Below are 72,089 nucleotides of genomic sequence, written 5' to 3'. Positions count from 1 at the left end.
AACCAGAAACGCAATCGAACAGAGAAAGCACCGAACAATCGATTGAAAACCGCGCGAACAGCAAGAAACTCCAAGAAAACCGATCGAAAGCTCGAACGATCGGTGGAAAACCTCACACTACCGATCAAAACCCAAACGAACGGTAGAAACTTCGAAACCACCGAACAAAACTCGAGCGAACGGTGGAAAACCTGAAACCACCGAACAAAAGCTCGAATGAACGGCGGAAAATGGTTGCACCAGCACACAACAACACAGGAACTACTGGAACTCCAAGAACTCACGCTGTGGATGGGAACAAGTTTTACACGACCCCACGGTGGGCGCCTGATGATCCTGCCTGTTGACCGGGACGCAAGAACCTTGCCTCGTCAAACCTGGATCGACTTCTGCACCGTGTTAGCCTCCGTCCTTCACCGTGATTCACCTCAAGAACCTGCAAAAGACAGAACGGCGCCGCTGCGGCCGATCACGCTCTAACACCCAAGTCAGCGATTGAACCACCAAATTACTAAGAGAAATCTAGGAACTTTAGGAACCGTGCAAAATCTCTCTCAGCGTACTCTTGTTCTCGCAAGCGTAAAAGAAGTAATCTAAACGCGTGCGTACCTCAAAGTTCGTTAGAAACTCTTATATACCTGTTCACTTTCTCTCTCCTGACAGTTACACATCTGGACACGTGGCTCGTATCCAGCTGTACACGTGTCACCATCTGGAGCATCCTTGACTTGGGCGCCACTTCTTACTCTTCAGGCTTTTGGCTAAGTTACTTAGGCATGGAACAACTCAGCGCAAAGCTGCCTTGGAGTGTGATCTCTTCTGCGTGGCGAGTATGGGTGCCTTCATACATACCTTCCCTGTGGTCTCGCCGGCCGCTTTCATGATCTACTTCACTTGCTTCATCGTGCATGTCCAGGTGAGCTGTTCCCCGACCTCAACCTCTGGCTAGCTAGGAAATGACTATCTGACGACTTTATCCTCTGCTTCGAGGGCTTGGAACAAGCTTCCCTGATCCTTCGGCGATGTCCTTCTTTCGGCGATCTCTGACCATGTGGTCGTCTGGGTTCGCATCCGGCGACTTCATGTCAAACCCGTTGACAGTCGATTTAGGTATGCTAGAGATCGGAGCACGCCAACTTAATAACTGGCGACTACACGAGCCCCCCGACTTCCTTCCCTTCCGCCAGCCATGAGCCCTGCTTAACACGCCTACATAATAGCTTGCTGCCACGTCATCACTTTCGACTACCTGGACGGTACACAAAACAATCTGGCAAAGAATGTCGTTGATCTTCATATCCAACACCAGGCGAATGTCTCGTCCCACCGTTGTCCTTACTCTTAGCCTTGCAAACTCCAAATCTTTGAATTTAGACGTAGCTCCATCTACCTCTACCAAGGATCCTACATGAGCAGCAACGCGTTCAAAGCATCCTCTGTTGCAGCCCATAGCACCTGGCTCAAATGATTTTGTTGTCTACTTCGAAGGATTCTGACCAGGGCTACCCTCAAGGACACTCTCGAACTAATCTTTGTTATGCTTAATCAAATTCTCCATTCCTTCCTCTCCCTCTAGCGTTAGAAGGACCTTTCTATCACCCATATACCGCACCTTAACCTCATTGATCCCTCCCTTTACAAATTCATCGTAGAGTTGGTCAAAAGAAACACCTGAAGGCAAGTGCCCTACAACACTATTAACCATCCATGGCAGAACAAGGTGTTGGGTTGTAATTACTGTTCCTTTCCTATGTTCTTGTGGTGATCTTCTCACGACGTCTGCATAGGACTGCTCCCCTCTGTGCACCCTTCAAACCTCCTTCCCTTTATTTTCTCTCCACACCGCCGTGTTTCTAGACTTTCTGGAATCAGACCTTCTTTCATGTTGTTTATGAGCCTCCTTGTTAAAGCTCTTCACGTTTCCAAAACCATAACCATTGTGTTTCCTAACCTCACGTTGCCTTCTAGCCTTTTGATCCAACTCATTTCTTCTATATCTTGGGATGTTAACGTAGAGCTTCCTACTTCCAATGAGACTTTGACTCAACTCCCTCTCAAGCCTCCCCACATAGTCCATATCAAAGAACCTAACAAACCCAAATCTTCTTCCCCATATATTTAGTCTATGAGAGATGAAGACCTCTTTCACCATAGCCCACATTTGGAATGTGTACCGACCAGTTCTCGGACGTCGTTGACCGCTAGTAATGGTGGGCCACGTAAGCTGGGTCCCACGAGCGGCGTGGGACAGTGCCTTGCAAGACACATGAGCCAAGGTGCTGAAGAGTGGTCAGACGTCGATCACCAGGATGTGCTGATGTGTCCTCGGCAATAGAGTGAGGGCGATGTGACATCAGACATCGGTGACTCAAACAGGAGAGCTGGGCCACGTGAGGTGGATCCCAGACCATACACCAGTATCACTAGGGAGAAGCCTAGGTTACGAGGGGTCCATGCGTGCGGAGTGAATGACGCGTTCAGGCGTAGCACAAGTAAAAAGCCTCTGGAAGGCCCATTAGGGTTATGTTCCAAGAGTAAGCTGCATGCATGGCACGTGAACATCTAGGGCACTCCCAGGACGAATGGGCCCAAAGATTAGGTGCACAAGTTAGTACCCAGGTGGTCATCCCGTCAGAGGTTGCACTCTAGTAAGGGAGCATTACGCGCTAGATTTCCCTAAGAGTGGGTGATAGCGACGCTAAGGCACACCCTCAGTAACCCTAATTGCGGTTAGCGGAAACAACGCAAATCCTAGAGTATATAAAGGGTAGTATCAAACCTAATAAGGTACGCAACATTTACGCAAATACACACAGATTACACAAAGCTTTTTATAGCTAAGTTTTGGTGTTTCCTGACCTAGTACTGACTTGAGCGTCGGAGTGCAAACGGCCTCTAGGGCACTCTTTGTCTTTGCAATTTCAAGTTTTTTGATCGCAGGAAAGCACGAATAAAGGCAGAGAGAATTAGGGGCATGTGATCGTTGTAGACATATGAAGACAATCAAGTCAACCGACAAGAACAAAAAATCTTCTATCATATCATATTCCTTACAGCTATCCGGGAAATTTGAGAAAAAAAAAAGTAGTGAAGCTGTTTGAAGATTGTAGAGGCTTGGAACGCTCATAACTCCTCCATCTATTGCTCGCCATGATTATTTTATCTAAAACTTCACTTTTACAATTGAAATTAATTCTTTCTTCCTATGAAATCCTCTTAGATTCTCGATCTTTTCCGTAATTTTAAAAAGAAAATATTTTTCAGTTAATTCTTTTATTAACTAAAATATTTTTGAATGATTTTAAAACCATCCGCATGATTGAATATTGATAAAAAAAAAGAGAGAGGATAGATTCTAACTTAACCAATTTTAAAACGATTTGATTAACGGAGGAATAGCAAGATACATGTCACAAAATTTTAGAATTTTCTTAGTAATTAATTTTTTATACGTTAAAAACTAAGTGGAAGAAGACAATTTTACTTAATAAACAAATAATTGATGATGATATATAGTCTAATATCAAAGTGTAAGACGCTAATCACATACTGTAATTGTAAACAAAAAGCTTATCTGAACTACAATTACATACACTAAAATAGAAAATAATTCCCCTCATTACGTCTTCTCAACTAGTGTTTCCACATATTTATCTGAGAAAAAACATCTACCATGTCTGAAAAATTACACGAGACAAAATTTAATCCCACACTCATCATTGTGAGAGAAAAAGGCAAATTCAAAGTCATCAATAACAGGCAAATGACCAGTGAACGTATTCATTATCTTACCAATAAGGAAAACAAACTTTTTATGGCTATTTATGTTCATTTAGTTTTATTTGAACTTTTTACGTAAACATTGATGGGTGAAGGGTCCATTTTAGAAGCCACGAGAGACCCCAAAGGAAAGTCTGACACTTAATTAAATAGGTGGTGCATTGTTGCGTTGGGGGAACAACCATATCCACTGAAATAACAGCACATGGAGCAAACTAAGAGTCAATATGTGCACCAATCCATTACAAATAGTGCATTTTCTCCCTTTTTTTTGAGCTATAAATGCACTCACAATAGCTGGTTCTAGAGTCAAGGTAAACTCTCTTTCACTAAGGGACAGAGAGAGGTTTTCATAGGGTGTGTATTTCGTTGTGTGAAAGCTGTGATGAAGAAAAATAGTGGCATGTCCATCATCAACCCTAAATGGAGGAATGTGAAGGTCACTGTGACCGTGAAGCGAAGTGGTGATGGACTCCTAACCAGTCTTGTTCGAGGTGGTGTTGAAGGGATTGAAGAGTTCGTAGGGAAAACTCTTGTTTTGGAGCTTGTGAGCAATGATCTAGATTCAAGTACGTTTTTCATTCTGCTATGTATTTATCCTCCTCCTTTGTTTATAAAGTTAGTCCATCTTATGTGTCAAGAATCTTACACTTAATCACTTATAGCACATCCATTTACTAGAAATTTTTTATTTAATTTCTATAACAAAATTCCACAAAATAAAACTAATTTATAGTGTATAAGTGTAACGAATTATTATTTTAAAAGTTATTTTTTTTAAGAATTAACTAATTTTTTTTATTAACAATAAAAAATAATTGAAGAATAAATTGAAAAAAGATAAAGGGTTGCCTGAAAATATATGAGACGGGAGAGACAGGATAATAAAAGCCTGCATATGTGTTTCCCCTCTACTACCTAATAGAGTACTAATCTATCAAAAATTATTATAAAATTCCAAAAATTTTGAAAATCATGAAATAAAAAAAAAATTGAGATCAAAATAATTAGTTGCAATAGTAACTAAATTAAAGACCATTTTACAAAAATATCTAGTTTTTAAATTAGTTTATATTATTTGTTAAATAGTTTTTAAATTGGTATCTAATTAACAACCAAGGTTTTAACTACTAATTATTTAGTTTTTAAATTTGGTAGCAAAAACTTTTATTGCTAATTAGATACCAATTTAGAAACTATTTAACAATAATAAAAATTAATTTAAAAATCAATTTTTTTTAGTTTCTAAAATATCTATAATTTAATTACTATTGTAACTAATTATTTTGATTTTAAAAATTGGTTTTTTTTCATGATTTTCTTGCTATAAAGATCTGTGCATTCAAATAAAGCCACAGCAAGAAACAGAAAAAGAGACTCAATATTATCCCAAAAAATTATCCTACATAAAATCAAGAGCAAAATATATTATTAAAGTATGCTGACAGTTAGTATAAAAAAACAATATTCTATCTAAAATTGCAAAACATACTTGCAATTCATTCCTTTCTTCTTCCTATTGATTTTATTTTAATGATTATAAATAAATTGGGTGGGTACACTAGTCAGAATAAAAAAATAAAGATTTAGAATACTTATTATGAATCTATGATCATGTTTTAACCTATACCAAGATAAATCTTCTTCTATATTAACTATTGTATTCTAATAACATTATTTCTATATTCATATCTACTCAACAATAGTAATTCACATTCATTTTCAAACTTTGTTACATTTAGTCAATCAAATTGGTTAAAGTGTACATCAGCCTCCATATGATAGGTAGAGGACCTTCCTAGCAATAAATGACTAGCAGCCACTACCGGAAAAAAATGTAGGTTTGGGGGTATTGTCTTGATTAGGTGATTTAGTTGGTTGGTTTGAATAAGGTTATTCTAAATTTTTAATTTTTAATAATGCAGTTGATATGTATAAAGGTTGAATCATCTCTTGGTTCATATATTATATATATATATATATAAAAGTCCCAACCTCCTAATTCTATCGTTAATTTAATCATTTCTGAAGTTTTTTCTTAAAAACAAGGTGATGGATTAATATTGTTAATGATCAAAGAAAGTATAATTGTTCCATGTCATTTTTTTTATGCAAGATAAAGGTGAGGCAGTAGACATGTGAAATGAAGAAAAACTAGTTTATGCTATTTTGTGACCGATCGAAAATAGACTTAATAAATTTAAGAAAATTAGACAAATTAAAATTACGTTTATTTTAACTATATAATTTTTAATCCCAAAATTATTGATGAATAATAATCATTGAATTAATCTTCTTTATGACATATCTTTTAACTGAAAAACATAAAATAAAAAAATTGTCAGTCTTATTTTTTTTTATATATTGTTTAAAACTTTTTTATATGAGAATTTAAACTCATAATATCTTTAACATCTCTTTTTCATGAATGAAGAAACAAACTTAGAGAGAAAGACAACAAAAGGTGATGCAAAGAAGAGGCAGGAAAAAGAGAATGATGAGGTGGAATATGAGGCAACATTTGAGTTACCAGCAGAGTTCGGGAAAGTGGGAGCTGTTTTGGTTGAGAATGAACACAACAAAGAGATGTTTTTGAAGAGCATAGTCTTGAATGGCTTCCCTGATGGCCTTGTGCATGTCACCTGCGAGTCATGGGTTCAACCAAAGCATGAGACTCCTGTGAAGAGAGTCTTCTTTATTGACAAGGTTAGTATCATAATATAATGTGTCATTTTAACCTTCATAATTTTATGGGATGGAGTAACAAACACTTCTATTTAGAATCATTAAAGTTGTTTTGTTTTCACTTAATAAAAATATTAGCAACAAGTTTTCATACCTTTTTAACAAAAATGTTTTATGGAGTAAAATTCATGTTGGTCCACTAAACATGTGTGATCCCTGTCTTGATTTGATATGTTTGTTTCTCAAACTGGTTGCGTCTAAATAGGGTTTTATATTACCTCTTAAAATATCAATACATAATGTTTTACTGTTGAAACTTTAGTGGAAATCACCAGAGTTTTATTCTCACATCATTAAAATACTTATTACACTACCTAAATTTTATATTGGTGAGATTTTCCTACTAGTACTTGGTGAAACTTTACAAAATCCAAAATAAAATTAACAGAAAGATAACTTTCACTGATTTTCACATAAAATAAATAGGAACATATTTCCATGAAAAATAACTAATTAGTAGTGTTAACATTCTTCAGGAATTTTACCTAACAAAAAATAGTGTTAGAAAAATGATGTCATAGGGTGCGCTCCTCTTTGTTTCTTTTAAACTTAACACTGTTTCTGTGATTAACTAGTCATATTTGCCATCACAAACACCAAAAGGATTGAGAAGGTTGAGGGAAGAGGCGATGAAGCAACTAAGAGGAAATGGAGAAGGAGAACGCAAGAGCTCTGACAGAATTTATGATTATGATGTGTACAATGATCTTGCAGATCCTGATTCTAACCTTGATTTCAAAAGACCTGTTCTTGGTGGCTCCAAACAGTATCCATATCCAAGAAGGTGTCGTACTGGTCGAGAACACACTGATTCAGGTTGTTTTTCCTCAGTTTAGTAATTTCATTTTTCCATAAACTCATTTGTTTAAGTTTCATAAACATTATCAATAATGTAACAAAAATAAATATTTGTTGTCAACCAATTAAAATAAACATGTTTAAATAGTATTTCTCTTTCAACACTTATATACAATTTTCTCACTTTTTCACTAATTTTTTTTATATTAAATAACATCTAATTAAAAATTAAAAATAATTAATCATAATATTAATTAACTTAGATACTATTTTATAAATTAAAAAATAAAAATTTATAAAATAAATTTTAAATTGTTATTTAATATTAATTACCAAAATTTTACCTATAAAATAGTTTAGATTTTAAATTAATATTTAATTAAATTAGTGACTAGTTTATAATAATTAATAGTTAAAATTTTAATAATTAATATTATATATCAATTTAAAAATTATTTTATAAACTTTTGTTTTGTTGTTAATAGAAATTACTTTATATAAGAATGATTCTTTAATTTATAAAATAATTTATAACTTAATTAATATAATGATTAATTATTTTTTATTTTTAAATTAATTGGTATTTAATGATTATCATATCCAGTGTTTAAAATAATAAAGAGTATTAGAGAGATTTTATTGTCAATTCTGTAGGATGATAGGAGTGAGCTAGTTGTAAGAGCTTTAGATAGCTTACAGGAATTTTCACATCAAATTTATGACTTCATTGTAAAGAGAATTGGAAATGAGGTCTCAATTGGTGATTATAGATGCTAAAAACATTGATGGGTTTCTCTATTTGGTTGCAACAAAAACTTTAAGAACAACAGAAACAGTCTTAAAATCACTATATTTTTGCTTACATTAATTGTTGTTTTCCAGACCCATCTACTGAGAAGAGAAGTTCAAGCTTCTATGTTCCTCGTGACGATGCATTTTCTGATGAAAAACAGTCACAGTTCACAATGAGCACAATATCCTCAGGACTAAGTGCAGTTTTAGAATCTTTAGATGCAATTCTGACTGACCAAGATCTTGGATTTAAAAGTTTCGAAGAAATAGACACCATCTACAAAGAAGGTTTTCACTTACCAACTCTTAAAGACAATGGTTTCCTCCAAAGTGTAATTCCCAGGTTGATCAAGGTTGCTAATGATAGTCAGAACATTTTGCGCTTTGATACCCCAGAAACAATTAAGAGTAAGAACATTTATAGCCACACAACAAGTGCTTATTTTTAAATTTCATAATGTTGGAAAACTTCTTTGCATTACTTGCTTTTTTATCTTGTCAGATTCTAGTAATGTTTAAAATTTCTAATCCAAATCTACTGCATATATTGAATAACTGCATAAACTTTAATCAATTTTGGCGGATTTACAGATTATTAATGTCATGGACTATTTTTCCGAAAAAAAAAAAATCTTATAACCTAATTAAACTGTAATTTTGGTTTGGATGTAATCCTAGTTTGTCTCAAATTTTGTTTATGAGAGTTAAATTGTATCTTAAATACCCTCTTTTAAAAAAAAATTATAAAATTAAAAAAAGATAAGGATATTAATTGTTTGGTGATAGGATGATAGTGGGATATGAACCCTGTAACTTGAACAAAATAAAGGATATTGTGGCACTACGAATAAAAAGACCAAAATGAAACTAGTAAATAAAATAAAGTAATGGGAAATGAAAGCTCAAGATTTATATTGTATTAACAAATAACAGAATACAGGGTCAACCCAAGTTTATGTCTATAACCATTTTTGAGAACTGGGGTTACTGTAGTGATCCAAAGTTCAAGTGGTTCAAATAATTTACCTAACACTAAATGATACAACAAAATGAAAAAGTTTCTGCAGTTCTTGATGAGTGTGAGTTTTGGAAATCCAGGGGACAGATTCTTTTGGTTTTCAGATGAGGAATTTGCTAGGGAGACTTTGGCTGGTGTGAACCCATGTAACATCCAATTGGTCAAGGCAAGAGGAGCTATAATATATAATTTGTTAAATACTTTCATGATGCAGTCTATGCTCAATGTTTTCTTCTTGGTATATGTAGAAATGGCCTCTGAGAAGTAAACTTGAACCCCAAATCTATGGTCCACCAGAATCAGCTTTCACCAGAGAAGTCATAGAGCCACAAATTGGTTACGGCACAATTGAAGAGGTATAAAACCAACATTGAGTTTGTTAAATTTATAATGTTTCTTAAAAGTGGTTTCCTTTGGATACATGTAGGCCATTAAAGACAAGAAGTTGTACATGTTAGACTATCATGATTTATTCTTACCATATGTAAGCAAAGTGAGAGAGATGAAGGGAACCACACTCTATGGATCACGAACACTATTCTTCCTCACCAAACAAGGCACATTGAAGCCACTAGGTATTGAGCTAACTAGGCCACCTATGAATGGTAAGCCACAATGGAAGCAAGTCTTTACACCTGCTTCTCATTCAGTTTCTCATTCAACCAATCTCTGGCTTTGGAGGCTTGCCAAAGCTCATGTTCTTGCTCATGATGCTGGTTCTCATGAGCTTGTAAATCATTGGTGAGTATAAAAATAAGCATGCCATTCTTTCTCTTTACCTTGCATATTGAGACATATATAAATTTTTAAAAAATTAAATAAAAATCAATTTTAAAAATAAAAAATTAATTAATCACTATATTAATTAACTTAAATATATCAAAAATAGTTTCTATTATATTAATAAAATTTATAAATTAGTTTTTGAATTGGTATTTAATTAGTTATTAATATTTTAATTTATGTACTTTATTAAATACAAATTTAAAAATTAATTTAAATTTTTTTATAATTTCAACAAGTAACTTTTTTAATCTTTAAAATAATATTTAATTTAATCAATAATAATTAATTATTTAAAAAAAAATTGATTTTTATTTAATGATTATTAAATAATTTTATAATTAAGTTATGAAAAGTTGAAAGTGTTAAGAGATGCTAACTAGCTCTATATAAATTATCAATTTTTTTAGGTTAAGAGCTCATGCTGTGATGGAACCATTTGTCATTGCAACAAATAGGCAACTTAGCGCCATGCATCCAATATACAAACTACTGCATCCACATTTCAGATATACTACTGCTATCAATGCATTTGCTCGTGAAGTGCTTATCAATGCAAATGGGATCATTGAAAAATCATTTTCACCTAATAAATACTCAATGGAGTTAAGCTCGGTAGCTTATGATCAACTTTGGAGGTTCGATTTGCAAGCACTCCCTAAAGATCTTATTGATAGGTAAATATAGAGAGATGTGGTTGATGATTTTCTTGTGTTTGTGATTTTACAACTACATAAACCATTCATTTACATTTCTGAACTGCTGTTTTTTCAGAGGAATGGCTGAAGTAGATTCTAATGCACCACATGGCCTAAAGCTAACAATTGAAGACTACCCTTTTGCCAATGATGGTCTTCTTATATGGGATGCCATCAAACAATGGGTCACTGACTATGTCAACCATTTCTATCCAAGCCCAAGCATCATAGAGTCTGACCAAGAGCTCCAAGCATGGTGGACAGAAATTAGGTTAGTTGGTCATGGAGACAAATCTGAAGAACCATGGTGGCCAAATCTTAAAACACCAGAAGACCTTATTGACATCGTCACCACCACAGCTTGGATTGCATCTGCTCATCATGCAGGTGTGAACTTTGGCCAATATACCTATGCGGGCTATTTTCCTAATCGACCAAATATTATAAGAAACAAAATGCCTACAGAAGACCCTTCTAAGGAAGAGTGGGAAAAATTTGTAAACAAACCTGAGCAAACACTTTTGGAGAGTTTTCCATCACAGATCCAAGCAACTACAATGATGGTAGTTTTTAACGTATTATCGTATCATTCCCCAGATGAAGAGTATATTGGGCAATTCATGAAGCCATCATGGTCTCAGGATCCAACTATAAAGGCTTCCTTTGAAAGGTTCAATAGGAGACTGAAGGAAATTGAAGGCATCATAGACTCAAGGAATGAAGATACCAATTTGAAAAACAGACATGGTGTTGGAGTAGTACCTTATGAGCAAATGAAACCATTTTCAGAGCCTGGAATCACTGGAAAAGGAATTCCTTATAGTGTATCCATTTAGAAAGATTCGTTATTTTAAATGGATATTACTCATTTACAATATTTGATATGATTTTTTTCTATTCAGTTTTATTAAGTTTGATACACTTCTAAAATGTCTATTTAATTCTATTTATTTATTATTGATAAAATAAATTGATGCGTTTTAGTTTTAGTATTAGTTTTCCTTTCTCACATTTATTTTTAGTGTGCAAGAAGATTTGTATTGTGGCACAGTATATATGGCCAACATCAAACTTTTCATATTATAGTCTGAAATAAACATTTTATCTTAATCTAACTTATTGTAAATAATTTTTTATCGAAAACAAAAAATAGAATAAATAAAAGTACTAAGAATACTCTAATTCATTATAGAAATTTAATCCAATTTCTTGAAAATAATTTTTTATTTAAATAAATGAATAAAAAACATTACAAGAAAATCATTAAATAGTAATCAAATTTAGAAAAAAAATAATTAATCATTATATTGAATAAATTGAATACTATTTTAGAGATTAAAAACTTATTGATATTTAAAATGTTTTCTGTTATTAATAAAAAAATATAAAATAATTTTTAAATTGGTATCCAAATTAAATACCAGAGTTTTAACTACCAATATTTTAAATTTTAAATAGTCTTTAAAAGATTAATAGAAACTAATTCAGAATATAAAGTAGTTAGTAGTTAAAATCTTAGTAACTAATAGTTAGATACCAATTTATAAACTATTTTATAAACTTTTATTAATAATATAAACTACTTTTAATACCAATAATTTTTTTTTAGTTTATAAAATATTCTCTAATTTAGTCAAATATTAACTAATTATCTTGATTTCTAAAATTAGTTTTTGTTAATGATTTTTTAGTCTTAATTTCCAAAAATATGATTGTTAAAGTTTGTTCAAGTAGCAAGGACAAATTGATTCTTAAAGCTTTTTAAAGTAGCATGGACATATTTAACTGTTAAAGCTTGTTCACAACTAGAACCAATTATTTAAAGGGAAAAAAAGCTCCATCTTAAATCTGAAAAAAATGCTACAGCGGGATAGGCATTATTCCTAAATTTATTTTTGCATTGTCTTGTATGCACATATAAATTCTCAAAAATAATAAAAATTATTAAAAATTCATGGCACTCATAATAAACCATGAAAAGTCAGAGTGTCTAAAATTAATTTTCAAGATAAAAAATAATAAATCATTATATTAACTAAATTAAATATTATTTTAGAGATTAAAAATTTTATTAGTATCTAAAATAGTTTTTATTATTAATAAAACTTATAAATTAATATTTAATTAATTATTAAAGTTTTAAGTATCAAGATTTTAACTGTGAACTAATTTATATTATAAAATTAGTAATTAAAATCGTAGTAACTAATTATATTTCAATTAATTAATTAGATCATAATTTAAAAACTATTTTATAAATATAAAAATTACTTTATAGTCTATAAAATAGTATCTAGTTTAATTAATATAATAACTAGTTATTTTTTATTTAAAATTAATTTTTATTTAATGATTTTTTTATAAAAAAAATGTAAATACATGATTCATAAACTTCAAAGTCCAAGTCATCTTTATCATTTTCACTAGACTACTGTTTCAACTTTGATTTTTGGGAATAAACTCACAACACCATTTTCCCAGCAGCAGTTGAGGCTGTTATTCAGCCTTTGGTTTGGTGCGACAACCCACATGACTATGCCACCGTTTGTACTCAAATTATTTTCTATAGAGTAGTAATAAAATTTGTTGGATTTCACACCATCAAGTACCAACTCAGAACAAAAGGATTGGCATAAACTTCTCAATCCTTTAATAATACACAGGGACATCAAATCCACTAACTGGATGAACGCTTCAATGCTAAACCAGTTTGATGCAAAACCTTTATTTCTCTCTAAACCTTTAGGTCATGGTACAAAAGGTTATATGATGGAGATCAATCTTAGACAAAGTCAACACTACAACTCAATGCTAAGACAACACTACAACTCAATGCTAAGAGCAAAAGACAGAAGAATATATACTTTCTCTTAAGTCTTTTATAAAATGTAAAAAGTAGAAATAGGAAATTTCCTTTCTGACCTTGTATTTTGGGTTAAGAGTAGACTAGAAACCATACTTTAAACCTAGGGACGAGAGACATGAACACGAACCTCTACAAACTCTAAAAACCCTAACTTGTCATTCAAATTAGGGTTAGAAGATGGGAAAGATGACTCTTACAAACCCTAACCCTAACTTGCCATGCAAGTTGGGGTTAGGAAAGCTACCTTGCACGTTCTACTCCCTCTTTGGCTATAAATAATTTATAGGTCCTATACTACTTTTATATTGAATAATGAACCTCTTTCAAAATACATATTCAAACTCTCCTTAGTCTCATTCTAATCCTGGCTAGAGTTCACTACCTAGCCTAGTGTTGAGAAGAAAAATCTCTTCTTCAAGTAGCTTCAACGTGAAGCAACCTGTGCAACTACTTCCACTTCAAACCAAACCTTCTGCTACCATTCCTCGGTGCAAATCACGTCCAAGTATGGAGCAAACTCCATCAAGTAGTATCAAGAGCTAGCTTATGGTTCAGCTCGATCTCCAAGTAGAGTTCTTAAAAAAAATTCATTTCCATCTATTGTTCTTCATCACATGTGTTGCTCTTGATTTTTTTTTCAACTCTTAATTAATTTATACAATTGTGTTGTGTTTGAAACATTTTAAACGGTTCAAAATCATCAAAACTCCTAAACCTTTCCAGACTATAACGTTTTAGTCTTCTTCTTGCATGCAATGTTGTTGTTTTCCTATTTCTTGCGTTTCTACCAATATTAATTAGTGAAACTTGTTTAATTGCATTTCATTTTGATTTTATAATTTGACCTAGTCCTGTTCTAAGTCACGTGCATCCAATTTTGTTATAAACTCATGTTATCCGTTCACGCTCTCCAAGTGTTTGTGATATTGTCTCAAAGATTTCCTCTAATTGTTGCTGAAATGTCTTTGTGTTTTTACTTTGTATAAGCTTTGGTTCTTTTTATGTTTTGTGTGATTTTGGTTTCTGACTTATTTTAGATCGCAAGTCCTCTAATAATCATAAACTCCACTTGTCTTGCATGTTATGATCAAAATTTCATTGAAATTTCTTAGGCTTATTTCCTGAAACCTAGATTGCAAGTTAATTGGATTACAAAATTTGTTACGTTCAATTCACGTTCATTTTTTATGTTAAATTTTAAAAATATAAACCTCATGATGTTAGAATCATTTTGTTAAAAACGTGCATAAAAAATTCTATACAAAATTATAAATCATAAAAGCCAGATGCTCAGTGTGAATATGTTTAGTGCACTTGTGATAAAAAAAAATTGAGAGTCAAATTCCTAATACACAATGTTTGGAAAAATTTACAAGTCCATGTATTCTCGCTGAATCTTCGGTGGCCGCTAATTGTAATTGTCCTCGGTTTGGCATTTTTCTAAATTTGCTCAATCATTACTTGGACCCGAAATTTGGCACACTTGATCCTTAGTGTCTTAGTGCATTGTTGTTAAAATTTGAGACGCAAATACAGGATAGAAAAATTGATATAAAGTTTTCATGCTTGCTGACTAGTGCCTTGTTTTTCTCAATACTTGCACTCTTGGTTGCATCACTCCTTTCGGTTTTGTATTTGTTTCTTTGGAAATTCTTTACCATTTTGCTTCCAATTTTTTTCCTTAATCACAAATTGTGTTGGCTTATGTTCATAAAAATTTGGCCTCAAAATTCGACCTACAAACATTTCTATAAATCTTTGACTAGCCACTACTCAGAAACTCTAGAAATTACTTTTTAATTTCTTTATGCAATCTAGCACCTTTGGTAGGTTCCGTTTGGTGTGCTTGCATAATTTTTGTTCACCTTTAATTGTTGTTTTTCTAATTGTTGAAATTCTTTCTGTATTGTCATCTTTAATTTGGTTTGTGGTAATAACTTTTCAAATTGGCTTTTTCTTGATTTTTCTTTCTTGACCTATTGGAAGTGTTTCTCGGTGCATACGACTAAATTGAAGATCAAAGTCTTCTAATTCAAGGCAACCTAGAAGCTTGTGGTTTTGGCCTTCTATCAAGGGCTAAGAAGAATACACAAAGAGAAGTAATTGTTTGACAAAGTTTCATATAATACATACAATTTTGGATAAACAAAGACACTCCACAATGAAAGCCTTCAATAGTTTACTTTTTCCTTGAATTTTAGTGCCATACAACTTTGTGTATCTTGCATTTTTTTTTTTTACTTTGGTGTAATCCTTAGGAAAATGCTCCAAAAGAAATCTTACTAAATACATTGTAATAGCTTGTTCCGATTCCTAATGTGGAGGTGTGTCAATTGGCTCTGAGTGTCAATTGCCCTTTGACTTAGGATTCGTCTAGTTATTTTCACTTCATTCCTTTGCTTTTAATTTTTGTTTTATTCATTTTGATCCTGCCTGTTGACCAAAACGTTGGAACGTGCCTCGTCAATGGATCGACGTGTGCACCGCTTCAACCTCCGTCCTTCGTCACGATCCACCTCAAGAACCTGCAAAAGAACAGAGCGGCGCCGCTGCGGCCGATCGCACTCCAACGTCCAAGTCAGTGACTGAACCACCAAATACTTCAAGAGTAACACTCAAGAACTCTCAAGGAACCGTGAACCAATTCTCTCTCTCTCACAGTATGTTCAAGAACTCGCAAGCGTAAAGAAGACAATCTGAATGTGCTTACCTCAGAAGTTCGTTGGGAAACCCTTTTATACCTGGTCACTTTCTCTCTCCTGGCAGTTACGCACCTGGACACGTGGCTCGCATCCAGTCGTACACGTGCCATCATCTGGAGCCTCCTTGACTTGGGCGCTGCTTCTGACTCTCTCTTGGCTAAGTTACTTATGCATGGTACTGCCCAGTGCATAGCTAACTTGGAGTGCGATCTCTACTGGGATTGGCGAGTTAGGGTGCCCTCGTACACCTTCCCTGTGGTCTCGCCGGCCGCCTTCATAATCTGCACCACCTTTGTCTTCGGCGATGTGCTTGCTCCGGCGATCTCCAGTCACTTGGTCGCCTGAGTTTACATCTGGCGACTTCATCTTTGACCCGGTGATCGCCGGCTCTGGTATGCTGGAGATCGGAGCACGCCAACTTCATAACTGGCGACTACATGAGCCCCCCGACTTCCTTCCCTTCTGCCAACCTGGCGTCTTGTCAACACGCCTATACTGTAGCTTGATGCCACATCATCACTTCCGACTACCAGGGCGGTACACAAGCCCCCCAGTCTTAAGCGAAGACTTGTCAAGTGAAAAGACTAAAGGAGTCACGTCAATATCGATCTACGTGGCACTGGCGCAGAATTCCAAGCGGTTGTACTTTTTGCTTCTCTGACGCTCCACCAAACACTCCTCCCATCGCTCGACACGTGGCTTCATCAACGGTTACCTTCAGTTAACGTTTGCGCTTCCCAAACCCATTTCGAAAAACCCTTAAACCCATTTCGCTCCACTGTTCCATCACTTTCTTCGCATTCTCAGACGCTCCAACTCTCTCTTCTGCAAAAGCTCTCAACGTTCTTCAACCTCCTGAATCACCAACTTCCTTCATCACTCTTCCGATCATAAAAAGGTACTTCCTTTCCTTCTTCTGCTGGGTTTTCCTGCATTTTAACCGATTCGCATCATCCTTTAACTGTCTGGTGCATACGTTGTGGGTTGCTTTTTCCATTTCTCCTTCTTCGTAACTTAGGGCTTCGTCTTCGTGACAACGAACCTTCGTTCGTTCGTTTTTTCACCCTTCGTTCATGATCGAGTCAGCCTCTGCGAGTCCTGATCACCTTTTCTTTTCTTCTTCCTTTGCAGCTTCCGCAATGACTCGCTCAAAGATCACCCCAAATCCTCCTCCTTCGTCACGAAACCCCTCCTCACAAGCACACAACCCACCGCGAGCACGTGATGCTTCTTCTTCTCAGGCTGAGAGGCATGCACCCTCCCGTCCCAACTTGGCTCAGGCCACTCCTCCCGTCGCCGGAGGAGCCTCCGTGCCTTCTCCAGATTTCAAAAAACTATACCCATGGGCCACCCCGACATTATTGAAGGAAACATCTTCTGTAAACTCTGCTGGGGCAGTTCTGCGATTGAAGAAGGGGGACGAGCCTCACCTATCGTTCCACAAGGAGCACGACGAGAAGATGAGGGTGCTGCCTTGCTCTCCCGATATGCCGGTGTGCGTCGATGACAAGGGGAACACCGGCGGGCTGTTCTGCCTCATATATACCACTCTATTCAAGAAGGTGAAACTTAGGTTTCCCTTCACTCGTTTTGAAAGGGAGCTTCTCACCGAGCTCGACATTGCCGCCGCCCAGCTCCATCCCAACAGCTGGGCGTTCGTACGGGCTTTCCAAATAATGTGCGACCACTTGGGGCTGCCAGCGTCAGTGGACGTTTTCTTATTTCTTTTTGAAGCCAAGCACCCAAGCTTGAACGGGATTGCTGGGAGGTCGATCCTCTCTATCTTCCAGCAATCCTACAAAGATTGGAAGGGCAAGTTTGTCCAGGTGCGCCCTAATGACAAGGACGCTTCTTTGCTCGACGGTTTCCCCTTGTATTGGGTAAACAAGGGGAACAAAGAGTCCAAAAGCAGCTTCAGGAGGCCAAGAAGTCTTGAGAGCATGGGTGCCTTGGACAGAGACCTCTGCTTCTTCTGGAAGAGTGTGGCAGACGCCAACATCACCTTCCTCACCACCACACTCATCTGCTTCGAGTTCTTTGAAGATCAACTCGAAATTCGCATAGGTTAGAACTCACCTCAACGTCTAAGTCTTTATTTTGACATTACCTCTGTTAACTGTTTCTGGGCGTCTTGTGCGTTGTGCGCAAGACTTTGGTTTTATTTTCTGCACCATCTATCTGCTCTGCTGCATACTGCCTTATGCATTTATTTTCTCTCTGAGCTAACCCATGCATTTTTGCTGTATGCAGATCATATGTTGGGCCAGGGCAAGCTCGTTGAACTAAGGGCGCTCGCCCGAACCCACGGGTTGGCATCGGGTTCCCAAACCGTGCCAAACTCTGTGGTGGAGATCGCCGCTGCTCAGGGCAGATCGCCACCCAAAGGCCCAACTCCTCACGATGTCCAACCCGCCAACCAACGTAAAAAGCTTGTCCTCAGGAAACCAAAGAGGAAAACCCCCCAAGTAGTCCACGAGGAAGAAGAAGAGGATGATGATGAGGCAACAGAAGATGGCCTTGTCACCAAGAGGAAGAGGGTGGCGCCTTCTTCACCACCCGCTCCACCCCCTCTTCCAACATCAACACCGCCATCTACGCCTGCTCCACCTCCAACATTGCCTCCTCCACCAGCTCCCACCTCACCAGTCCAAGCGGTTCCATTGGCGTCTGCGCCTCCTGTGGCTGAGGGCGCCGAAGCCAACTTCTTGGAGAACCCCCCGAGCGCCTCCACGCCTTACATATCAGCTGGAGGGGGTCCTCCTTCAAACGCCTCCACCGCAAACGCTGCACCAATCGGGGATGAAGGTGCTCACCACTCTCCAATTCTTATTACTGAATCCCCGACGTCGCCACCACGCCAAGAAGAACCCGCTGAGCAACCAACTCAAGAAGGTGGCGGCGAAAATCAACAACAAGCCCACCCGGTGCCCCCACAAGCAAACCTCTCTCTTGAGGTCAAGAGGACGTGGGAGCCTTTCTCAGCGAAACTAAAGATGATGGCGGAGGATTTCCCCGCCATTATATCTAAAGCTGTGGAGAGCTCCACCAGGAAGCTCCAGGATGACCTCTTCGCCCTTCGAACTGAGAATAACACTATAAGGATTGAGGCGGAGAAGTTATCCTTCAATCTGACACTCGCCGAGATTGAACACTCCCGAGTAGAAGATGCAATGAGCACCGAGCTCCGGGTGGCACGCAAGGAGGCCACCGATCTCCGCCATAAGGTACAGCTTTTGGCTCAAGAGAAGATCGAGCTAGAAAGCAAACTGGTGCCTTATCGCGTCAAAGTGGCTGACCTGGAGGCCTTGATTAAAACTGACGCCGCCAAGGTGAAGAAACTGGAACAAAGGTCAGCCGATCGGGAGGTCTTCCTGGGAAAGGTGGAGAAAGAGAGGGATGACACCATGGCCAAGCTTGCTGAAGCCAACAACGAAAAAGGGAAAATTGCTGCTGAACTGGGCCAAGTGCAGGCAGAATCCAAGAAGGTTGTTGAAGACCTTCTTCAAGCTCAGGAAACCATCGAAAAACTCAAGAAGCAAGCTGAAGAGCTGGAGCAGCAGAACGAGGGGCTGAGGAAACAAACTGAAGAACTCAAGAAACAGATCGAGGAGCTTAATCTGAGTTCTGCCCAAATTCTTGCTGCCGGATTCGAGGCCGCACGGGAACAGTTTGCCTGCTTGTTCCCCGATCTAGATCTTAGCATGGTGTCCCTCAACAACGAGGTGGTGGATGGGAAGGTTGTTCCCGCTGAAGACTGATCGATTTCCTCCATCCACTACCTTTATGCTTTCTCCTTACATACAATTGTAATAAACTTTATATTTTTCTGTACATGTGCCTCGAACTGATATTTACTTTAACGATAAAGTCTTTGTATTTCCTCTTGCAACTTCTTTGGCTGCTTTAACTTTCCTTCAACAATTTGCTTCAAGAAATTAACTTAGCGATTTCGTAAGCGCGATCTTATACTTAACTGCTTCGAACCACTTCGATCACGAATAATAATCACTCTAACAACTTGTAATCTCAAGGCAATGAACCTTAGCGTAAAATCATTCTTCAAACAACGAACTTTAACTCAACTAATGGCTTAAGACATTGCTTCACCCGATCTGCCTTATCAAAATGGGTCTTAACTTCTCGCCATTGCTTGAACTTTTCCTGGTTGCCAAAGACTCTTGGCGATATCAGCTTCTTTCTGGCTTCATACCTTGGCCCTTGTTCCTTTATCTGGGGGTAAAGGCGCCCTTCGGATCCTTCTCTACCTCCTTGAGCTTCAGAACAAGAGACCGGGTGGCTAGGCGTTCTCTTCGAACCTACCTTAGCCATCCTCCAAACTTCTTCCACCCTTTACACCATACCTGAACTCGTTCGAGACGAGGAGGATTTTATCTTGCCTGAACTCGCTCATCGGTGAGAAGGTCTTTAACTCGCCTGAACTCGCTCACCGGCGAGGAGGTCTTTAATCTTGCCTCTACATTGCCCCGGGGGTTACATCTTCTCGCCCCCAGAAGCACTGAGGACTTTTCACTGGTGCCTCTACATTGCCCCAGGGGTTACATCTTCTCGCCCCCAGAAACACTGAGGACTTTTCACTGGTGCCTCTACATTGCCCCAGGGGTTACATCTTCTCGCCCCCAGAAACACTGAGGACTTTTCGCTCTTCCTCGCCTGCACTCGCTCGACGGCGAGGAGGTCTTTATCTCGCCTCAGAACGCGCGAGGGCGTTGAGGTCTTTTAACTCGTGCCTCCGATCGCCGAAAGACGATGAGGACTTTAACTTTAACTGGTGCCTCCGATCGCCGAAAGACGATGAGGACTTAAAACCTTTTAGAAAGCATGCAATAAATCTTTACTTGCCTTAAATCACATATAAGTGACAAGGTCTTCCTTCAAAACTTTCTGAAAACAACAATCATGCAATCTAAAACAACTTTGAGTTTCAAAAACTCTTCTTTATTGGGTGGCCTCGTTAAAAACCCTCCTTAGGGAAAAAAGAGTGCCCCCTTCAAACTGTTTTAACAGAGACATTGTAATATAACTTCGTGTTTGTCTTTACTTACAAAGCTTCTTAACTGTAACACAACTTGAGGTGCGTGGCGTTCCAAGTGCGAGGAATCGCCCCTCCTTCCAATGTCTCTAAGCGGTAGGCGCCGTTCCCGAGCGCCTCGGTTATTCTGAACGGTCCCGTCCACTTGGGCGACAGTTTATTCTCCATCTCGTACTGGTGTGCTTTCCTCATCACCAAGTCGCCTTCTCTAAACTGTCTCGGCATCACCTTCGAGTTATATCTTCGTTCAATCCTTCTCTTCACCGCCTCAGCTTTTAACCTCGCTTCTTCCCTGACTTCATCCAGTAGATCCAGGTTCAACCTTCTCTCCTCATTCGAGTCTTCCTCTACGAAGTTCTGGAATCTCGGCGAGCTCTCCTGGATCTCCACCGGAATCATTGCGTCACATCCATAGACCAAGCTGAACAGGGTCTCATGGGTTCCTGACTGCTCGGTGGTGTGGTACGCCCAGACTATACGGGGTACCTCCTCAGCCCAGCTTCCTTTGGCTTTCTCTAACCTTCTCTTCAAACCTCTTAGCAACACCCGATTAGCTGACTCTACTTGGCCATTTGTCTGAGGGTGCTCGACGGATGCAAACACTTGTTGAATTCCCACCCCTTCACACAGCTTCTTCAACAGGTGACTTGCAAACTGAGTCCCATTGTCCGACACCAGGCGCTTGGGCACCCCAAACCGGCACACAATGTTCTTCCACACGAAACCTTCGATCTTGTGTGCGGTGATCTGGGCCACTGGTTCTGCTTCGATCCACTTGGTGAAATACTCAATCGCCACCACCAAGTACTTCATCTGCCTGATCGCCAGCGGGAATGGTCCCAGAATGTCCATTCTCCAAGTGTGAAACGGCCAAGGGCTGTAAATCGATTTCAACTCCTCGGGAGGCGCCTTGTGCCAATCGGCGTGCTGTTGGCATTGTTTGCAACACTGTGCATATCTCTTGCAATCTTCCCTCATCGTTGGCCAGTAGTAACCTGCACGGAGAGTCCTTGCGGCAAGAGCTTGACCCCCGACGTGGCTTCCGCATATCCCTTCGTGGAGCTCTGCCATAATTCTCGTGCATTTCTCGCCATGCACACATTCCAGGAGTGGGTGAGTGAACCCAAACCTGTACAGATCGCCATCATTCAATGTGTACTTGCTAGAATTTTTCTTTACCTTCCTAGCCTCTGTCGGATCCAGCGGGAGAAGGCCATCTGCCAGGCACCGCTTGTACTGTGTTATCTAGGTGTCTGGCTCATGAGTAGCGCAGACCTGCGTCATGTTCACCCTCTCTCCCCGACACGCTCTAATTCTCGGCGATCTCAACGTTTCTTGCGTCAAAGACCTGTGACTTCTTGCCGCTTTTTCCGTCGACCTGCTTATCTGAAGAACCAGGTGATCTGCCACAAATGCTCTCGGCGTCTTCAGAGTTTCTTGAATCACCGTCCTCTGCCTACCCCCCTTGCCTGAACTGGCGAGCTTGGCTAGTAAGTCAGCTCGGGCATTCTGCTCTCTGGGCACATGCACCACTTCAAAGGAGGCAAAGGAACTCTTCAATTCCTGCACATACTCCAGGTAAGCCGCCATTTGTGGATCTTTAGCCTGGAACTCGCCTGTTACTTGCCCCGTGACTAGCAGCGAGTCACTCTTAGCCATCAACACCCTCGCTCGCATCTCTTTTGCCAGCAAGATCCCGGCGATCAGCGCCTCATATTCTGCTTGGTTGTTGCTGGCCTTGAAGGCAAACCTCAAAGATTGTTCGATCAGCACGCCGTTGGGTCCTTCCAAGATGACTCCAGCACCGCTACCCTGTTGGTTCGACGATCCATCCACCGAGAGTACCCAACGGAAATTGTCCCCCTCCACTCGTGTCGCCTCAGATGAGAGCTCGACCACGAAATCTGCGAAGATTTGCCCCTTGATCGGGCCTCGGGGCTCATACTTAATGTCAAACTCTGACAGCTCCACTGCCCACTTCACCATCCTTCCCGCAACGTCGGGCTTCTTCAAGACCTTCTGGATGGGCAGGTCAGTCATCACCAGTATCGTGAAGCTATGGAAGTAGTGGCGCAACCTTCTCGTCGAAAATACTACTGCCAGTGCAGCCTTCTCCAGGGCCTGATATCTCGTTTCGGGGCCCTGCAACACCTTACTAACAAAATAAATAGGCTTCTGAGCCTGATCTTGGTCTTGGACGAGCACCGCACTCACCGCCCTCTCAGTTACAGCAAAATACAACCTGAGAGGGGTTCCCACCAACGGTTTGCACAGAACCGGCGGGCTCGCCAAATACTCCTTCAGCTTGACGAAGGCTTCCTCACACTCCTTCGTCCAGGCAAACTTGTTATTCCTCCTTAGGCACTGAAAATAGGGATGGCCCTTCTCTCCGCTAGCTGACACGAAGCGAGACAGGGCTGCCATCCGACCTGTTAACTGTTGCACTTCTTTCACAGTGGCCGGGCTCCTCATCGCCAAGATGGCGGCACACTTGTCCGGGTTGGCCTCTATTCCTCTTTCAGTTAAGAGGAAACGCAAAAACTTTCCAGCCTCCACGCCAAAGATGCATTTTTCTGGATTCAGCTTCAACTTGAACTTGGCGATCGTCGTGAACAATTCCTCCAAGTCTGCAACGTGCTTGCTTTTTTCTGGCGAGGTCACGACCATGTCATCGACGTACGCTTGCACATTCCTTCCCAGCATCGGTGCAAGTACTCGATCCATCAACCTCTGGTACGTGGCCCCCGCGTTCTTCAGCCCAAACGGCATCACCATGTAGCAGTAGCACGATCTCTCGGTCATGAAGGCAGTCTTCTCTTCATCCATGGGATGCATCTTGATCTAGTTATACCCCGAGAAGGCATCCAGGAAGCTCAACAACTTACACCCTGCAGCACTATCCACCAGGGCGTCTATGCTTGGTAAAGGATATGAATCCTTTGGGCAGGCCTTATTCAGATCAGTGAAATCGACGCACATGCGCCATTTCCCATTACTCTTCTTCACCAGCACGACATTTGCCAGCCATTCAGGGTACTGGACCTCCCTGATGTGGCCTGCAGCGAGGAGTTTCTGTGTTTCGTCCCTAATCGCCTGCCTCCTCTCCTCGTTGAACTTTCTTCTTCTTTGTCGCACTGGTCTCACCAAGTTGTCCATCGCCAGGTGATGGCACAAGAAGTCGGGATCGATCCCGGGCATGTCCGAAGCGGACCATGCAAACGCATCCAGATGCCGTTCTATCACCTTGGCAATCTGGTCCTGGAGTTCCACCTCCAGGGATCTTCCCAGCTTGAAGATCTTTCCCCCGATCTCTCTCTCGAGCCACTGCTCGACGGGTTTTGGCCTGGTCTCTCTGGCGATCACCGCCCTGGCGATTCCCAGTTCTCTCGCTTCCTCAGGGCGATTCCTTGCCTCTTCTTCCTCCAGACCGACGTTCCCCTCCCCCAGCTCAGCATCCACCATCTCCACGTCTCTTCCGGCGCTCTCTTCTACTACCGTCGATCTGGGCTTCACACCAGGAGGCGGGCTGGTTGTAACGTAACTCACCGATCTTTTGTTTTTCAGGCTATTCTCATAGCACTTCTTTGCTTCTTTCTGATCGGATTTGATGGTGATCACCACCCCCTCCATAGATGGCAACTTCACCTTCATGTGCCGGGTCGACGGTATAGCGCCTATCCTGTTGAGCGTGGGTCTTCCCAACATAATGTTGTATGCTGAAGGAGCGTTTACAACAAGGTATTTGATTTTCTCGGTTCTCGAACCCGCCTCCTCTATAAACGTAGTCCTCAACTCTATGTACCCCCTGACCTCCACTTGGTCACTAGTGAAACCATACAAACACCCTCCATAGGGCCTCAGCTGGTCAAGGGGCAGCTCCAGCTGCGTGAAAGTCGGCCAGAACATTATGTCTGCCGAACTTCCCTGGTCCACCAGAACCCTGTGGACCTTTCTCCCTGCTGTGATCAACGAGATGACTATGGGATCGTTGTCGTGAGGCACAACGTCCCGAAGATCTTGCTTGGTGAATGTAATGTCCACTTCCGGCGAGTGGTCTTCAAACATATCCACCGTCATCACTGACCTTGCATACCTCTTCCTCTGTGATGCGGTGCATCCACCCCCTGAGAAACCCCCTGCAATGGTGTGGATTTCCCCGTGCGTAGGCATCTCGTGCTGCTGAGCTTCTCCACCTGCTGGTTGGGAGCTCGACGCGCCCCCCGTCCTTCTATCCAGCAAATAGTCATTTAGGAACCCACTCTTAACCAGATCGTCGAGCTGGTATCCTAAAGCCAAGCACGAATCCACGGTGTGGCCAAAGCCTTGGTGAAACTCACACCAGGCGTCTGGCTTTGGTCCCAGCACCTTGTCGCCCACCTTCTCTGGCGCTTTCAACCTAGCGGATAAGTTGGGAATGGCGATCAGGTCCGCCAATCCCATGACGAACTTGTGCTTAGGCGGGCGATTATATTCCCGGCGTGCTGGTTGCTGGCGCCCTTGGCCCCTGCCCTTGTTCTTCCTTGGATCATAAGGGTGGCGAGTCCTCTGATCCCTTCTGGCCGCTGCTGTCTCCAGCACCCTCTGTGGCTGGATTCTGGTCTGGGCGCGTGGCCTAGCGGGAGCCACGCTTCCTCTCTTCTCGGCGACTTCGCTCTCATCGGCGATGTGGGCCACTGCAAGTCGCCTAACCTCAACAAACGTGGCCGGGTGAGCCCTGATCAAGGCCTCGCAGAATGGTCCTGGCAGCACGCCCTTCTTAAATGCATAGACCAACATTTCCTCATCTTTGGCCGGCGATCTGACCATCTGCGTCCCAAAGCGATTCAGGTAGTCCCTGAGGGACTCTCCCTGATACTGCCTTATATCAAACAAATCATAAGACACCCTGGGCGGTGCCTTATTCACGATGTACTGCTCGACGAAAATCTTTGAAAACTGTTGGAAGTTGGTTATGTGACCGTTAGGCAGGCTCACAAACCATTCCAACGCCGTTCCCTGGAGTGTGCTCACGAACATCTTGCAGTATACGGCGTCTGATCCTCCTGACAGCATCATCTGCGTATGGAACGTGGTGAGATGAGCTTCAGGATCCTCCACGCCGGTGAAAACAGCCTTAACAGGAACCACACTCGCAGGAATAGGCGTGTCAGTAATCGCCTGAGCGAAAGGCATGGGGAAAACACGAGGCGGCGTTGACGGCGCGACCTCTTCAGCAATAGGACGCCCTTGCTGCTCCTGAATAGCTTGACGCAGCTCCTCAGTCACTTTGCTGAGCTCATCATTCCTGGCCCGAGAGGCGGCCAGGTCCTCATGCATTCTCGCCTGTTCTATGCGCGAGGCTTCCACAGTTGCCTGCAACGAGCGCATAATATCCACCATCTGCGCCATGGTCATGGCGGCGGCGCCTTCAGCAGCAACGGGCGCAACTGGACTTGAACGGTTGCTTCTCATTTTTCTCATGAAAACTCAGCAAATCACAGAGAGCAATGAACACACTTCCTCCAGCGACGATCGACTCAGCGATCAATCGGTCAAAACTTCGCGAAACTCCGCAAGAAAACTCAAGAACACAGCGGACCTACCTCCACAGAAACCCGCAACTCCACCAGAAACCACCGCCTCTCCCGCGACAAACCAAACGAGCCAAAGAACTCAAATCTCACCGAACAAATCTCGCGTAAACAGCAGAAAACTTCACTTCACCGAAAAACAACCCAAACGAACGGTGGAAAACGCGAAATCACCGAACAAATCTCAAACGAACAGCGAACAATGGTTGTACCAACACACAACCACGCAAAAAACTACGAAAACCTCCAAGAACTCACGCTGTGGATGGGAACAGGTTTTACACGGCCCCACGGTGGGCGCTTGATGATCCTGCCTGTTGACCAAAACGTTGGAACGTGCCTCGTTAATGGATCGACGTGTGCACCGCTTCAACCTCCGTCCTTCGTCACGATCCACCTCAAGAACCTGCAAAAGAACAGAGCGGCGCCGCTGCGGCCGATCGCACTCCAACGCCCAAGTCAGTGACTGAACCACCAAATACTTCAAGAGTAACACTCAAGAACTCTCAAGGAACCGTGAACTAATTCTCTCTCTCTCACAGTATGCTCAAGAACTCGCAAGCGTAAAGAAGACAATCTGAACGTGCGTTCCTCAAAAGTTCGTTGGGAAACCCTTTTATACCTGGTCACTTTCTCTCTCCAGGCAGTTACGCACCTGGACACGTGGCTCGCATCCAGTCGTACACGTGCCATCATCTGGAGCCTCCTTGACTTGGGCGTTGCTTCTGACTCTCTCTTGGCTAAGTTACTTATGCATGGTACTGCCCAGTGCATAGCTAACTTGGAGTGCGATCTCTACAGGGATTGGCGAGTTAGGGTGCCCTCGTACACCTTCCATGTGGTCTCGCCGGCCGCCTTCATAATCTGCACCACCTTTGTCTTCGGCGATGTGCTTGCTCCGGCGATCTCCAGTCACTTGGTCGCCTGAGTTTACATCTGGCGACTTCATCTTTGACCCGGTGATCGCCGGCTCTGGTATGCTAGAGATCGGAGCACGCCAACTTCATAACTGGCGACTACACGAGCCCCCCGACTTCCTTCCCTTCTGCCAACCTGGCGTCTTGTCAACACGCCTATACTGTAGCTTGATGCCACGTCATCACTTCCGACTACCAGGGCGGTACACATTTTATTTGTTTATATCCTAGGCAATTGTCTTCCAACTTTTTTAGTAGACCTTCTTTTGGTCTTTATATTTCATCTTCTTGCATTGCACACATGATGACTTTTTACGGCAAGTGCACCGCGTTTGTCAGAAGTAATAATTGTCCCTAAGGACGAATATCGATCCCACAAGGAACAATGAATTATGAAATACAATATTCGCTAAATATAACAACAAAACAATAAAATAAGTGTTGAATTGAGTGTGTTGGCAATGATCAATAAGAAAACAAACAAAGAATTAGTTGCTTCAATTGGAAAAAATAGGGATTAAGTTTCATCTCTCACTCTCACGTATTTTGATTAGCATGTCAATATTAAGTTCTTTGATTGAAATTGATGCCCATAGAAAATTCATTTATATCAATCTCTCGCATATCTCTAGCACTAAAATATGTTAAGTATTGATGTTTAGGTCCGAACCCTAAACATACCTCTCGGTCAGATTTAAGATTCTCAATTTGTCACGGAAGTTAAAAGTAAAACAACAATACCAATATAATCAATCAAGAACTGAATATTAATATATAAGATATAACCTCAATACATAAGAGTTTGAGCAGATTACTCTCAATCCCAAAGGGTAGAATTAGCCACGCATACTTCTAGCACCTTTCATTCTCTCAATTGGGTTACAATTCACTCGATGGTGTTTTCATCTCAATCTGGCGCCCTAGGGTTGAGCCTCTAGCCCTCTATTTATCCTAGTTTTCTAGGGTTAGGTGGTTTCCTGTGTCGCGCTAATGGGATAAATGATAAAACATAAAAAAGGCTCAATCTTTCTTTGCATCTTTTTCCATTCTGGTACCTTCCAGCTTTCTCTTTTTAGCTCAAATTATTCTCTTTTACTCCAAATTTTCAATCCTCCCTAGAAATCTGCAATTAATACCAAATTTGGGAATAAAATGCTCTTATTCAAATAAAGCTCATAAAAAATGTAAAAAGGTTTAAATTCATAAATTAAAGATTATTTTATATGTAAATTAGCAATAAATCCTCATAAGTGTCTATATTTTAATATGAAATATTACTGAAATTAGACACTTGTCACTCTCCCCAACATAGAATCTTGTTTTCCCTCTAGAAAAGTAAATATCAAACAGCTTAATTCACAAACAACAGATCAAATTAAAAGCTTATGATGCTTCCAAATTCAAATATAGAAAAATATAGACAAAATCAACTTCCAAGATCAAATCAAAACAAATAAATGACAATTCATCAAGGAATATCTTCTCATATGCTCACGGGTAAGTGTTTCTCTCTATTTTAACTAAATCATAACAAATCACAGTTGCTTTTCATTTCATTTTCAAATCACAAACATATTAGAAACATGAATCTTGAGGTCTTTTTCAGGGTTGTAATGAGGTTGGGCTTCCAAAAAATATTGGTTTTTCTTAGATAACAAAATGCACATCTTAAAGAAGAAGAACATGCCTACAATCCAATTTATAGAGAACATATATGTTATCTAATCACCGCTTTCTTTCAAGATCACACTTTTTCTCATTTTTCTTTCTACCTTTTTTATGAGTTCCAACAAATTTTTTTTCTCTTTTTTTCTCTTTTTTTTCAATCAATAGGAATAGATTTTTCCTATTTAAAACATTTTGAATTTTCAACAATTAGAACCAACCATTCTCTTTTCTATATGTATTGCATATATGTTCTCCTTCCTTAAACATGCTAAAGGGTAGGAAAAATATATCATTAAAGGTTAAGGTGCAATATTAACAAAATATTTATTGGCCCAAAGGGGATATATAAAAAAAATGGAATTCTAATAAGATAAAGGTTGACTCTTTGGCCTTGGGTTCCTAATTATCACAAACAAATGCCTCAATCATCTTCATGTTCTTTTATGATGTAACAAAAATAAAAATTAAGCAACCACAACTGTCAATTCATCAGTAAAACTCTCAAAACTGTTTAAGGTTCACACATTCACTTAGTTTAATTGATCTCATTCCTTTTTGTCTTGTCATTATCTGTCATAATCAATCTTCCTGTTAAATTTTCATGTATCATAATTTTAACTACATTTGAATAGAGATTCAATCATATTTTTTTTTCTAACCTGTGTCTAATTCATCCCACTATTTAATATTTAAACACAAATTCTTTTTTCCACAATTCAAAATTAATATTCTAGTTCTTTTTTATTTGACAAAAAATAAACAAATTAAAACTGAAATTTATTCAAGAAAGATAATTCAAAACCTAAAACTAACAAACTAACAAAAACAACAAATTTATTCAAAATACAAAATAAGCAATTAAAACAAACTAAAAAAAAGGAAATAAACAAAAAACAAAATAACCGAAAAATAAAATAAAATAAATAAAAAACTAAACAGAAAATAAAATTCAAATAACTGAAAAGAAAAGAGAATTAGAAAGATAAAACCATATTTTTGCTCAATCCTCTCTTCTTAAGAAGTCATCCATCTTTTTGTTAAAATCTTTATCTATAGTCTTGCTTCATTTGCTGGATCTGCCCTCTTGAATAATAGAACATGTCCCCAGGTCAAAATACATAACCTGTAAAATGATTAGGAGGCATACAAGATTTTTTATTTTTTTATTGTTTGAAAAATTAAATAAACAAAGGTAACAATATAAAACTAAAATGTGGACTGGGTTGCCTTCCAGTAAGCGCTCGTTTAATGTCATATAGCTTGATGCCTGTTTATTTAATGGTCATCTAAAAGGATTATCGTAGTGAGGTTTTCCTTTTCATTACCCAAGTAAGGCTTTACCCTTTGACCATTTACTATCCATCGTTCATGTGATTCTGGATCTTCTAATTCTATTGCTCCATAAGGCTTCACTTCTTTCACCACATAAGGTCCTGATTCTTTTAACTTCCCAGGAAAGAGTTTTAATATAGAATTAAATAACAGCACTGATTGACTAGGATGAAAATTCTTTCCACAATCCTCTTGTCATGATATTTTTTTGTGCGTTCTTTATAAAGCTTTGAAGAACTGTATGAATTTAACCTCATCTCTTCAAGTTCCTGGATTTGAAGTTTTCTCTTTTCCCCTGCTACTTTAGCATCTAAATTTAATGTTTTTAATGCCCAATATGCTTTATGCTCTAATTCCACCGGAAGATGACAAGCTTTCCCGTAAATAAGCTGAAATGGGGAAAGGCTAGAAGGCGTTTTACATGCTGTTCTATACGCCCACAGAGCTTCATCAAGTTTGATTGACCAATCTTTCCTTGATGCAACCACTGTTTTCTTTAATATTTTCTTGATTTCTCTGTTAGAAACTTCTATCTGTCCATTCATTTGTGGGTGGTAGGCTGATGCTACTTTATGACTAACCCCATAATGCTCTAACACTTTCTTCAACTGGGTATTACAAAAATGAGATCCACCGTCACTTATCAATACTCTTGGAGTGTCAAATCTGCAAAAAATATTCCTTTTAAGAAATTTAATGACTGTCTTGGAATCTGCATGTTGTGCTGGAATTTCTTCCACCCATCTAGAAACATACTCAACTGCCACTAGTATATATTTATTTGGAAAAGAAGATGTCAAAGGCCTTATAAAATCAATGCCTCAACAATCAAAAACCTCAATTTCTTGAATATTTTGTAATGGCATCTCATGTCTTCTAGAAATGTTTCCTGTCCTTTGGCACCTGTCACATCTTTGTACTAATGCATGTGTATCTTTAAACAACGAAGGCCAGAAAAAACCTGATTGAAGAATTTTTGCAGCTGTCTTTTCCCCATTAAAATGTCCTCCATATGCTGAATTATGGCATTGCCATATAATTTCTTGGCTTCATCTGAAGAAACACATCTTCTCAGCAAATTATCTGCACCAATTTTAAACAAATGAGACATCATGATTGGCATCCTTAAAAATTTTTCTTTTTTGATGCCAATCCAAATTCTCCAGGATTGTTCCAGTAGCTTTAAAATTGGCCATGTCTGCAAACCGTGGCCTCTCTTTGATTATCAGTAGCTTCTAATCTAGAAATTTAGCAAGAACCTCCGGCTCCAATGTGGTTACCTCATCATTTGCTAGTCTTGATAAATGATTTGCTACATTGTTCTCACATCCTTTCTTATCTTTGATCTCCAAATCAAATTCCTGCAACAAAAGTATCCATCGTATAAGTCTTGGCTTAGAATCTGCTTTATTCAATAAATATTTTATTGCAGCATGATAAGTGAAAACAATGACTTTAGAACCTATCAAATAAGATCGAAATTTCTCAAGTGCATACACTATAGCTAGTAATTCGTTTTCTGTTGTGGTATAATTACTTAGAGTTTCATTCAAAACTTTACTCGCATAGTGTATTACTTGAAAAATTCTTTCTTTCCTTTGTCCTAAAACTGCTCCTATTGCATAATCACTAGCATCACACATTATCTCAAAATTAAGTTTCCAATCAGGAACAATTATGATAGGTGCATAAATGAGTTTTTCTTTCAAGATATTAAAAGCAGTTAAACAATTATCATCAAATTTAAAAGGAGTATCCTTATTGAGAAGGTTTCATAGGGGCTTTGAAATCTTGGAGAAATCTTTAATAAATCTTCTGTAAAATCCAGCATGCCCTAGAAAACTTCTGATTCCTTTGATGTTGACTGGTGGAGGTAACTTCTCAATGACTTCAACTTTTGCTTTATCTACCTCCAACCCTTTATGAGAAATTTTATGGCCTAAGACAATTCCTTCGTGACCATGAAATGACATTTCTCCCAATTTAGCACAAGATTTGTCTCCACACATCGCTTCAGTACGAGATCAAGATTAGCTAAACAATCATTAAAAGAAGATCCAAACACAGAAAAGTCATCCATAAAAACTTCAATGCCTTTCTCAATCATATCTGCGAAAATAGCAAACATACACCTTTGGAAAGTTGTTGGCGCATTACATAAACCAAATGGCATTTTCCGATAAGCAAAAATGCCAAATGGGCAAGTAAATGTTGTCTTCTCTTGATCTTCTGGATTAACCACAATTTGATTATATCCTGAATAACCATTCAAAAAATAATAATATGATTTACCTTCCAATCTTTCCAACATTTGATCCATAAAAGGTAATGGATAATGATTTTTTTGTTGAACCAAGTGGTGTTCAAGCTTTGAAGAATGCAAACCCTTTGAAGGATGTTGAAGTCTTGGTTGTGCTTGTTGTTGCTGAGCTGTCTTAGATAGGATCTGGGGTAGATTGTTTATGTAATCCACTCTTGATTGAATCCAAAGCATAGGCATTCTCAATCTTTTTAAAAGAAAAGTGGTTTTCAAACTAAGTGAAAAACAACCGATTGTTTTATACTTAGGAGTTTTTTTAGAAAATGTTGAAAACTGCTTTTCAAATGGTTGAGCTATTAAAACCAAAACAATCGATTGATTCGTGGAAACAACCGATTGTTTGTTTTGGTACCATAACAGAAAAATGGTTTACACTTTGACTGAGCATTAAATGTTTTTCTAACTATTTACGCTTCAGTCTTTAATGCTTTGACCAATCCTTAAATGCAATGAATAAGTTTGTTAAGATTTGATAACAAACAACATCTTTGAATATATTCAGAAAAATAGATTTGAATTAAGAAGTTTTTACACAAGTGTTTTGAGTTTTTCAAAGAGTTGAGATTTGATAGAGATCAAATAAGAGAGGATTTTACTAATGGAGGAAGAGGTCATTCACCCAAACATTTGAAGTTCTTCCTTCTAGTCTTATAAAAAATTAAAGAAGAATTAAAATAAAGAGAGGACCAAGCCTAAAGCCAAAAGAAGACTACAAGCTTTCAAGAATGGGCTTCAATTAATATCTCTCTTTATAGTTTCTTTTGTATAAATTTGTAAATAATATAGAATAGTGTTTAGGTAGGTGCTAAGAGGGAAACCTAAAGATACCTCTTGTGTAAAGCATCTTTAGATATTAGCTTTAGAAAATTCTAGAAGATATCCCTTCCTCCTTCACTTTAGGCGCTAGAAGTGGGAGAGTTACAAGGGAACTTTAGTTAGCTTCTTTTGTAAGCCTTTTGTACTTACATGGCCGGTCCTTCTCCTATATAAGGAGGTCTTTAGTCTTTCTAATACAGATTTGATATTTTGAGTAAAGAAATTCTCCCAAATTGGTGAGTGATTGAGAGACTTGTGTCTTCTCCTCTTCTAGTCTCATCTTGAGTGCATCTTGGAACCTCAAGTGGTGGCATCTACACTCATCTTGGAGCCTTACATCCTTCAAGTGGCGTGTTCATCTCCAAGAACTCCAACCACATAAGTTCCCTATTTCATTTCATCTTTTTCATCCATTTTCCCTTCATTCCAAATTACCCATTTTTGTTCTACTTGTTTGTTTTCACTTTCAATCGGTGCAATCTCTTCCTTATGATGTCCTCTTTCATTTTCTGCACTTATATTCAATTTTAATCGGTGCAAATTGGTTGTTCTTACTGTTTTTGTCACGTCCTGCATGGGTATAATTGCTATATGTTGTGTTCTTGAGTTTCTATCCATGGGTTTGTTGTTCAAAATGGGTTTCTATATGAGTTTGGCTTGGTTACTTGTGTTTTGGTGAGTTCTTGAATGTTAAGAACATTGATCCAATTCTTAAAAAGTGCCTAATCATATTCCAACTCAAGTTGAATCCATAACATGTCCTTGAAATATCTCTATCATGTTATTGGAATCATATCAAGATTGCTTAGAGATTGAGATTGATCAAAGAGTGTGATATAGGATTTCTGCTTGTATTGATTTAGGATTTACTTCTGTAACAAGTGTAATCCATGTACTTTTTTGAACAAGAATCTTTGTGTGTTTGCTGAGAAGTGTTATGTGTTCTTGAGGGGATCAAGATCAGCATTCTTAGTGTTGGTGTGTTGGCCAAGAGAAGTGTGTGTCTTGAGGTGATCAATGTCACTTTCTTGGTTGTGATGTAAGTGATCTAGGTTTGATTGCTTAGTGGTGTTCCTCAGTGGTTTCTGAGAAGACTGGATGTAGCTCTGGGTTTAGAGTGAACCAGTATAAATCTCTGTGTTCATTTTCTCTATCTCTTAACTTTTTAAATTTAGTTTTGTTATTTGTAAACTGGTATAAACAACTGATTGTTTTTGCGAAACAACCGATTGTTTTTCCGGTGCTGTGCTTTTTGCTTTGTGTTTTGAAAAACTGATTTCTTAATCAAGATATTCTCGAAGTAATTTCATTCAAGGCTTAAAAGTTTTCGAAATCTCTCTTTAAACCATTCACCCCCCTCTAGTTTAAAGCCATACATTCTAACAATTAGGTATAAGAGCTTGGTTCTTGAAAGTTATTCAAGTTGATCCAAAAATCCTTTTTTCTATGGCTGGAAAACAATCTTTTGAGGAAGGTGCTTCAATCTACAAACCACCTTTATTCTGTGGATTGAATTACAAATACTGGGAAGCCAGAATGAAAATCTTTGTGGAATCTATTGATCAAGGAATTTGGGACTCAATTGAGAATGGTCCTTACATTCTAAAGTTTAAAAATAATGGTTCTTTCATTGCAAAACCTTGGTCTCAATGGACCAATGATGAATGTAAAATGGCCAAGCTTGATTGTACTGCTCAAAACATAATAGCTTTTGCACTAGATACTAATGAGTTTTTTAGGATATCAAAATGCAAAACTGCTAAAGAGATGTGGGACACACTTGAGGCTACTCATGGAAACAATGAACCAAAGGAGGCAAGGTCAAAGAGTCAAGCAAGAAGGAAAAGAAGGCAAAACAAGAAAAGCCTCAACCTCTGCTTCATGGCCAGAAAGGAGGATGACTCAAGTAGTGTAAGTTCATCTAACTCCTCAAACTCTGAAAATTATGGTTAATTACTTCAAGCTTTTCAAGAAACGCATGAAGAAGCCAACCGATTGGCCCTCTTGAACAATCGGTTAAAAGAAAAGAATAACTGGCTTTAAACAGAGTAAAATCACTGGAAGAGGAATTAGAAAATTCAAAAACAGATTTTGAAAACCTTGAAATCATTTACAAAAACTCCTCTTGCAAGTGTAATACTCTTGTTTGTGAAAATTGCGAAAATCTTGAAAATAAGGTTCACTATCTTGTTAAAACTGTGGATAAGCTTTCTAAAGGTCAATCCAACTTTGAGAATGTCTTGGCATCTCAAAACTGTGTTTTTGGAAAAGTTGGATTGGGCTTTAACCTACAAAACAAACAAGATAGATTTTCAAAATCATTTTCGAAAATGCCAGAAAAACAACCGATTGGACCATCGAAACAACCGATTGTTACATGCTTCTATTGCATGAAAATAGGTCATTCTGTGAGGTTCTGTAAAATCAGAAAATTTGTTGTTCCTAAAGGCTTTATGAAGTGGATTCCTAAGTGCAATAAAGATTCAATTGATGAATATAAACAAAATGGACCCACATTCATAAGGGGACCAAATCTTTGTACTTGAAAATCTTCTTTGTAGGAAATCTTGGAAGAGAGCAAGCAACAATGGTACTTGGACAGTGGATGCTCCAAGCACATGACAGGGGACAAATCAAAGTTCCTGAGCATCTCCTTTAAGTAAGAAGGGCATGTCACCTATGGGGACAACAACAAAGGAAGGATTCTTGGGAGAGGATCCATAGGAGACTAAGACATCTTGGTCATTCATGATGTGCTCTATGTAGAAGATCTAAAGCACAACCTGTTGAGCATTAGCCAACTATGTGACAAGGGATATCAAGTGATGTTCAAGCAAACACATATGAAATCTGTCTACCCAACACAAAAGAGGTAATGTTGGTAGGTAAGAGAGTAAATAATGTGTATCTTCTAGATATCTCTTCACCATGTTCAATTGGATGTCTTCTATCCAAGCAAGATGATTCTTGGCTTTGGCATAGAAGAATTGCTCATATTCACATGAATCACTTGAACAAGTTAATTTCAAGGGATCTTGTGATTGGGCTACCAAAGCTCAAGTTTGAGAGGGATCACATTTGTGAAGCATGCCAAAAAGGGAAACAAGTGAAAAGTTCTTTTAAAATAAAAAAAATGTTGTCTCTTCTTTAAAACCCCTTGAACTTCTTCACATGGATCTCTTTGGACCCTCAAGAACTATGAGTCTTGGTGGAAATTATTATGCTCTTGTTATTGTTGATGACTTTTCTAGGTTTACGTGGACTCTTTTCTTGGAATCAAAAAGTGATGCCTTTTCTGCATTCAAAAAGCTAGCAAGAAGGCTACAAAATACAAAGAACTGCAACATAGGCTTTATTAGAAGTGACCATGGAGGAGAATTCCAAAATGAGAAGTTTAGCAAATTTTGTGAGAAGATGGGGATTCTGCACAACTTCTCTGCTCCAAGAACTCCACAGCAGAATGGTGTGGTAGAGAGGAAGAACATGTCTCTTGAAGAGCTAGCAAGGACAATGCTTAGTGAATAATCTCTTCCTAAGTACTTTTGGGCGGATGCAGTGAGCACTTCGTGTTATGTGATGAATAGAGTGCTTATTAGGCCCATTTTGAAGAAAACTCCATATGAACTCTTCAATGGAAGGAAGCCTAACATCAACCATCTCAGAGTTTTTGGCTGCAGTTGTTTCGTTCTCAACAATGGAAAGGAAAACTTGGGGAAGTTTGATGAGAAAGCGGATCTTGGCATCTTCATAGGGTATTCTCTCACAAGTCATGCATATAGAATCTACAATAAGAGGTTGATGATTGTAGAAGAATCAGTTCACGTTGTCTTTGATGAGGTAGATCACAGAAACATCCAAATCCCGAAGGCCAGAACTGAAGAGGATGAACAAAGCATCAGTTTGGAGATGATGGAAATCTGTGCAGAAAAACAACTGGTTGATTCGTAGAAACAACCGATTGAAATTCTGCAACAGAGTGAGTTGCCCAAAGAGTGGAGAATTCCTAGAGATCTGTCAGTGGAAAACATCATAGGGTAGATAAAGGAAGGTGTCTCCACACGAAGCTCCATCTCAAACTTCTGCAGGCACACAACTTTCGTATCACAAATTGAACCAAAGTCAATTGATGAAGCTCTCAAGGATGAGAAGTGGGTTGAAGCTATGGATGAAGAGTTGAATCAGTTTGCAAGGAATGAGGTATGATTTCTTGTTCCCAGAACAGATGAAATGAACATTATAGGTTCAAAGTGGGTTTTCAGGAACAAGTTGGATGAAGATGGTGTGATCACAAGGAACAAAGCAAGGCTAGTTGCCAAAGGCTACAATCAAGAGAAGGGCATAGATTATGGTGAAACCTTTGCCCCTGTTGCAAGGTTGGAGGTTGTGAGGCTGCTGCTAGCTTTTGCTTGTATGAGTGGTTTCAAACTCTTCCAAATGGATGTCAAGAGTGCCTTCTTGAATGGCTACATCATGAGGAAGTGTGTGTAGATCAACCACCGGGTTTTGAAGATCATAAGCATCCCAATCATGTGTTCAAGTTGAAGAAAGCTTTGTATGGACTGAAGCAAGCTCCAAGGCAGTGGTATGAGAGGCTTAGCAACTTTATGCTATCTCATGGTTATGAAAGGGGAATGGTAGACAAGACTCTCTTCATCAAAAAGACAAATTCAGAAATAATTCTTGTGCAAATCTATGTTGATGACATCATCTTTGGTGTTACACAAGATAGTTTGTGTGAAGAATTTGTGGCTGTAATGAAAGATGAGTTTGAAATGTCTATGATGGGAGATTTGTCTTTCTTTCTTGGATTGCAGGTTAAGCAAACAAAGGATGGGATCTTTCTATGTCAATCAAAGTATTGCAAAGAGATTCTCAAGAAATTTGAAATGGAGAGTTGCAAAGAAGCAAGCACTCCAATGCCATCAAGCTGCTACATGGATGTTAATTCTGCTGGAAAGAGTGTAGATCAAACCAAATACAGAGGATTGATTGGCTCTTTGCTTTATCTAACAGCTAGTAGGTCAGACATCATGTTTGCGGTGTGTCTTTGTGCTAGATATAAAGCAAATCCTAAAGAGTCACACTTCAAAGCTGCAAAAAGAATTCTGAAATATCTCAAAGGAACATCATCTGTTGGGTTATGGTATCCTTCTCACTCTCCAATTTATTTAATTGGTTATTCAGATTCTGACTTTGCAGGTTGCAAGCTAGATAGAAAGAGCACAAGTGGCACTTGCCACCTCCTTGGCTCAAGCCTAATCTCATGGCATAGCAAGAAGCAAGCATGTGTTGCTCTCTCTACTGCTGAGGCTGAGTATATAGCTGTTGTGCACAGATTCTATGGCTCAAACAACAACTAGCAGACTTTGGATTACAAATCAGAAAAGTTCCTTTGATGTGTGATAACACAGGTGCCATCAATCTTACCAAAAATCAAATTCAAAACTCAAGGACCAAACATATTGAGATAAGACATCATTTCATCAGGGATCATGTAAACAATGGGAAATGTGAAGTGAAGTTTGTGGAGACCAAACTGCAATTAGCTGACATCTTCACAAAGCCACTACCAAAAGAGAGGTTCTTTTTCCTAAGAAATGAGTTAGGTATTCCTGATCTTAATAATCTCTCCTAAATTTGTGTTGTTACTGTTAAAGTCTATTTGTGAAGACAAATAGGGGGAGAATTAATTTGTCTTGTGAATCCTTATCTGAAACTATTTGATTTTGTTAAAATCTCTGATATAAAACTGGTTTCTGCTGTTGTTGATAGAAACAACCGATTGTTTATCATATTTTATGTCTTAAATGTGTGAAAATCTAACCTGCTGCTGTAAGAAGCATTGGATGGTAGATATGCTATTTTTCAGGTACTGCTTCAGATTCAATCAGATCAAACACAAGCACCAGGGATTTGTCTTCATCAAATAGGGGGAGATTGTTGAACCAAGTGGTGTTCAAGCTTTGAAGAATCCAAACCCTTTGAAGGATGTTGAAGGCTTGGTTGTGCTTGTTGTTGCTGAGCTGTCTTAGATAGGATCTGGGGTAGATTGTTTATGTAATTCACTCTTGATTGAATCCAAAGCATAGACATTCTCAATCTTTTTAAAAGAAAAGTGTTTTTCAAACTAAGTGAAAAACAACCGATTGTTTTGTCGAAACAACTGATTGTTTTATACTTAGGAGTTTTTTTAGAAAAGGTTGAATTTTTTTCAAATGGTTGAGCTATTAAAACCAAAACAATCGATTGATTCGTGGAAACAACCGATTGTTTGTTTTGGTACCATTACAGAAAAATGGTTTACACTTTGACTGAGCATTAAATGTTTTTCTAACTATTTACGCTCTAGTCTTTAATGCTTTGACCAATCCTTAAATGCAATGAATAAGTTTGTTAAGATTTGATAACATACAACATCTTTGAATATATTCAGAAAAATAGATTTGAATTAAGAAGTTTTTACACAAATGTTTTGAGTTTTTCAAAGAGTTGAGATTGCTTAGAGATTGAGATTGATCAAAGAGTGTGAGATAGGATTTCTGCTTGTATTGGTTTCATATTTGCTTCTGTAAAAAGTGTAATCCTTATAGTTTGTTGAACAAGAATCTTTGTGTGTTTGTTGAGAAGTGTTGTGTGTTCTTGAGGGGATCAAGATCAACATTCTTAGTGTTGGTGTGTTGGCCAAGAGAAGTGTGTGTCTTGAGGGGATCAAGGTCACTTTCTTGGTTGTGATGTAAGTGATCTACGTTTGATTTCTTAGTGGTGTTCCTCAGTGGTTTCTGAGAAGATAGGATGTAGCTCTGGGTTTAGAGTGAACCAATATAAATCTCTGTGTGCATTTTCTCTATCTCTTAACTCTTTAAATTCAGTTTTGTTTTTTGTAAACTGGTATAAACAACCGATTGTTTTTCTGGTGCTGTGCTTTTTGCTGTGTTTTGAAAAACTGATTTCTTATTCAAGATATTCTGAAAGTAATTTCACTCAAGGCTTAAAAGTTTTCGAAATCTCTCTTTAAACCCCTCCCCCCCTCTAGTTTAAAGCCATACATTCTAACACTTTTCGCGTAGCTTGATTCAGTTTCCTATAATCAATGCACATCCTCCATCCTGTAACAGTTCTTGTAGGAATTAATTCATTTTTTTCGTTATACATAATTGTCATACCTCCTTTCTTAGGTACTACCTGTACCAGTCTAACCCACGCACTGTCTGAAATGTGATAAATCATTCCTATTTCTAAAAGCTTTTGTACCTCCTTTCTAACAACCTCCTTCATGGAAGGATTTAAGCGCCTTGGTGAGTGAGCCACAAGTTTGAATCTTGCTCCATGTGAATTTTATGCATGAAATATGATGGGCTTATACCTTTTCAAGTCAGCAAATGTCCATCCTATAGCTTCTTTATTTGCCTTCAGCACTTTTATCACCTTTCGTTCTTCCTCTTTGGATAAATGGTTGCTTATGATAGCTGGCTTCTCCCCATTTTCTTCAAGAAAAACATATTTCAAATGAGTTAGCAACTGTTTCAACTCTATTTTCTGAGGGGTGTTGGCTTTGTTCAGTTCTAATTCATCAAAAATCCCTTGTTGAACTTCTTTTGCCTTTCCCAACTCTAACAAACATTCTTTGACTTCCTTCTCCTCCCAGTCCTTATAATTTTCATTATCATTTAGGACTCCTTTCATCAATGAATCATCTATAAATATTTCTCTGTGATTTTCCAAATACAGTTCATCCAGTGCATCCATCCTAAAACAATCCTTCTGATCAATCAGATGTTTCATTGCTTCAAATACATCAAAGCTAACTTCTTCATCCTGCACTCGAACCTTCAACTTTCCTTCATCCACATCAATCATAATTTTTGCAGTCTTCATAAATGGGCGTCCAAGAATGAGAGGTAGTTCCACATCTTCCTCTATGTCCATGATCACAAAATCAAATGGGAAGTAAAATTTGTCTACCTTCACCAAAACATCTTCTACTATCCCATGTGGATATTTTATTGATCTGTCAGCTAATTGCAATGTCATCCTTGTAGGAAGAATTTCAACATCCCCAATTTTCTTCAACAAAGATAGTGACATTAGATTTATGCTTGCCCCAAGATCTAGTAATACTTTGGCCACTGTAAAATTTCCTATTGTGACTGGCAAAGTAAAACTCCCAGGATCTTTAGATTTTTGTGGCAATGATTTTTGAATAATGTCACTACATCCTGCTTCTAGCTCCACAATTCCTTGTTCTTTTAATCTTCTCTTCTTGGTCAAAAAATCCTTCATAAATTTTGCATAAGTAGGCATTTGTTCCAAAGCTTCAGTGAACAAAATACTTATCTCTAATTGTTTTAGAATTTCACAGAATATGATAAACTGTCATTCTATATTCTTTCTGGAGGGAGCATGTGGATAAGGTAAATCTACAATTGGAACACTTTTTTTTTTCATTCTCTTTTTCCTCTTTTTTTCTTTTCTTCCTGTACCCTCTCATTTTTTTTTCTTTCTCTTCTCCCTCTTCACTCTTGTTTTTTTCTTCCTATTCTTTTTTCTCTTCCCTATTAATATTTCTTTCCTTACTTTTTCTCTCTTCCTCACTCTCTATGTCTCTTTCCTTACTTTGTATATTATCACCAATCCCCTTTCCTACAACTACTCCACTTCTAGTAGTGATTGAATTACATTTCTCCTCGATTTCCCTCAACTCTTGTGTAAGTTGCTTAATTTGTGTCTCCAGATTCTCAACGTTCTTTTGCACGACCAACATGGTGTGTGTAGATTTTTCTGTAAAATCTTCCATTTTGCTCATTCTCTCTTGGGACACAGGATCTAATAGTTGGAGTTGTTGAAAAGTGTATTGCTTTCCTTGATCTTCCATGTAAATTACTTTTTCTTCAGAAGAAATATTTTGGTAAGCACATTGCTCACTGGAATGCTCACCTCCACATAGTTCGCACCTTAATTCTTGATTCTGACTTTGAATAACATGTAATTGTTGAGGCAATTTTGCCATTTGTGTGGTTAACTGCTCAATCTGCTGTGTCAAAATTTGATTTTGAGCCAATAGTGTATCTTTCCTCCATCCTTTCTTCCGAGTACATTGTCCATCATACTGGTCTTGAGAATCTGCTAATGCTAATGCATTAATAATCCTTGTTGCTTGTTCTGCATCAAGAGTCATCATTGTGCCACCAGTTGCAGCATCTAAGAGCATCCTCATATCAGATTTGAGACCATTAATGAATATGCTCAGTTGATCAATGTCTTCAAACCCATGATTTGGGCATTTTCTCAATATCATCTTGAATCATTCCCATGTCTCACAAAAAGACTCATCTGCTCCTTGTCTGAACATAGAGATTTCAGACTTAGCTTTAATGTAGCGAGAGATTGAAAAAAATCTTTTTGCATAAATTTTTCCTTTACATCATTCCAGTTAGTGAGGCTTTGAATTGGAAGTGATCTAAGCCAATCCTTAGCCTTTCCTGTCAATGAAAAAGAAAACAAGTGCATACAAACATTATCAACATCATCTTATTCAAAGCCCATTATTCCCACCAATTCATAAAATGTATTCAAATGTGAATATGGATCCTCATGTTCCATTGCTGTGAATTGATGGACACTGATAAGAGTGAGAAAATCGGGATCTATTTCCAAAGCCTTGGCGGTAGCAGGTATTGCAATACTAGAAAAATGCCCAGACCCTTGGTAAATGACATAATCTCTGAGTGTCTTCCTTGCTTGTTCTTCTGCCATGTTGTTTTCCTAAAATATTAGTGGAAAAAAAAGAATAGAATATATTTTTATTTTTTATTTTTTTAAAATAAACAGGAATTTAAATTGATAACTAAAATAAAATCAATAACTGCCTAAACTACAAATTAAAAATTAAAAATAAAATAAAACAAAAACAAAACACTAAAATGACGCTAATAAAATAAAACAAAAATATTCAGAAAAAAAAACTAAAAACAGAACAAAAGAAAACAATAAAAACAAGAAATAACGTAATTAAAAATAACAAATAAATACTACGAATAAAAAACAAAATAAAACTAAAACAAATAAAACAGAAAATTATAATCTCGTAAACAACTAACTAACTTATTGTAAAGATACTACGTAAACTAAGTTTACGTAAAAATAAAAACTAAATCTAGTAATGATAAATAATTAAAACAAATAAATAAAAACTACCTAAACCTAAATAAAACTACGTAACTAAACCTAAAAGGAACTAAAATAAAATATAATAAAATACGGGCAGATGTCATTATGAGCGGACATATGCCGATGTTGAGTCGTACGAGCTCGGGCTGATGTCGAGTGGCAAGGGCCCAGACCGATCTAGAGTTGCACAATTGGAAAAATAGGGATTAGGTTTCATCTCTCTCACTCTCATGTATTTTGATTAGCATGTTAATATTAAGTTCTTTGATTGAAATTGATGCTCGTAGAAAATTCATTTATATCGATCTCTCGCATATAAAATTCTTAAGAATGTTTCCTAAATATCGATCTCTCGCATACTTATAAAAACAACTTAGAAATCACAATCAGACGTTAATGGCAATTAACATCTCAAGTCTATCTCTAGCACTCAAATATGTTAAGTATTGATGTTTACGTCTGAACCCTAAAAATACCTCTTAGTCAGATTTAAGATTCTCAATTTGTCACGGAAAGTTAAAAGTAAAACAACAATACCAATAATCAATCAAGAACTGAATATTAATATATAAGATATCACCTCAATACATAAGAGTTTGAGCAAATTACTCCCAACCCCAAAGGGTAGAATTAGTCACACATACTTCTAGCACCTTCCATTCTCCCAATTGGGTTACAATTCATTCTGTGGTGTTTTCCTCTCAATCTGGCGCCCTAGGACTGAGCCTCTAGCCCTCTATTTATCCTAGTTTTCTAGGGTTAGGTTGCTTCCTGTGGCGCGCTAATGGGCTAAATGATAAAACATAAAAAATGCCCAATCTTTCTTTGCATCTTTTTTCCATTCCGGGACCTTCAATCTTTCTCTTTTTAGCTCAAATTATTCTCCTTTACTCCAAATCTTCAATCCTCCCTAGAAATATGCAATTAACACCAAATTTGGGAATAAAACCTCTTATTCAAATAAAGCTCATAAAAAATGTAAAAAGGTATAAATTCATAAATTAAGGATTATTTTATATGTAAATTAGCAATAAATCCTCATAAGTGCCTATATTTTAATATGAAATATTACTGAAATTAGACACTTATCAACACACCCATTTGTGTTTAAAAATTCTTTTGAAGGGTCCTTGAGACTATTTTAGTAAAGCCCTACCTGAGGTAAATTTTGACTAGGAAATTCCTGGTACTTAAGTAGTCCTCTTGACTCACTAATGACTTTTTTACGACAGGTGTACTAAGTCGGAAATAATAATTTGTCCCTAATGAGGCATATCAAACCCACATGGAACAATTATTTAAAATCCTAATAGTAGCATTCACTAAGTATATAAGAATATATACAATTTTGAATTGATATGATATTGACAATAGTTTGCAAGAAAATTGAGCACCCTCAGACAAATGGCCAGGTCGAGTCTGCCAACAGAGTCTTGCTCAAAGGTTTGAAGAGAAGATTGGAGAAAGCCAAGGGGACTTGGTCAGAGGAGGTTCCTCGAATTTTTTGGGCTTATTACACTACTCCTCAGTCAACAACCAAGGAGATGCCCTTCAGTTTGGTATGAGTCGGATGCCATGATACCAGTAGAGATCCAAGAAAGCTCGCCTTGATCCAGAACTTCATGATCGAAGAGTCTAATGGAGGGAGGAAGGTGAACCTGGATCTGATAGATGAAGTGCGCAAACAAGATCGCATCAATGCTGAAGCTTTAGAGAGAAAGGTATAGTTGAAGCAAAAGACCAAGTTGAAGCCTCGGCAGTTCCGAGCGACCAACTTGGTGATGCGAAAGGCTCACCCCTATCAGACGGAGAATAAGTTGTCTCCAAAATGGACTGGCCCATTTCATGTTGATACAAACCACAACAATTCGCAGAGGACTAAGGACACATCAAACAATTCACAAAAAGGTCATTCATCTCAGTATACAAAGTCGAGCCCCACCAAACCTCGAGAAAGCATCAGCAGAAGAAGAACCAGCTATAAACCATAATATCATAAGTTTTTCCTTCTGGTCTTTCCACAAGAGAAAATTTATGTCAATAATTTGAGCTCATTTCGAGGGTCCAAAATAGCAAGATAGCCTAGAATAGGTGCCTATAGCATAATAGGGGGTGTAGTTATCATTTTAGCTTGTTTCTAGCCCTCTAGGAAGGAAATTTGACCTAGTTTCTAGAAGAACAAGCCTAGGGTGCGGTTTTAACTTAGTCAAACCCTAAAGGCAGCTCCCTCACACATTTACTACCCTACCCTTGCCCTTTTTGCCCACCAAGGCACTCATTCCTATAAATAGGGTGTCTTACTCCATGTATTTTCAGGTTGAATTTGAATAGAAAATTTACTCTGCACAATTTTTGAGGTGTTAGTGAAGCTTGTTTTCTCTTAGCATTAGGTCTCATCTTGAATGATTGAGAGCTCTCAAGTGGCAGCCATCAACACTTATCTTGGAGGAAAACCACACTCCAAGTGGCGTCATTCACCTCTCTTCCATCACATAAGCTTTTCCTTTCCTTCATCTCTTCCATTATTCATCATCAATCACCAAATCCTTGTATTTTTGCTTTGCCCTCTAGAAGTGAACCTTCACACTTACTTAACCACTTGGTTAAGTTCGTGTTCAGCGGGGATCTTCTTTGGGTTCTCATCATATAATTGCTAAAAAATCTCAATCTAAGTAAAGTGCCCACGTAAACAGAGTATTCCCCTGATGTTGGCGCATAAGTTGGTGCCCTATTGGCAAGTGGTTGTTCTGTTATTATTTTATGCAGTCCTTAGAGATAAGATTCTTTGTTGTTGCAGGACCTCGAGAGAAGGTGCTCATAAACAGAATGTTTTCCTGTTTGCTTTCAGTTGAGATTAGATTCTCATGAGAGAAAGTTGTTACAAGAGATAAGTTATAAAAGGGGCTTGAGACCCCAGGTAAAGGTACGTTGTTTCTGAGACTGAAATTGAATACTCATTTAATTTAAGTAAGCCTTTACTGACTTGATCGTCGGAGTGCAATCAACAGGTAAGGCCCCCTCTATTTCAACGGAGCTACGTTCCAGACGTACAAGAGATAGGACAAATTCCTGAAGAGACAAACGAAATTAGAGCTTGTCACCAGAGACAACAGGCGAGCAAGTCAACTGACATGAACAAGAAGGGCTAAAAAGAATATATAAATATATATGCCTCAACTTTTAGTACATGAGAATTCAATCACTAAAAATTAATTATCATAAATATATGAAGTTGAAAATCCACATCAACTTAAATTCAAGAAAAAGGAGAGAAAACCAATAACTGGAGAATGTTGGTGTCTAGTATAATTATGGTAGAGATAAAAAAAATTAATTATGTACCTGTAACAGCATAAGCACCAGCCAACATGCAGAGGCAGGGGAGCCATATTAAAATCACTAGTCTTTTGCTGTAAGTTGAATTAGTTATTCCAATAATAAAAGCTACTTTTCAAAATCAAGAAGATGTATTGATATGATTCCAATAGCACAATATGAATGATTCTTGACATTCATAGGAATCATCTTGAGTTGGATATGAGATAGACACTTTTTAAGATAGAATTGGATCAAGGTTCTATGATCAAGAACTCACCAAGACTAGTACCAAAACCCAAACTCATATGGAAGTTCCATGTATTGTCAAATTGAACCGAACAAAAAGGAAGAAAAGGCAAAGGCACCGAACAAAAAGCACAAGAACAGAATTGAACCGAACAAAAAGGCTAGAAATGAAGAAGAAACAATGAAGAACAACAAATAAGCAAATGAACCGAAGCAAAACAAATATGAACTGAAAAATGCCGAACTGAAAAACAAAGGAAGCAAGCTAAGACATGAACATAAAAAGAGAAGAAAGGAAGGAGAAGAGAAAGCTCATGAAGATGGAGGAATGGTTGGCTGATCACGCCACTTAGAGGATGGTGACTCCAAGATGAGTGTGCAAGCCGCCACTTGAGGTAACCATAGAACTCTCAAGATAAGACTAAGTGAGGAAGGCACAAAGCTCTCGAATTCTCTAAAAAATTGAGTATAGTTTCTCTAATCAAAATTTAGATCTGAAAAATACAAAGGCAGCACCTTAATTTATAGCCTAGAGGTGCTGAAATGCAAAGCTAATTAAATTCAAAATTCCCCCCAAATACAAATGAAAGTGGCGCCAATCTAAGTCATGAGGAAGGTGTGACCTCCTCTCTCACTTTGGCACCTCCCTGTTACTCCTACACCTATCTACTAACGCACACCCCCCCCTAAGACTCCTAACTAAAGACCTAAAGATGCTTTAACAAAAGAGGTTTCTAATGTTTCCCTCTAAGCACCTTCAAACAAAGAAATTACAAAAAGAGAAAATAAACGTTCATTAGCTCCTAAAGCTTTGAACATGGTCCTTGTAAGCCTTTGAGGTGGGCTTTGACCTCCATGAGCGTCCTCTATTTGAGCCTCAACCTCTTCTTGCTCTTGATGATTGGCCTCTATGTCCACTTGAGCTTGATCTCCATCATACTCCCCGAGTTGGAGAGAATTCGACCACGAATTCTGGAGACCTACAGAAAAAGGAGTTAGATCACTGATATTAAAAGTATGACTACCTAAGAATGTATCAGGCATATCTAACTCATAAGCATTGTCATTAATCCTCTTTAGGACTTGGAAAGGTCCATCTCCACGAGGCATTAGTTTGGACTTCCTTTGAGTAGGAAAACGATCCTTCCTTAAATGAAGCCAAACCCAATCACCCTCCTCAAACAACAATGCTTTTCTCCTTTTATTGGCAAGTTCAACATACTTGCCAACCTTCTTCTCAATTCTCTTCTTGATGTCTTTATGCAAAATTTTCACAAAAGAAGCCTTTTCATCCCCATCTTTGCAGAAGAAATCTCCAAGAATGAGAATAGGAAGAAGATCAAGAGGTGTTAAGGGATTAAACCCATAAAAAACCTCAAAAGGAGAATGTGAGGTGGTAGAATTTACTACACGGTTATATGCAAACTCAACATGGGGTAGTAAAATTCTCCCAGACTCTAGGATTCCCCGAAATGAAACATCTCAATAGTTGTCCCAAAGTTTTATTCACCACCTCGGTTTGACCATCAGTTTGTGGGTGGCAAGTGGTAGAAAATAAAAGTTTAGTTCCAAGCTTGCCCCACAAGGTCTTCCAAAAGTGACTTAAGAACTTGGGATCTCTATCGGACAATATAGATCTAAGGATCCCATGCAAACAAACCACTTCTTGAAAGAAGAGGTTTGCAATATGACATGCATCATCCACTTCGTGGCAAGGAATAAAGTGAGTCATCTTTGAAAAACGATCCACTACCACAAAAATGGAGTCCTTTCCCTTTGATGTCTTGGGTAATCCTAAGATGAAATCCATAGATATGTCAACCCAAGGCATTGAAGGGACAGGAAGAGGAGTATATAAACCATGGGGATGCATTTTAGACTTAGCTTTGCGGCAAGCTATGCATTTATCACACAAATTATGAACATGTTTATGCATATGAGGCCAAAAGAAATGTTCATGCAACACATCCAAAGTTTTAGCAACCCCAAAGTGACCCATTAAACCCCCCTCATGAGCTTCTCTAACAAGAGATAATCTAATAGAGCTTTGAGGGACACAAAGACGTTTTCCTTTAAAAAGAAAGCCATCTTGTATAAAAAAATCTTTGTGTCCTCCCTTAAGACACTCTTGATAGATGAGAGAAAAATCAAGGTCATCATGATAAAGTTCCTTAATGTGATCAAAGCCAAGATATTGAGAACTTAAAAGATTTAGCAAAGTGTATCTTCTAGAAAGTGCATTCGCCACAATGTTTACTTTGCCTTGCTTATGTTTGATCACATAAGGAAATTGCTCAATGAATTCCACCCACTTAGCATGCCTCTTGTTAAGCTTGTTTTGGCTTTTCAAATACTTAAGAGATTCATGATCACTATGTATCACAAACTCTTTAGGAAAAAGATAGTGTTGCCAAGTAAACAAAGCCCTAACAAGTGCATATAATTCTTTATCATAAGTGGAATAATTGAGATGACTTCCCTTCAATTTCTCACTAAAATAAGCTATGGGGTGGCCCTCTTGAAGGAGAACAACCCCAATGCCTATAGTAGAAGCATCACACTCAATCTCAAATGTTTTAGTGAAATTAGGAAGGGCTAAGATGGGAGCATTAGTCAATTTTTCTTTCAAAGTTTCAAAAGCTTTTTGTTGTGCTTCTCCCCATTGAAAAACCACATCCTTTTTCACTATATCATTGAGAGGTGTGGCAATGGTACCAAAGTTTGGTACAAATCTTCTATAGAAAGAAGCAAGTCCATGGAAACTTCGGACTTCATTCAAGGTTTTCGGTGTAGGCCAATTTTGAATGGCCATCACCTTTGTTTTGTCCACATGGACCCCTTTGCTACTCACAACAAACCCTAGGAATTCTATATGATCAAGAGCAAACATACATTTAGCAAGGTTAGCATACAAATGTTCCTTCCTAAGGGTTTCTAAAACTTGCCTAACATGCATTCTATGATCATTCAAAGATAAGCTATAAATGAGAATATCATCAAAGTAAACAACAACAAACTTACCAATGAAAGGTCTAAGAACATGATGCATGAGGCGCATGAAGGTACTTGGTGCATTAGTTAAACCAAAGGGCATAACTAACCACTCATACAAACCAAAGTTGGTCTTAAAAGCCGTCTTCCATTCATCACCTGGTTTGATACGGATTTGATTGTAGCCGCTTTTAAGATCAATCTTTGAAAAGATTTTTGAACCATGCAATTCATCCAACAAATCATCAAGCCTAGGTATGGGATGCCTATACTTAATTGTAATGTTATTGATGGCCCTACAATCCGAACACATTCGCCATGTGCCATCCTTTTTAGGCACTAAGATGATAGGCATAGCACAAGGACTCATGCTATCTTGAACCCACCCTTTTTCAATCAAAGCCTCAATTTGTTGGCGAATTTCCTTGGTTTCACTTGGATTGGTCCTATATGCTGGAGGGTTTGGTAAAGAAGAGCCCGATATCAAATCAATTTGGTGCTCAATCCCTCTCAAAGGTGGAAGTCCTTTTGGAGGATCTTGAAACACATCTTGAAACTCTTCTACCAAATTTTCCAAACAATGAGGACTATCAACAAGTGGTTCTATCTTAAGAGTTCTAGGGATGGCTAAGAAAAGAGGATGATGAGCCACTATTTCCCTTTGAATCTCATGCCTAGACACAAGGAGTGTAGGCTTAGAACTCTTATCTTTTTTATCTTTTTTATCTTTTTCACTCTCCCTCTTTTTTTTCATGATGATTTGGTCCTCATGGACTTCTCTAGGAGAGAGAGATTTTAAAGTAACCTTGTGACCATGGAAATCAAAAGAAAGTTTGTTGGTAAAGCCATCATGAAAAACTTTTCTATCAAATTGCCAAGGCCTTCCCAAAAGAACATGAGTAGCTTCCATGGGCACAACATCACATAATACCTCATCTTTGTATTTTCCAATAGAGAAATGGATGAGGACTTGTTTATTCACAACAATTTCTCCTACTTCACTAAGCCATTGCAATTTGTAGGGCTTTGTATGAGAGATAGTAGGCAATCCAAGCTTATCTACTACTCTTGTACTAGCCACATTAGCACAACTACCCCCATCCACTATCAAAGAGCAAATGTTGTTTTGAATAAGACATCTTGTATGAAAAATATTTTCCCTTTGACTTTCATCAAAAGGTTGTGAAACTTGTCCAAGAAGTCTTTTCACAACTAACAAATCCCCTTCAAGTGGACACTCACTCTCATCCTCACTAGATGCCCTAGATGGTGAAGAATATCTAGGTGAATCCGAATCATGCTCACTCATAACAATGCCATTATGCACAAACATATTCCTTTTAGAAGGACAATTAGCCGCAATGTGACCATAACCCATACACTTAAAACATTTCTTACTAGACGATCTAATTGGGGATTTAGGCCTAGAAGTAGATGGCTTAGGTTCCTTGGGTTTGAAAGAAGAATCTTTAAAAGGAAATTTTGAAAAAGACTTTTTGTTCTTCCAAGAATTGTTGTAGTAACCATCATTGGGAGCATTTTTGAAAGAATTTTTCTTAGCAAGTTGGGCTTCCACCTTCATTGCAAGATGAACTAAAGAACCCAATGCTGAATACTCTTGCAACTCAACAACATCTTGAATATCCTTCCTAAGACCACTCACAAACCTAGCAATTATAGCTTCCTCACTTTCCTCTAATTCAATTTTAAGCACAAGCGTTTCTAACTCTTTATAATATTCATCCACATTTAGCGTGCCTTGTTGAAACCGTTAGAGTCTCAACATGAGGTCTTTCCTAAATTGTGGGGGCACAAACCTAGCGCGCATTTGATCCTTTAAAGAGTTCCAAGAGTCTACGGGAGGACCCTTGTGATAGATAATGTCCTTTACAACACCATGCCACCATTTCATGGCATAATCACTAAACTCTAAGGTGGCTAGCTTAAGCTTGTGCTCATCTTGGATCTCATGGATCTCAAATATTTGTTCACACTTAGCTTCCCAATCTAAATACACATTAGGATCACTAGAACCATTCAAACAAGGAAGCTTGACCGAAGGTAGCCTAGCCTTTGCATCTTGGTAGTAGCCATTTTCATGGTGATGTCTCTCCCCTTGGTTGTGATGTCTATGTCCATGGTATTGGGGTGGAGTTTGCCTTCTCCTATGGTCCTCTTCACGGCCTACATCATTTGAAGAACCTCTTGAAGAAGGTTTATGTGAATGATGTCCATAATGGATAGAGTGAGATGGCCTAGCTTGTTGCACCTCCATCTTTTGCAATTTCTCTTCCAAACGCCTAATGGTGCGTTGAGCTTCATGCAATTCACCAAGGACCGAAGCTTTGGAAGGAGAGTGCTGCTTGTAAGATGCATCACTTGAATAGCCAGCCATTTGCAAATGAAAACAGCAAACACACAAAAAACAGCAAACAAGTCAAGAAACAAAGTTAGCGAAAAAAAAATTGAGTTTGGCAACCAAATTGCCGAAGTGAATCTGGCCAGAAAAAGAAGTCACTCTCAAAGAAATAATGTCCCTGCACCAAGCTGATCTTGAGGTCTTGGAATCCTCAAATGAAAGATGTCAAAGCAAGGCACACCAATCTCAAAGCCAACCACAACAAAACCAATGAAGCAATAAAGACAAACAAGAAAAAGTATAAGCAATGAAAGGCTAGCACAAAAGGAATACTAGATGTTTGACAAACTCAAAGATTAATGAACAAAAGACAAGCAAGAAAAATAAGGAACTCAATGAGAAAGTAGGCACACAAAAGAATACTTAAAGAAAAGCACTAGAGTAGATCAAGAAAACAAAAATTAGCTACTGGAAAATATTTTTATGCAAACTGTGCTTGATGTTCACTGATTTAACTGGAACGATTTAAAGAGAACTGGATTATGAAATTTTAACCATAGAAACTTCAAGATCTTAGCTCAAAAATGGCACTGGAATCACGCAAAAACAGTAAGCCAATTAATTGAGATAAATTTTTCAAAATCGCTGCCAGATTACCGTATTTTTTTATTTTTTTTTCGGCAGAATTGTACACTTCTTGTATTTTATTTATCATTTTTTTTGTACTTTGAAATTTTGAGTACTTATTTTTTCTATTCTTTTCTAGCACTTTGAAGAACACAAATCCAGAATTTCATAATTTTCCAGTGAGTAAATCAATTGCAATAAGGAAAAACAATAAGCACGTTTTCAGAAAACAGAGGAATTCTAATAGGAATGAAAAACAAAATTATGAACTAGCAAAGACATAATGGAAAATGATGTATATGAACTTGTATAGGTTTAAAATACAAGCATGAACTCAATTCTAAAACAGAAAATGCACAAAGGATCAAATATCAAACTCAGAAAAAAAATTATATGACACCAAAGCAAGAAACAAAATTTTTCAATAAAAGTACTACTAGAAGTGATGACAATTATGGAAAAACAAGACTAAGACAAAACTTGTATGGATTCAAAAAGGAAAATACTCAAACACATGATAGGCAATATAAAGAAAACAACAAGAAAACTCAAATAAGCCTAAAACAGAAACGTAAATTGCAAGAAATTTAAAGAGCTCTTGAAATAAACTGCAACACAACTCAAAAATTAAACAAGAACACACCTAAACTCATGATACCACATGATATGATTCCAATAGCACAATATGAATGATTCTTGACATTCATAGGAATCATCTTGAGTTGGATATGAGATAGACACTTTTTAAGATAGAATTGGATCAAGGTTCTATGATCAAGAACTCACCAAGACTAGTACCAAAACCCAAACTCATATGGAAGTTCCATGTATTGTCAAATTGAACCGAACAAAAAGGAAGAAAAGGCAAAGGCACCGAACAAAAAGCACAAGAACAGAATTGAACCGAACAAAAAGGCTAGAAATGAAGAAGAAACAATGAAGAACAACAAATAAGCAAATGAACCGAAGCAAAACAAATATGAACTGAAAAATGCCGAACTGAAAAACAAAGGAAGCAAGCTAAGACATGAACATAAAAAGAGAAGAAAGGAAGGAGAAGAGAAAGCTCATGAAGATGGAGGAATGGTTGGATGATCACGCCACTTAGAGGATGGTGACTCCAAGATGAGTGTGCAAGCCGCCACTTGAGGTAACCATAGAACTCTCAAGATAAGACTAAGTGAGGAAGGCACAAAGCTCTCCAATTCTCTCAAAAATTGAGTATAGTTTCTCTAATCAAAATTTAGATCTGAAAAATACAAAGGCAGCACCTTAATTTATAGCCTAGAGGTGCAGAAATACAAAGCTAATTAAATTCAAAATTCCCCCCAAATACAAATGAAAGTGGCGCCAATCTAAGTCATGAGGAAGGTGTGACCTCCTCTCTCACTTTAGCACCTCCCTATTACTCCTACACCTATCTACTAACGCACACCCCCCCTAAGACTCCTAACTAAAGACCTAAAGATGCTTTAACAAAAGAGGTTTCTAATGTTTCCCTCTAAGCACCTTCAAACAAAGAAATTACAAAAAGAGAAAATAAACGTCCATTAGCTCCTAAAGCTTTGAACATGGTCCTTGTAAGCCTTTGAGGTGGGCTTTGACCTCCATGAGCGTCCTCTATTTGAGCCTCAACCTCTTCTTGCTCTTGATGATTGGCCTCTATGTCCACTTGAGCTTGATCTCCATCATGTATCAATTGATGAACTTAAGTAAAAATCAAAGACGTCTATCAAAATTTTGAAAACAGAAGATTTTGAAATTATGATTGAAGAGCAAGGGGTGCCATGTGGCTAATAAAATTATTGACAATGAAAGATGTCAATTGATGAACTTAAGTATAACAAGTTGGTCTAAAGTATCCACGTTTACACCAACATATTTAAATGTCTTTTTCTTAAATCAATTAGTTCTCTCCAAGAGCAATACATACAAAAAAATCATCAGCTTTTTGGCTAAGTAAATCACTTTTATTAATACCGTATTTATGTGCAATGTTTTCCATAATCAATTAACATTAAGACACCATTAGAATGCATATAAGGAAACACGAGACCAAAAGGTATAAAATGACATACCTAGAAACATTTTTAGGAAGAGAAATCAACAAAAGTTATGTTTATTCCATTACAAGAAAAAATATCGTCTTTGCACTCATCAAAGGCAGAGAAGAAAATAAAATGATATAGCGGAATATCTATTCTATCATTGAAAAAAATAGTAATGTATATGAGAATAAGAAACTTCAGGATTGCAATTTCTTCAAAATGTCATGCCTCCAAAATAAGAAATGATACTTATACATAACCCTCTGTGATATTTTATAGAAATGGAACTTATTATAATGAGAAAATGTGCAGTTATACAGAGGAAAAGTAAATTTTCAAAGCAAACCACACCACTTGACAAAAATTTAATTTAAAGGCTCAAAAAGGCTAGAACTAGAAATGCCATGGAAACGGCTTACGAACAAAGAGAACATGAAAAAAAGAAGCATAAGCCAACTAATGGTTTCTTCTACATATTTGTTAGAGGGTTAAGCTTTTGTGTAATCAATCACATTCAATTAAGAAGACAGATCCCGACAACTGTTAGATCTCATCTCCACCAGCTACCTTGATGCCATCTCTGTCATGAAACCCCCGTTTGGTAAAGATAAAAACTGTCTTGAACCCCGGTTTGGGGAAAGAGAGAAAGTAGTGAAAAAACCCTAATTGAAAATAAAAGAAAGAGGGAGAAAGCATATATGAGATCCGGAAAGACCTAGGTTTACATTCTTTTTTCCATCACTGGCAGAGAGCCTAAAGTACCAGGTAAAATACATATAGTGAAATTTCTTTTTGCAGGAAATTATAGATCTGAAAAAAAAAGGAAATATATATTCAATCTAATTTCAAAACCATATTCAGTAAAAGAAATACACAAAGAAACATAACCTTGCAAAAAACACAAAGGATTGTTGCAACAATATACCTCTTGCGACAAGCGGCGGTAATGGCGATCAAATATTGCATTGAGAAGAGTGATGAGAGGGGTGAGATGGTTTGCGGTGAAGCTGAGAACGATGAAAGTGAGAACGCTAACAATGAGATTAAGAATAGGGGTTTTCGGTAATAGTGAGAAGAGAGATCTGCAGTAAGACTGTGAAGGGATTCCTGTGAGAGTGAGAATGTGAAGGGTTTTCGGTGAGAGTGAGAAGAGAAGGGGAATACGAACGAAAATGAGAACGATTGAAGTGAGAAGGTTCACTGATAGAGGGTGATATGATTCCAATAGCACAATTTGAATGATTCTTGACATTCTTAGGAATCATCTTGAGTTGGATATGAGATAGGCACTTTAAGATAGAATTGGATCAAGGTTCTATAATCAAGAACTCACCAAAACTAGTACCAAAGCCCAAACTCATATGGAAGTTCCATGTATTGTCAAATTGAACCGATTAAAATGGAAGAAAAGGCAAATGCACCGAACAAAATGATTAAGAACTGAATTGCACCGAACATATAAGCTAGAAAATGAAAAAGAAGCAAATATGAATCGACAGAAATGAAAAGACCGAAGCAAAGCAGCAAGGAATTGAAAAGTGCCGAACAGAAAAAGTTAAGAAGCAAGCTAAGACATGAATATAACAAGAGAAGGAAGGAAGGAGAAGAGAAAGCTCATGAAGATGGAGGAATGGTTGGATGATCACGCCACTTAGAGGATGGTGACTCCAAGATGAGTGTGCAAGCTGCCACTTGAGGTAACCATAAAACTCTCAAGATAAGACTAAGTGAGGAAGGCACAAAGCTCTCCAATTCTCTCAAAAATTGAGTATAGTTTCTCTAATCAAAATTCAAATCTGAATTGTACAAGCTAAGCACCTTTATTTATAGCCTAGAGGTGCTGAAAAATAGGTGGGAAAATTCAAATAAACTCATTTGAAATTCCCACCAAAAATAAGTCACATGGGAGGTGTGACCTTTTTCTACTATGACACCTCCTAAAAACTACACCTACACCTACTCTCCTAAGTCACATGGATAATGTGACTTTACTTTACATTTTCACACTTCCTTATTTAATATCCACACCTCCTAAAAGAGTAAATCAAATGATGCTCTTTTATTTAATGTTTGGCCTTGCCCCTCATGGGATGGACTTGGGCTTTTTGGGCTTTGGCCTTCTTGGGCTTGGGCTTGGGCTTTGGGCTTGGGCCTCATCTTTATTTTGTGTCTTCTTTTAATTTTGAGAAGACTAGAAGGAAGAACTTCAAATGTGAAGGCGAATGTCCTCTTCCTTCATTAATAAAAGCCTCCTTTATTTGATTCTCATCATACTCCTCGAGTTGGAGAGAATTCGTCCACGAATTCTGAATCCCTACATATAACAAAGTCAGTTTATTCTTACAATTAAAAGTGGAAGAAAAAGGAAAACATGACTTAGCATTTGGAAACAATGGGATTTCAGAAAAGGAGGTTCTATAAAACGACCAAGTTGGAAAAATTTGTTTAGGAATGATGAGATCTTTTGGAAAAAGTCCTCTTAAATGGTGACAACCATTAGGAGGTATGAAAAAATCATCCCTAACATTTTTTAACCAAGATGGTGGTGAAGTAAGAACCTTTGGTAATGAAAAAGATAAGGAAGGAAAACACCTTGGATGTGAAAGGATAAGACCCATGTCAACTTGGCCTTCTTTGTCTTTTTCATTTTTACTTGGGGTAGGTGGGTGAATTAAGGCTTGTTTTACCTTGTTCATCTTTAAAATTTGCTTTTGTGGACAATGAAAAGCTATGTGCCAAAAACCTAAACATTTAAAACATTTGATATTTGAAGTTTTGGTAGGTGATTTACGAGGAGAAGGATTTGTAGTAGAAACTTGTTTTGGAAACATGGTTTGTTTGGAAAAATTGGAAGGAGAAATTTGAGTAGAAATTTTGTTTGCATCCTTCCTAGAAGAGTTGTAGAAATCATCATCATGAGTATTGTTGAAAGTTTTTTTCAAAAGATATGATTCTACCTTGATGGCTTTGCGAAACACGTTTGTACCGTCCCGTCCCCGGGCGTTGACTAAAGTTAAAGTCAAAGATACGGTGGGACCCATTGAGGGGCCCAAGGAAGGAGGAAGAGGCGTCGCCAAGACGAGGCGTCGCCAGTACAAGACGTTGATGGCGTTGCCAGTATAAGACGCTGATGGCGTCGCCCCCCGATACCCATGGGTAGGAAAGACTGTGGAGGGGACGAAATTGCCAGAAGCCAAGTTAGAGGGGAGAGAAAGATGGCTTCAAGGCCATAGTTCCAATACCAGTGGGGAGTATGGTGACTCGTGAAGCCCATGCCACCTCAGGGTGATCCCTGGGATAGTTACGGCCCAAGAGAGGGGCATGCACAGGGACGAACCAGGTGCGTGGGGCGAGAGGAAGGTAGATACACTCCCAGGGTGAGTGGCTGAGACCTGGGAGCATGAGTTAGCACCCAGAATGTCACCCCCTGTGCCAGCGACACTTCGAGAAGGAGGGAACTCACGCTACAAAATGTTCCTAAGATTGGGATACGACGCCATGAGGCCCTCCACATGTGATAGTAATCAAGTCAGAGAAAAGATCGTAAGCCAACGAGAAGTTAACAGAAAAAGTAAAAGAGGAAACATTAAATGTTTCCTCATCAGGTATGTTTTATTTCAGTTAACGCTTTAAAGCGCTTTAAATGCCTCCATTAAAGGTTTTGAGAAAACCTGTTAAATGCGTCTTAAAGCGCCTTAAATGCACTTTAAGACGTGTTTAATGCAGGGTGGCGTTAAAAGGGTTTTGGAGCGTTTGAAGCGGAGATCGGATTTTTTGGCAAATTCTCCCCAGAACATACTCTAGTTGTTTGCTCGAGCCCTGAGGCTACGCACAAGGGACTAGAGAAGGATTATTTGCCAGAACCAGAAAACAGTACACAATATACAGTTCATTTCCACCTTCAGAGTGCCTTTCACGGTGCTTTGATACGAAGGTGCAGAGTTTTGGTGTTTCTCGTTGGCTGACTTGAGCGCCGGAGTGCAAACGGCTGCTAGGGCGCCCGTTTGCTCACTTCTTTGCAGGTGCTCACAGATTACCGGAAAGGGTGTCCATAGGAGACGGGCAAGGTCGCACAGAAAGACGTACCTGGGTCAACTGGCAGGAACATTTGGCGCCCACCGTGGGGCCGATTTAAAACATCAGTCCCATCACAAGTTTCAGTTCGACGGTTCCAAAGAGTTTATCAGAGATACCATAACAACAGGAGAAATTAAGAAGAAAACGTTGAAGAATGAGGGCCACGAGACAAGGTTTCGCACGCGCTACGAGTGAGGAGATGACCATGCAACAGGTCATGGACATGATGCAAGGGCTGCAAGAGGAAATGGCGGAATCAAGGGCGGAGAAAGAACGTATGCAGGCGGATCTCGCGGCCTCCCACGTGAGAAACGAAGAGCTCCATCGTATGAATGAGGAGTTGCGCCGTGGTTTGGGCAATAACCAAGGGCAACGTGATCTAGATGAGACCGAACGTCTCACCCCACCAAGGGAGTTTTCCACACCATTCTCGCAGGAGATTCTGGAAGCAGTGATACCCAACACGTTCGCAGGGCCCAAGGTGATCTTCACCGGGATGGAGGATCCTGAAGCACATCTCACTGCATTCCACACGCAGATGGTGCTAGTAGGCGGCTCCGATGCCGTAAGGTGCAAGCTTTTTATGAGCACCTTGACGGGAATGGCTATGGATTCGTTCATCAGCCTTCTAGACGACCATATCACCTCCTTCCCGCAGCTGTCGCGGTTATTCAGGGAGCAATACCTAGCGAACAGGGCCCCACCCCCCGTTTCGTATGACTTGTTCGACGTAAAGCAGTACCAGGGTGAGACTCTGAAGGAGTACATCAACCGTTTCGGGGCCCAAGTAGTAAAGGTTGATACTGCGGAAGAGCCCATGATCGTGTACGCGTTCAGAAAAGGCGTGTGTCCTGGCCCCTTTTGCGAATCCATCATTCGCAACCGCCCCAGGACCTTCGCTGAAATAAGGCGTCGCGCGGTGGAGCACATTGCCTCTGAGGGAGGGTGTGTGAGAAGCGCACGAGCTTCGCACCCTCACGCCCGAGAGCACAGACGCGGGCTCAACCTGTCAGGGTCAACGAGACCACGACGAGAAGGAAGAAGCAAGAGGGGAGGCGCCCCTATGATGCAAGAAAACCCCAACCCAGGGGTCAAGCGGGAGGAAATCGTCCGGCCAGGGAAAGGGCCAGACCGGCGAGGTACGACTTTGTGGTGGAGTTGAAGGACCTAATCGCCGTGCCTAATATAGCTGAAAGGTTGAGGCGGCCGGCGAAGACTAACAAGGTGCTAGGGCCTCGCAAGGACTCTTGGTGTGAGTTCAACGAAGCTTTCGGTCATCACATCAACAACTGCCTGTCGCTGGGGTACCAGTTGGACGAGTTAGTAAAAAGCGGGTTCTTAAAGGATTATCTCGCTGAACCCACCACGACTGTGGCCCTGTCGGAACCAGCGGAGGATCAAGCGCATGAGATGCCGGTCCATGGCGAAGTCCACACCATTTCTGGTGGTTTTTCGGGAGGGGACCCACTGCATCCCAACGCAAGAAATATGCGAGGGGAGTAAGTTCGATTGATGAAAAGATCTCAGGCGACCCGTGGGAGTCAGACCTCGTGTTCACGAGGGCGGATCTGCAAGATGTTGTCCCACACGACAAGGACCTCGTGGTCATTTCGGTTGTCACGGCGGGAAGAAAGGTGCATAGGGTGCTAGTCGACCAGGGAAGTTCTGCAGATGTTATGTTCTGGTCGACCTTCAACAAGCTACGGTTGTCTCCCGATCTTTTGAGGCCCTACACCGGGTGCTTGTATGGATTTGCTGACAACCAGGTGGAAGTACGTGGCTACTTGGAGTTGAGGACGACATTCACAGATGGAGCAGCCTCACGTACTGAAAGCATTCGGTACTTAGTTGTAAACGCCAATTTGGCTTACAACATTCTGTTGGGAAGACCGGCGTTAAATAGGCTGAGAGCAGTAGCCTCCACGCGCCACATGAAGATGAAGTTGCCAGATCTCGGTGGCAGAGTGATTGTCATCAAGTCAGACCAGGAAGAAGCGCGAAAATGCTACGAAAACAGTTTAAAGACGAAGAGAGGGGTATTCATGGTGTTCGAACGTCCACCGAGTTCAGACACTGTGATGGAAGTAGAGCCCTTGAACGAGGCGACGCCTACGGAGTCAACGCCTGGCGAGGCCGCACCCGTAAGGGCGACGCCTAAAGCAGACGCGCGCGCAGAGGAGAGACATGACGACGCTTCGCCCATAGAAGAGGCGACGCCTGGAGACCACTACCGGGCGACGCCCCCTAAGGAAGATAGCAGAGACCAGCCGACGGCCAACGTGGTGGAGAGACAGATTGGTGGCAAAACGTTCAAGCTAGGGCGTTTGTTGAGCCAAGAAGAACAGGACGAAGTGGCGGAGGTGATTTCACGTCACTTAGATGCTTTCGCATGGTCCGCCTCAGATATGCCGGGCATCGACCTTGACATTTTATGCCACCACCTTAGCATGGATGCCACAGTCCGCCCCGTGTGACAGAGAAGGAGAAAGTTTAACGAAGAAAGGCGGCTCGTGGTGAGGGAAGAGACATAGAAGTTGTTGAGCGCCGGGCACATCCGGGAAATCCAATACCCCGAGTGGCTGGCCAACGTTGTCCTGGTGAAAAAAGCGAACGGGAAGTGGAGGATGTGTGTGGACTTCATAGACTTGAACAAGGTGTGCCCCAAGGACTCATATCCACTACCCAGCATTGACGCCCTGGTGGATAGTGCCTCGGGTGCGAGATGCTGAGCTTTTTGGACGCTTTTTCGGGGTACAATCAGATCAAGATGCACCCAAGGGACGAGGGTAAAACAGCGTTCATGACAGAGACGTGTAGCTACTGCTACAAAGTGATGCCGTTTGGGTTAAAGAATGCGGGCGCCACCTATCAGAGGTTAATGGACAAGGTCCTAGCGCCCATGTTGGGAAGGAACGTGCAAGCCTATGTAGACGACATGGTGGTAACTTAGCGCGATAGAAGGCGACATACAACAGACCTGGAAGAGTTGTTTGCCACCATCTCAAAATATCGCCTCAAGCTGAACCCTGAGAAGTGTGTCTTTGGGGTTGAGGCGGGAAAGTTTTTAGGCTTCATGCTTACAGAAAGAGGAATTGAGGCAAACCCTGATAAGTGTGCAGCCATCATCGCTATGAGGAGCCCGACATCAGTGAAGGAAGTGCAACAACTGACAGGGCGAATGACGGCATTATCAAGGTTCATTTCTGCAGGAGGAGAAAAAGGACACCCCTATTTCCAGTGCCTCAAAAGAAATAGTCGCTTTGCGTGGACCGTCGAGTGTGAAGCGGCTTTCATCAAGTTGAAAGAGTACTTGGCGACACCACCCGTCCTTTGCAAACCAGTGGCAGGCGTGCCCCTCCGTCTATACTTTGCGGTAACAGAGCGGGCCATCAGTTCTGTGCTAGTCCAGGAGCAGGACCAAGTACAGAGGCCCATCTATTTTGTGAGTAAAGCCTTACAAGGCCCGGAGATGAGGTATCAGTCGTTGGAAAAGGCAGCATTGGTTGTGGTATTCTCGGCCAGGAGGCTCCACCACTACTTTCACAGTTTTACAATAGTGGTGATGACGAACCTCCTCATCCAGAAGGTACTGCAGAAGCCTGATGTTGCTGGAAGGATGGTTCGCTGGGCGGTGGAGCTGTCGGAGTTTGACATCTAGTACGAGCCCAGAGGATCTATCAAAGGACAGGTATATGCGGATTTCATTGCAGAGTTCTCACCCGGAGGCGACCAAGAGGTGGAGTCAGGATCGCAGTGGTCGCTCTCAGTCGATGGCTCCTCCAATCAACAAGGAAGTGGAGCAGGAATAGTCTTGGAGGGACCCAATGGTGTGCTGATTGAGCAAGCTTTGCGTTTCGCTTTTAAAGCGAGCAATAACCAGGCTGAGTACGAGGCACTGATCGCGGGGATGCTCCTGGCCAAGGAGATGGGTGCGCAGAACCTCCTGGTGAAGAGTGATTCACAGCTGATCACAGGGCAAGTCTCTGGGGAATTTCAAGCCAAGGACCCACAAATGGCGGCGTATTTAAGGTACGTCCAGCTGCTGAAGGGAGCATTTAGCGCTCTTGAGCTAGTACATGTCCCGAGAGAGCAAAATGCCAGAGCTGACCTACTTGCCAAGCTGGCCAGCTCAGGCAAGGGGGGCAGACAGAGGACAGTAATCCAAGAGACGCTCAAAGCTCCACGAAAATTCGTGGAAGATAACAGGGTGGACGTCCTCCATATTTGTACAGCGAGAGGGAGACCAAGGAGTCATCGTTCTTTGACTCAAGATACAATGAAGACACCCCGCATCAGCACATACGCGGACGCACCCGAGGGAGGAAAGCATACGCAGAAATATGCTTTAGTTGAGGGAGACACTTGGATGACGCCATACAGACGATACTAGGCGGCTGGGGTTCTCCCAATAGAACTAGAAGCAGGCAAGAAGATTAAAAGGAACGCAACAAGATATACTCTGGTAGACGGGATATTGTTCAGACACGGGTTCACACACCCCATCCTGACGTGCGTAAGCGGCGACGAGTGCACCAGGATAATGGCTGAACTCCACAAAGGTATCTGCGGGAGTCACGTGGGAGGAAGGTCTTTAGCTTCCAAAGTGATACGTGCCGGCTTTTACTGGCCGACAGTCAAAGAGGATTGTGTGTGCCACGCCCAGCGCTGCAAGCAGTGTCAGAGGCATGCTGATTGGCACAAGGCGCCGCCAGAGGAGTTGAGATCCATATACAGCCCATGGCCTTTTCATACGTGGGGAATCGACATCCTAGGCCCGTTCCCACTAGCGATAAGACAAATGAAGTATCTGATCGTCGCCATTGAATACTTCACCAAATGGATAGAGGCGGAGCCCGTGGCCCAAATTACTGCGCACAAAGTGCAGCACTTTGTCTGGAAGAACATCGTATGTCGCTTCAGTGTGCCCAGGCGATTGGTGTCCGACAATGGCACCCAGTTTGCAAGCCAACAACTGAGAAACCTGTGCGCAGAGGTAGGCATCAAGCAGGTGTTCGCATCAGTCGAACACCCCCTGACGAATGGACAAGTAGAGTCAGCGAATAGAGTTTTGCTGAGGGGACTGAAGAGAAGGTTAGAAAAAGCTAAAGGGGCGTGGGCAGAGGAAGTGCCAAGGATTGTATGAGCGTACCACACTACACCCCAATCCACCACCATGGAAACGCCTTTCAGTCTAGTATATGGGTCAGATGGCGATGATCCCAGTCGAGATCCACGTAAGCTCGCCACGTTACCAGAATTTTGTGGCTGAAGAGTCCAACGAAGAAAGGCGAGTGAACCTAGACTGACTAGACGAAGCCAGGGAGGAAGCAAGAATAAATGCCGAGGCAGTAAAGAGAAGAGTGGAGCGACAATATAGCTCTAAGTTGAAGCCTCAAAAATTCCAGGTTGGTGACTTAGTCATGAGGAAGGCTCACCCATATGAGCTAGAGAATAAGTGTTCCGTCCGGTTGACCGGGACGTCCTCGTGCACGACCTCAACCGTCAGCTAGGGACTCCTTCCCACTGATTGCCTGTGAATTCCTGCAAAAAAGAGGACAAAGAGGCGCCCTAGCGGCCGTTTGCACTCCGACGCTCAAGTCAGCCAGCAAGAAACACCAAAACTATTCACCTCCGTCTCTGAGCACCGCGTATGGCACTCTGAAGGTGGTAAGAAATAACTGTGTATATGTGTGTGTGTTGTCTCTTTCAGGCAAAAATATTTCCCAGTCACTTGTACGTAACTTTGAAGCACGAGCAAGCAACTAGAGAGTTCTCTGGTAAATTTGCCAAAAGTTCCAACCCTTTTTCCAACATTCTCTGCGCTATTTAAACTACCCAAGCATTTAAAGCGCCCTAAAGCGCTTTTAATCAAAACGTAAAGCGCCCTAAAGCCCTAAAGCCCACTCATTAAAGCGCTTAATTAGAAAACGTAGCGCATTTAAGACGTTTGAAACGCTCGGGAGCCGTTATAGTACCTGAATGCTCGAAAGGGAAACTGTATTGAATAACTTTTAATTACCTGGCACCTGACTAAAGGGTGTTTCTATTATGGCATGGCTGTCGTACACGTGGAGGGCCTCACGACGCCATGACCCCATCTGGGGGCGCTTCGGCCCACCTGGGGACGTTTCTACGTGTGAGTCCTCCTGCTGGGAGTGCTACTGCGCTAGGGGTGACTTTTTAGGGTGCCAACTCATGCCCCCAAGTATCTAGTCACTTACTTTGAGAGCGTATCTGCCTTCCTTTTGTACTCTGCACCCGGTTGCCCTGGGCGTGACTTTCCTCTTGAGTCGTATCTGCCCTACGGGCGTCTCTGGGGCGGCAGGAGCACGTCACGAGTCAGGCTGCCCTTCACTGGTACTGTTACTATGGCCTTGAAGCCACCTTTTCTTTCTCTTTACTGCTGCCCCGTGCTATTGGGACCTGAGGCCTTCTCACGGCGTCGCTCCCTCCATGGTCTTTCCTACCCATGGGTATCGGGGAACCACACCGTGATTGCCTTACTTTAGCACTGTTTGATCTGGCGACGCCCTAGCGAGGCGACGCCTCCATCTGGGCTACGCTTTGCCTTGGCGACGCCTTGCCTTGGCGACGCCTGGCCTTGGCGACGCTTCCTCTTGGCATCTCTACACCTAGGCGACGCCTTGCGTTGACTTTTGACCTTCCAGTCGTTGACTTTGACCTTGACTTAGTCAGCGCCCGGATACGGGACGGTACACAAGCCCCCCAGTCTTAAGCCGAAGACTTGTCTTCAGCGCAAAGACTAAAGCCTCGCCCACGCCATCCACGTGCCTTCCTGATGACGTGTCATTCTCTGCTGACTCAGCAATTTTTTCGAATTACTGACGTGACAATTTCTGAACCAGAGGTATTCAAAATGGCTGATTGGACATCCCTGAAATGGGAAAAATGATGTCTTTTGAAGTTGCGCTTAATCGCGTGCCACGTGGTTCATCGTGCGGTCGTCTTCAAGAACCCCTCGCGCTTCCCTTGAGCGCTTAATCTTGCAACACGTGGCGTCATCACACGGTTACCCTTTGCTGCCCCTCGCGCTTCTCGTAACGTTTAAGTTACCAAACCCCGCGCTTGCCACTACTGTTACATTCCCTTTCTCTGCCCTCAGTCACTGTTCATCTTCTCTAAATCCCTTCTCTTGCGACCCCTGTTCGTTCGCATTTCCGCTCTCCACACCCTTCAGCCCCCAAAGGTACGGTTTTTCCCTCCTTGATGATTCTCTTTACTGTATGAACTGCCTGGGATTGTCCATATTACCGCATTTCTCAGGATATCGTTTGTATGCTTCTTTGTTCCTCTCGTTTCCGTTCGTTCTCTTGTGGGTAGGGCGCTCCTAGGGTTCTTCCATTTTTCCCTTTTCTTCTCCCAAATCCCTTTTCTCTGAACCCTTTCTTTCTCTTTTGATCTTCAGCATTGGCATTGATGGCGAAAACTAAGACCACCGCGCCTCCCCCGCTCCCCAAGTCTCATTATAAGGGCGAATATGACTGGGCCCCCGACGAACTTCTGGACGAATGTTCCCTCCTGAACTCTGTTGAGGACGTGGAGGCTCATAGGGGGGACCCTGCTCTCTATAACTTCAATGCTTTCCACAAAAATCACGACTCCCAAGTCCTGGTAAGCCGGGTGCGACCTGGGATGCCCGTTTGTGCGGACTCATGGGATACTGGGGGATGCCCTTTCTTCTTCCTCTATCAGATGGTGCTCCAGAGGGTGGGCCTACGTCTACCCCTCACTCCCTTCGAAAAAGAGCTACTGACAGAGATAAACACTGCTCCCGCCCAACTCCATCCCAACAGTTGGGCTTTCGTGAGGGGGTTCCAAATTCTCTGCGGCTATCTAGGCGTTCCCTCCTCTGTGGACGTTTTTCTTCACTTCTTCGAGGTAAAGAAGCAAGGGAAGAGCCTTTGGATGAGCTTTTCTGGCATCGTCGGGCGCCTCATCCTTACGCTCTTCCAGAATTCGTTCAAAGGATGGAAGGGGAAATTCTTCAAGGTACGTGCGACCAAGCGCGATCCTACCACCCTAGAGGGCTTTCCCCTCCATAACCATGAAGCCCTTGGCTCTGGACGAGCTCGCCCCGCCTGACCGGGATGTATGCAAAGCCTTGGCGGGACTGGAAATAGTCTTCGATACCGCCAAACTCATCGCGAACGAATTCAATGCCCATGGGCTTTCTACCTACTTCGGTATCTGCTCTTGGTGATTTATGATGCATTAGTTGTTGTCGTTATCTGCATGTATTCGGCCATAGAATCTTCCTTCTGATTCATTTGAATCAAACTTATGCTACCAATTTTCGCTGTACAATGTTACTTGCATTTCACGCCTCTTCATGTATTGTGAATTCGCATAACTATTCTAGTGCTAATCCTTGTTGATTGGCCTGTCTTGATGTAGGATCGGTGATGGGCGTTTCCAAAAGAATAATGTTGGCGAAAGCACTGAAGGAGGCTCGTGCCGCCAAGGCAGGCGTCTCCTCCAGCCCTGTTGCCAATCCGGTTCTCCCACCGGCTCCGTCACCGCCACCTCCAGTCATTGCTGAAGCTGCTTCTAGCCCATCTCCGACGTCTCCACCTGGCTCCGACGTGCTTCCAACTCCCAATTCTCCTCCGCCTATCGCCGCTGTTCCCCTAGCTGCGGCCTCGTCACCGGCTCCAACCCCCCTTGACAAAGGAAAAAGGGTTTTGGAGATTCTGTCAGATGACGAGGATTCGGAAGGGGTGGCACCCTTCAGAAGGAGAAAATCCGCGCGGGTTCCTCTTCTGGTAGAGACGTCGCCACAGGGAGGGAACCCCTTTATGGACAACCCTCCGAGCGCAACCTCACTCCCTCCTAGGATACTCCAGGAGGAAAGGGGCGAAGGCGCCGAATCTGCCCCGCCTCCGCCGCTGCCAGAAACCACTGCTTCCCCGGCTCCCGACGCTGCTGCCCCCGACTTCATCGCCATCCCTCCTCCAATCATGCATCTGATGAGGGGTTTCAGTGGCGGGACTATGCCAGAAGGTACCGACAGGAGGGAAGGCATGCCTTTCTACTTGGGGGCCTTCTTGGCGGTGGCCCTTGAATGGCGCTCCTAGGCCAGGAACGCGGTCCTACAAGCTCATACCCTCCAAGCCATGGAAACAAAAGCATCTACTCTGGAAGAGGAAATGAGGACCCTGGGACGCCAGAACGAAGCCTATCAAACTTCTCTGAGACAAATACAAGAGTCCAAAGCGGAAACAGAGAGGCGACTGGCGGAGGCATTTGAGCTCCAGGCAGGCTTCTACACTCGGGAAGTTGCTCTTCAAGTGCAGGTAACGGGTCTTCAGGAAGTGGTCAAAGCGGATGCAGAAACTCAAAAGGACCTGAAGGACCGTTGCTGCGAACAGGCTGCCAAGGCGGAGCGGATGGGGGAGGAAATGGCCACCCAGGCCAAAGCTATGGACCTTCTCCGAGTTGACTACGACAAACTGCGGGTAGAGGTTAGCCAGCTTCGCGTGGAGAAAGAGGCTCTGGAGAAGCAGGTGACCTCTGGAGACGCCGCCATTGAGGAACTGGAGAAGGAGAAAAAGTCCCTTATCCAGGAGATGGCGGGTACCTTCGAGGAGGGGTTCCAAGAGGCCCTAACCCAGGCGTCCTGCGAGAATCCGGGCGTCAACCTTTCGAACTGCGACCCCACACACCACGTCGTCGACGGGAAGGTCGTGCCCATGGATCTGGATGACTGAACCGCTGCCTCTCATCCGCCGCCTTCCTCTTCAAGCTCAACTCTTTTATTCTTTACCTTCGTTTCTTGATTTTATCTGTCAAAACTTGTAATTCTTTGAACTATCCGCACTCTCGTTACTGATTTGGGACGTTCGTATGGTTGCCTTTATTTCTTTGTCGCATACGATTCTGCCTATGCGATCTCATTCTCATCTTTTCCCTCCACACGCTTCAATTATTTTATCTGTGTTCTGCCCATTTCTTTCACTTCGTTGGGCGGTTTGGTATGATCGGGAAAGGTTGCGCGCCAACCCTCGCGCCCATGGAGAGGCTCACTTAGTGACGCCGTATCGTCCACGGGACGTCTCTGATACCGAAAGGCCCTTTCTTTGATCCTTAACGCCCGGCGCCCACGCCTAAGGAGAGGCCTGCTACAGCAGCACCGTATCGTCCCCGGGCGTCTAGAACGCTGAGCGCTCTGGAGAGGGTCTATTCCCTCCATGGTCTTTCCTTCCTATAGGTATCGGGGAACGCCCTGCCAGTGATTTGCTGGCGTTTGGCAGTCTCGTCTCCCTCCACAGTCTTTCCTACCTGTGGGTATCGGGGAGGCGACGTCTGTGACCAACTTTGCCTTCTTTGACTTTGTCTCCCTCCACAGTCTTTCCTACCCGTGGGTATCGGGGAAACAACGTCAGCAACTAACTCTGCTTCCTTCACTTTCGTCTCCCTCCACAGTCTTTCCTACCTGCGGGTATCGGGGAAACAACGCCAGCAACTAACTCTGCTTCCTTCACTTTCGTCTCCCTCCACAGTCTTTCCTACCTGCGGGTATCGGGGAGGCGACGCCAGTTGGTATTTGGGTTGGCGACGCCCGTGACGTCTCTCGCTGGTGTCGCCCTTCACATCCTTCTGGGCGACGCCTCGGGCGTTACCTTTGCTTCGACATTGACTTTGATTCTTGCCTTGGTCGATGTCTGTTGGCAGCGAAGAGCTCAAGGCTTTGTCGGTGCCATCCACGTGGCGCTCTTTGTACAGCTGATGGGACGTTCCGTCATTCGACTTGATCCACGTGGCGCTGCTTGTATTGATGGGGCATCTAGTCATTCCGTTTTCTGACTCCTGCTGTTCCTCTGACTCAGTTTCGACGGCGCATCGTACCACTGGATATTCTGCTGACACGACGTTTTCTGATTTAAACCAGTGGTGCCAGCGTCATCCTTTCATCTTCCGCCACGTGTATCAATCGTGCGGTGCATCCATTCACGTCGTTTGGCGCTCTAACCGCTTTATTTAACTCTTCAAACTCTGGAACTATCCTCATCATTTTCTCACTCTTCATAACCTACTTACGTTCTTTCTTCTTGTACCCTTCCTTCTCTGTCGAAGGGTTGTTCTAGCCTTCGCTCCCCTCACTCAACTCTCGCGTTTCTGGCAGTCCTGATCTTGTTAAAGAATGTCATCTCACGCTGCTTCCACCAAAGTTCGTCCCAAAGACTTGTACTCTTGGGCTTCGAATGAACTTCTTGACGAGTGTTCATGCTTACTCTCTACCAGGGCCATACGAGAGCACAAAGGAGAGTCATGTTCCTATGACCACCGGGCCTTTGCGAGGAGGCATGACGACGACATCGCTGTGCTCCCTTGCACTCTAGGGGAGCCAGTATGTGGAGACGAACGGGCCAACGAAGGGGTCCCTTTCTTTTACTTTTACCAGGTGGTGTTCAAGACCATCGGAGTGCGCTTACCCTTTTCTTGGTTCGAGAAGGAACTGCTGACAGAGATCAACGTGGCTCCGGCCCAGTTGTATCCCAACAGCTGGACCTTTGTCAAGGCATTCGATGTCCTCTTCGGGTCTCTGGGTTGTGCACCCTCGGTTGACCTCTTTCTTCACTTTTTTGAGGTGAAGAGACAGAGACACAACCTCTGGGGAACTCTCAGTAATGTGCCCGGGAGGGTTCTCTTCACACCCTTCCAGAGCTCGTTCACCGGGTGGAAAGGCCGGTTCTTCAAGATCTGTCGTACTGACCTTGTCCCCGACGCTCTGGATGGGTTTCCGCTGTACTGGGTGAGAGAGGAAAAGGTCCTCAAAGCCAAACCCCTCAAGAATCTAGCTCCAAGTGATCAAATAGCTTGCCGGATTCTTGCTGAGGCGGGAGGTTTTGACTCTGCCACGGTGATCAGCCTGGAGTCTAATGCTGGGACTCTTGAGAAGTACATATGTAAGAACCGCTGCCTTGGCAACTCCGGCCTTTGTTGCTTTTTGTACGTGCATGTCTTGCCTTGGTATCTCTAACACGTCTTTTTCCCTGGTGCAGGTTCGAAAATAAACCAAGAAAAGAGGGCACGACTTATTCGAGCTCTGCGGGCTGGAAAAGAGGCTTCGTCTTCCTCTAGCGATGACTCTGATGACCACTGAGGAATGGCTTGTTAGCCTTTTTGTATGATTTGTAGCGTTTGCTTCGTTTGTACCACTCCCATTGTATTGAACATTGCTTGTAACAACAACTTTCAATATCATACTTGATTTTTTGCAACGCCACTTTACTTTGCATGTGCCTCATATACCACGCGCTTTCCTTTCGTCTCATTCTGCCCATGATGCATGCCTTCACTTTGGGCGACGCCCTCTTTCGGGGCGACGCCACGACCTAGGCGACGCCTTCTTCCTTGGCGACACCATGGCCTAGGCGGCG

General features: G+C 40.7%; 1 protein-coding gene and 2 pseudogenes across 1 annotated transcript; 2 read left to right on the top strand and 1 right to left on the bottom strand.

Annotated features, from left to right (window-relative positions):
• The first annotated feature begins 3,892 nt into the window (after positions 1 to 3,892).
• Positions 3,893 to 11,603, top strand: LOC137831033 (linoleate 13S-lipoxygenase 2-1, chloroplastic-like). The gene is made up of 9 exons (XM_068638523.1): positions 3,893 to 4,349; positions 6,215 to 6,486; positions 7,101 to 7,341; positions 8,206 to 8,523; positions 9,214 to 9,299; positions 9,382 to 9,489; positions 9,561 to 9,874; positions 10,327 to 10,593; positions 10,691 to 11,603. Exons 1-9 carry the CDS (start codon positions 4,166 to 4,168, stop codon positions 11,448 to 11,450), a joined length of 2,550 nt encoding a protein of 849 aa, XP_068494624.1. The 5' UTR covers positions 3,893 to 4,165; the 3' UTR covers positions 11,451 to 11,603.
• Positions 11,604 to 30,662: 19,059 nt separating this feature from the next.
• LOC137833311 (uncharacterized) lies at positions 30,663 to 31,833 on the bottom strand (annotated as a pseudogene).
• Positions 31,834 to 43,118: 11,285 nt separating this feature from the next.
• LOC137833767 (small nucleolar RNA R71) lies at positions 43,119 to 43,224 on the top strand (annotated as a pseudogene).
• The last annotated feature ends 28,865 nt before the right edge of the window (positions 43,225 to 72,089 follow it).

The sequence above is a fragment of the Phaseolus vulgaris genome, chromosome 6, assembly GCF_000499845.2.
Source record: "Phaseolus vulgaris cultivar G19833 chromosome 6, P. vulgaris v2.0, whole genome shotgun sequence".
Taxonomy (NCBI): Eukaryota; Viridiplantae; Streptophyta; class Magnoliopsida; order Fabales; family Fabaceae; genus Phaseolus; species Phaseolus vulgaris.
Note: the sequence above shows the minus strand (reverse complement) of the source record. Positions and strands in the feature narration are given on the sequence as shown.

What these genes read in the sequence shown, in the direction of transcription:
- LOC137831033 (XM_068638523.1), top strand. Translation starts at nt 4,166, where the DNA reads ATGAAGAAAAATAGTGGCATGTCCATCATCAACCCTAAATGGAGGAAT. An exon ending in TACCCCAGAAACAATTAAGA is followed by an intron (nt 8,524 to 9,213) that starts GTAAGAACATTT and finishes TTGGAAATCCAG; the next exon opens with GGGACAGATTCTTTTGGTTT. An exon ending in CCTAAAGATCTTATTGATAG is followed by an intron (nt 10,594 to 10,690) that starts GTAAATATAGAG and finishes CTGTTTTTTCAG; the next exon opens with AGGAATGGCTGAAGTAGATT.